A 72,089-nucleotide genomic window follows, 5' to 3' on the forward strand; every position below is an offset into this window, starting at 1 on the left:
AGTTTTTCTGCTACAACTCTGATATTCCATTCTTTTGGGAATATAAAACCTTTTTCTTAGAAAAGCCAATAAACTAATTCAAAATACTTCTCGGTCTGTTGCTTGAGTATCAGACATGGTCATATAAACGGCTGCGGTATGTCTTCAATATATAATTATACTTTGTCATTGCGTAGCCATTGCTGTAAAGACATCGATACACAGCCTCCGTATGTTGTTTATTTACGATCAATATTGTAGTATTGGCAGAGAAATCTGCATTGTGTGACTACTGGTTAATAGCATAGGCTTGCCTAAATAAGTACGTCTCTGCGGGATTTCGTTCTACATTTAAAGTCATAATACTATGAAAGGTTGAGGTTTTGCCCTATTTATAAACCTTTTGGAGCACTTACATCTGGAAGAGACCCCTATAACTGACTCACGTTGGTGGGCTGTTTATACCTCTGCGGACAAAATTAAAAGAGAACAGACAGCTCTCAAGTAGGAGATGAATGTACCCTGGGTAGGAGCAAAGATCACTGAAATGGCTCGGGAGTGGACAAGAAAGGTACAACGAACACTTCCATATTACTGAAATCCACACATTATATCAGTTACCTTTCAAAGTAGTTTCAATATTATTGTGCACTAAATCCCAAATAATTGTAAACGTTCTGACACATGTCCAAACGTGTAGAGTCAACTCTCTTGATTTAATCACAATGACATAATCCAGAACGTCTTTAAATGAATTTGTAATAATCCCAGAATAGTATTAAGTTCAAAAGTCAATGAGCATTTTGTAATTATAATGAAATTTTAAATAACTGATTGCTCTCGAATTATATCAGAACACAACAATAAACAATTCCAGACTGATATTAAAACCGGAATGAATAATTTTGTTTGGTAGAATCTTATGTAAAACCTAAGGTACAATGAAATAACCTGGGTGAGCGTCAAAAGTTCTCTTCAGGAACATTATATTTTCAGGTAAGTAAGACTAGACTTTGAACTCAAATATCACTAAATAACATTTTTTAAACTTACACACACACACACACACACACATATATGTGTGTGTGTGTGTGTGTGTGTTTGTGTGTGTGTGTGTTTGTGTGTGTGTGTGTGATATGCATGCTGTATCGATGATATACCACGAGATGTATACATTTTTCATTAAAAGGAAACTAGGCTTGCTGAGTTTCCTTTTAATGAAAGATTTATACGAGTGGTATATCATTGATAAAGAGTACATATTATACACATATTTTATTTATATCACATACAATTACATATATTTGACCTTTGAACGAGTTAAGATCTACTACAGACAACAGTGAATGAACTCACATCACCCGAATGTGTCAGTTACAAAATGTAGTTCTATGACTTCTGTGGCTATTCACAATCGCCTTTGCATATTGATAAGGTGATTGGTTTCTTTTAGTTTCTATTTTGCTTGATATTGATCAAATCAATATTATACACACGATTTAACCATGAAAGACAATTTTAATGATGAAAGTAGAGCACCACAAACGCTTGGTTAGCTACGCCATTCACATGAACCCTTAGCCATCATGTACCAGCGCAAGGAAATTAATGTGGGCTGGAAACTAAGCGAATGATGAGCCACGAAGAGGTAATTAAAATGTTTTAATATATTTACAGTTGATCTAAGCCTTTATTCTTCTTTAGTAACAGTACCACTGACCATAAACTCTCTAAGTCTCTCTCTGTGGTCTGTTTGACTTTAAAAAACTCTCTCGCTGGTCGGTTTGTCTTTAAAACTCCCTCCCTCTCTCTCTGGTTGGTTTGACTTTAAAACTCTATCTCTCTCTCTATCATATCCTCTGGTCGGTTTGACTTTAAAACTCCCTCCCTCTCTCTCTCTCTCTGGTCAGTTTGACTTTAAAACTCTCACTCTCTCTCTCTGGTCTGCTTGACTTTAAAAAACTCTTGCTGGTCGGTTTGACTTTAAAAGTCCCTCCCTCTGTCTCTCTCTCTGTGGTCAGTTTGACTTTAAAAGTCCCCTCTCTCTCTCTCTCTGTCTCTCTCTAGTCGGTTTGACTTTAAAACTCCCTCCCCCTCTCTGTCTCTGGTTGGTTTGACATTAAAAGTCTATCTCTCTCTCTATCATATCCTCTGGTCGGTTTGACTTTAAAACTCCCTCCCTCTCTCTCTCTCTCTCTCTCTCTGGTCAGTTTGACTTTAAAACTCTCTCACTCTCTCTCTGGTCTGCTTGACTTTAAAAAACTCTTGCTGGTCGGTTTGACTTTGAAAGTCCCTCCCTCTGTCTCTCTCTCTGTGGTCAGTTTGACTTTAAAAGTCCCCTCTCTCTCTCTCTAGTCGGTTTGACTTTAAAACTCCCTCCCCCTCTCTGTCTCTGGTTGGTTTGACATTAAAAGTCTATCTCTCTCTCTCTATCATATCCTCTGGTCGGTTTGACTTAACTTTTACCATCATTCAAAGTCTAGAGTCATCGTGGGATGACACAAATAAAAATCCTCTACACTCGTCATTTTATGGATTTTAAACCATATCTTCCTGTGATGGTCCAGAGAGAGAGAGAGACAGAGAGAGAGAGAGAGAGAGAGAGAGAGAGAGAGAGAGAGAGAGAGATAGGCCTTTGGACATTTTTATATTTAATCAATAAAATCGATTTTTAGAACATTATAGTATGTTTAAGAAACAACAACAACAAAATATTAAATATATCACCGCATGTGTACCAGGTTACCAAGAAATTTACGTGATGATGAAAATCTTCAAAAAATATATTTTCAAATGATACAGCCAAAAAATTTCTTTCATTGTGACAGATTTAAGAAAGTGACTTCTGAAGATGTGAATGTTTTCTTGGAAGAACAGGCAAATATCAACACCAAGAAAAAAACAACTGAAGGTGACTTGAAATTGTTTATGGCCTTTCTTCAGAGTGAAGGGGAACAAAGATTCCCAGAGTTTATCCCACCATCAGATCTAAACCAACACATTTCTCATTTCATGTTACCTGTCAGGAAAAAAGGAGGTGATGATTTGAACCATCATCACTTAGAGGTATGATATCACCAATTGATCGCTATCTACACAAAAAATTGTGTGGTGTTTCCATAAGAAATGACATTTAATTTGACAGGAGTAGATCTGTTCTAAAAACGAAGCTGAAGGATCTAAAAAAGTTGGGAAAAGGCAACAAACCCAGGGCATCTGACCAGGACCAACAGAAGATGTATGAGCTAAGACGCTGGGTGCTGACAATCCGACTGCTCTTTTACATTCAATGTGGCTTATCTGTACCATGCACTTTGGAATGCGGACAGGAAAGGAAACACACAATCTGCAGTAGTGTGACATCTTCCTGCAAGTAGATGACAGCAGCCAGGAGTATATTGTGTATAATACTGAAAGACAGACAAAAACAAGAACCGGAGTGAATGAAAGAAATATAAGGTAATGAATGTTATGGATCCTTGCAAATATTTTGAATAATATTAAAATAATTAAAACATAGCATTACCATGAATAAGTGCACGATGTAAAAAGAATGAATGTCATACGTTTCTGAAAATTTGCTTAGTGTATAAAGTAATCCAGTTCGAAAAGTTTTATCTGCTAGAAAACAAAAATAGCCTTTTATTTCTTCCGTCACTCTGATGTAACAAGAAGTGTCAAAACTCACTGCCAGTGCTGCACATTAAACACAATGCTGGTTATTGAGTTCCTGGTATACTTCAAATCAAATAGCAAAGTATCCCAAAAAACTCAAGTTAGCAAGCATAGGTTTCAGTTCATTATCCTTGTAAAAGGTGAACGAGTTGAAGAGATCTGAAAAGAAAGTAATGTATCGTCCTTGAATCAATCATGTTTTTAATTTGTCATTAAGACAAATGATTGTACATGTGTACAAGTGAATAAAATCTAATGAAGTCATTCATTCTATTTTTTCAGACTAGCAAAACCAAGAGCATATGCCATACCTGACATCCCTTAGAAAAGACCCTGTAGGTATTTACAAACTGTATAGAAACAAGCATCCTGCAGATATGAATGGCCCTGAGAGTCATTTTTTTTTCTCAATAAATGTGGCAAACCCCAAACTGGGACAGTGCTGGTACAAAAAGACACCAATGGGGATGGGATAATGAAGAATATGATGACTGATACAGGTCTCTCTCCTACTGACAAGCGTATAACTCCTTACAGGTAAATTCCAAATACTTATTTGTCACATGTAAATGTCATCACATTTAAGTAGATGCAATCTCATTGAAGTAATCCTGTTTCAGAATATTGTAGATAACCTTTGCTAATCTGAAATTCTCATCTGCACCTTAGCATAATATGAAGATAGTTGTAACAAGTTAAAAAATACAGTAATAATGCAATTTACCTGTATGATAGCAAGTACTTTAGTGAAACTGTGTAAGTAAGTAAAGAAAAATTTAAAACTACTGTAAGCTATGAACACCTGCGTGTACAAACCACTTACGTGTAATTATACTGTTTACAATTTACACTTTCTAGGTTCAGTGTTCAGAAACACCTATCCACAAGCTCTGTGATGAAGGAATTCCAGCGAATCAAATAGTTCAAATATTAGGACCCAAAAACATCAACTTATTAAATAACTACAGTAACTTAAACCCCGCCCAAAGTAGAAATATTTCAAACATTTTGTCTAACGTACCTGCAGTATGGTATAATGGTACCAATTGCACAAGTCCAGGTGGGCAGAGCTTAAGGTGTAGTGAACATTGTATTTTGAAATAAACAACAAAAAAAGCTGTGATTGGTGCATTATGTAAGAGTTGTACTTTCTGTTAGGCTTAAAAAAAAGTTGTGGCTCCTGGCAACATGTGAGATTATGTTAATTCCTATCTAGATGATATTTTTTATTTTTTATGATTTTTAAAAAAATGTGGTATATATGTCTGAATCTGTGCCTGTTGTGACTAGATAACTCTTACCCCTGTCTAGTTCCAGCAGAGTTATCTCTCTTAAATGCATTGGAGTACCTGGTTTTGTCCTTGTCAATTTGACAATCTAACATTGCTCTGTAGAAAAGTGTTTGACGTGCATGCTAAAGTAGGACAAAAAATATATTTATTTCCCCAAACATTAGCATTAAGGTCTATGGAAAAACAATTGGTACTGTGATACCTAAAGGGAAGAACAGCCTCAAAGTGTATCCATAGAAATGCATACATGTGGGTGGCATTTATGAACTTTACTAGTTTGATGTAGGAAAACAAATGGGTGCTGAACAGTTTTGGTCAAATATTGAAAGTCCTTTAAGAATAAAATGTATGAAATCTTCAGAAAATAGCACAAGTTGGCTTTGGATGGGGACTTTTGATAACTATAGCTATGATAGATATAGACTTGTGTTGCCTGATGCCTTTATATCTTTGCTGTTAGCTCCTAGATTGGAATACATGCAACAAAATAAGTTATGTAAATATAGTATAGTTTATTTTGGCCAAATATTAACTATTTTATCAGTAAAAGATGAAAAATCATGTTTGCAAAAACAGCTATCTTGTTTTTATAAGGCATGCCATAAACCAGGTAGCTAGATCACTTGTACCATTTAGGATGTTCCGGTATGAGTAATTTTAGGTAATTTATTAAATATATGGTATTCCTTCCCACTTTGATTTGAATTGTCCTGCTCTAATTGTCTATTTTGTACACTTTCCTGCCTTAAAATTGTTCATGCAGTTAGTTAAGTTCCCTTGCAGTCCCTTTTGTTGAAGTAGCAGGGAATACCAACAAACAAGAGCAGTTTCTTTCAGTCAGCATTTCCCATTGACACTTGTATAAGCCCAGTTATAATCTACTATTGACTTTCAATTAATTCTATTTCTGTCCAGCTGTTCTTGTGGAACTTCCATATTAGGTCCAACATTACTGAAGGATAACCATTTTAGTCACACAGTATGCAATCATTCCATTCAAATCCAAACTGTTCTTGAAACTTTGCATCCCATCACAAGAATCCAGACTGGCATCATATCATGTCTGTATGGTTATGGAAGGCTGCACTCTACATGCCGGCATTGTAGAAAATATGAACTATGTGAATATGAAAGAGCCACGTCATCTTAGAAATTAAAATTACATGACTCTTGAGGTCTTCACTAAATATAGAAGTGTAAATGTTAGGTTCTCACTTTATAAATAATGTATTTTGGGATAATTTAATTGCAATGAAGTTAATGCATGTTGTTCATGAATTCATCTATATTACATGGATAATATATTAGAGGTTACCACACCTTATGTATATCATTCAGTTATCTCCCTTACACCTTTCATAACATTTAGATAGAATAAAAACTCACATTTTCAGTGACTGGTTATGAAAATAGAGAGAAGAGTTGTGAAGTATTATATTAGCCCTCAGTCTTGATGCAAATGTAAGTAGAAGCAATTTAATAATTTTTCACAATAAAGTTTACAAGTTTAAAAACTGATAAAGTATGTTTCCTTTGGTTCAAGCAAGTTATGGCCTAAATTAAGCCCATTATTGTTAATTTCTTATGTTAAAAGAAATATACATTATAAGTGTCTATATTATCTAAATTATTCACCCTTTTATATTAGATGGAAATGAACACCACTTCACCTGAAATTTGTGTACCTGTAAGGGATGTTATAGCACAGTTGCTTTTGGGCTGTCCTTGGACCTATGGGACCCTGCCTCATATAGTTGTCCAAGGTAAGGTATCAAACTTTCACTTCACATTTTTCGCATTGCTGATTTTGTCTGCTTTAATTCCTTTATCATAAGCTACCTCTCCCTTTTAGATACACCACTCCCTCGATGACTTGTGCCCTGATAACTCGCGAATCCGCTAATAACGCGGTGCCAGGCGTGGATCCCATTTTTTAAACCTGAAAATACCACAAAAATGTATCCCTATTTGTTGAACTTGTTACATTTTCTTTCCAAACAACATTCCTAGTGCACCGCAATTAAGGATATGTAAGGAAATTTTGATCAATGAAAATGTCATGCTGAGTGGAGGCAGTACTTTAATAAATAAATACAAATTAAATAATTTTTTAATCAATTGAAATTTGTGTTCTAGTTCCATCTTTTAGTTCCTTTTAAGTGTAATCATCATAAGTGTAATGTGTCCTCTTGTAACTAAACGTAAAATGCATCAATCTACCATAACAGTTATGTCCGCGAGCATTTCTCTGAGAACCTAATTAAGTGCCGACCGTGTTTTAATAACTGACTTGCAGAAGTATTTGTTGTATTGTTGCACTGAATTAAAAAGCTGGCCTCCTTTATATTATCACATTAATTATGTCTTTTGAATAAGAAAAAGGAGGTGGAATAAAAGAAAAGTTAAAAGGCACAAAAATCAGACTATTTTAAAATCTAGCGGCCTAGGTCGTATGTCGGGTGAACTCACTTCGTTTGATCAATCGAACACTGTAATAAACGTTATTGTGTATGTAACAGAAACTACCTTAAATTAACCAACTCTTTCATAACTGTGATCAAAGAAAACAAGGTAGCAAAGCGAAATGAATACTTCGTAAAATAAAGAGCTTGATTTCACATATAAGGACCATTGTGGGCAAACGAGTTTCAGAGAATTCTTGAACTGGCATTTAGAGATATTCTCAGGGATGATAAATTTCATTATTACTTCCAATGAAATCATGACATTAACAGTGTAGTTTCGACATAGACGTGTCACGAACTAAATGTTGTGTGTTTTTAAAAAAAAAGAGGAATCTTGTTTGGTGATGTATCAACAGTTAGTCTAGTTCCCAAAGTGTGGACTACCGATTTGGCAAGATACCATAAAATACCACTATGGGAACCAGACTAACCAAGAAAATAAAAATTAGTGATGTAATATACAGATGTTTCTTGTACACGTGATGGTTGTTCAAACCAGTTGGAACGATCTTTCATATGTTGGATATTTTGAGTTGGATATTTTGAGAGAAAAAAATGTTATTTAAACAGAATAATGAACAACTTCATTAGAAAAAGCGCATTATTAAACATTATTATTGACGTGATTGTAAAATGAGGATTCAGGCATTAAACATCCCAGTACCCTAATGCCACCCCTCCCCTATGGTTTTCTCGATGTCAAAGCGATATTTTGTTTAATTTTTGGAGGTCCCTCGGTAACTTGCGCCTCACTTATAGTGCGGTCTTTGTTTGTAGGCCCTGTTGCGTGCAAGTTATCGAGGGAGAGGTGTACACACTTTCCTCCTGTTTTTAACTCTATCTGACACACTATACTTAGTGTTTATAGTTGGCATTTTTCTGTATTTTATTCCCCCAATTTCACCCCCAATCCAATATAACCACTTAGAAGCTGTGATTTACGATATTTGGTGACTGAATGGCTTACTGAATCATACTGCAAAGGATGGAAGCTTACTATTTGTGTTACGAGGAGGATGCGGAGGCAGACGTTTGTGTGAGGACTGGTGGTTAGTGACCACAAGTATCTGCAAACAGTGTAAAGTGTTCAAAGCTTATACTTTATAATAAAATTGGGTCATGTCCACCTGTCTCTGGTGTTAAGTTCTGCATCTACCAAAGAAATATAAATTCCTTTCTTTTAGTTGAATTGCACATTTTGAAGTAGGACAGGTACATACTATTTGGTACATTGACCTTTGACCTAGTTATTACATAATATAACATAATGTGATTTATCCCATATCACCCATGTGAAATTCAGTAAGTGCTGATATGAATAAGATACAACTCATTCAAGAACCACTGACCCATGAGAAGCTACTGGCAAGCTTTCTCACATACGCTGCTGTCAGGCATTTCTGCACACCCAAGGTTTTCATTTCCAATAATGAAGCAAAACGCACAGCGAATTACAGCAATTGACAAAAATAAAATACAGCAATGCTTACCATTTGAAAAGATGCAATTGTCACCAGAATATTCTGTTCAAAAAAATATTAATTTTGGACACAGGGGATACCACCCCTTTGTTTTCCTGACTCGCGATATGTCGGCCTATTCTGCGCATAGCTTTGAAAAGATGAAATGTTTATCCATCTTGCTATAGAAATGAAATATATTACTTTGGACTGTTTCTGTCAGCAGTTAAGTCAAGTAATTAGGTCAGGTTTATAGCTAGTTTACAAATTTCAATGTAAAAATGCCAATAATAGGCAAGATATATTAAGCATACTAAACCGATCTTGTAAAAAAGTTGTTACGTGGAAGAGAAACAACAATTAATAGGATGTAATGTGTTTACAACATCTTGTTGATTGGGAAAAATTACCACAGAATTTAGAAACAGACTATATGCCGGGGAATTTGTCGAGAATTTATGTTCTAGCGGCAAGTTGGGTAGCAGACATATTTGTACGTGTGGGACAACTTCTTGCAAAATTTTTGACCCAAAATAGCACATGATGAAATGTTTACAGAAATGACATATTGTTGTGCAAAATTAGTGGACGCGTCTCACTAAACACCCCAAGACATCCCAGCCACTCAAGACTCTCCAAGAACACATCAAGGCTTAATAATATACCTACTTTAAATTTCAACAACAACACAAACAAACAAAGAAACAAAAAGTGTGGATATTTAGTGATTGTTTATGGACATAGAACACAATTAATTTTGCTATATGTTCTGTACATTTGTTTCTCAGTACTGACCTTTCCACTGTGTGACAATCAATACAAATCACATGTTAATCTAAAATACCTTCAAAGATGACTTCACAGTGAAGTTCTCATCAAAGGTTGACCTGCTCTTTTTTGAGATGCTAGACTGTCAACATAGCAGCATGTAAACAGAACACAGATTTAACTTCCAGACCATCACCAAGGCCTTATTTCTCACTGTGCACTGTCGCCGAAATACACACATACAACAACACCCTGAGCTCATATTATCAAGAATAAACAGTTACCTTTAAATCCCTACCGAAAATGCATAAATAAAACTCTTCTATCACCACCAAAATGAGAGAGGAAAAAATGTTCTAAAAATAGACTAGAACTACTTTCGTTGGTACTGAACTGGAAGTATTAATTGTGATCTGATTCCTGACAGGGTTAGACAATTTCACCTCCATGGACAAAACTTCCATCAGTGATCAAATCAATATCTCTTAAATACTGCTGCAGTTTTAAGGAATTTCACCCATGAATAGGACAGTTACAGGCTTTTTGCTGACACCACTGTAACACAAACACAATCCAATTCCAAATGGCCAAATTTCAAAAATTCACAAAACTTAAAGTTTAATTGTGATTTTGCTAATCATGATAAGCACTTCAAATAAACTGTAATTAGTTTTAGATCTGACACCAATCTGGAAATTGCTAGAAATTAAACTTGACTGTTTAACTTTCTTAGAAAATTCAATTTTAAAAAATGATAAATATTTTGATAAGAAAATTTAAATTTAACTAAAATTTTAATGTAAATTTAAAACCTGAAGTTGACAAATTTTGCTCTATGGCAAAGTCTCTCCATTCCTTTGTCATAAACATCAATGGTTTTCCTATTCAGGTGTAACGCAATTAATCCAGAGCTTGTCAGTGAAAGATAACACCTGAAATCTGTTAGCATTTAAATACGCAAGCTAGATCTAACCAAGTACATGACATCATTTCCATCCATGAAGGGGAGGAGTCTTCAGATGTTAGGCTTCCAGTAGTATTGAAGAGTTGGTGAAGTTCTCTGAAACCAAGCTAGCATGCCTTCTCCTAGTTATATAAGTGAGAGAGGATAATTCTTGTATATTACATGCAGTTATTGTAACTGAAACCATGAAAGGGTACAAGAAGAGGAAGACAACTTTTTTAAACCTGGATATATTCCACATAACAAAGGAGTCACATATCTGACTGATGATACTTTACCAAGTTCCAGTGCTGCGTCTGTTCCAGTGACCAGAAGAAATGTTGCAGACAAGTTCTCTCTCATCGCAGTGAGAAAGCCGACAAATGGGGGTCTCAAGTCAGTTCAGGCACCAGAGTGTTATTCAGGGGACTGCTCCAAATGCCGGCATTGTTCAAAGGTCTGTGGGGGCGGAAGTACTAGCAGCTGGTAGATGCGATCAGCATACCTGGGCCCTCATCAAGTGACTCATCTCATCATGACAGAAAATGATAAGAATATCCTACTGGAAGTTCTGAAAATGAAACTCTCCTGTGATGTTGTAGAAAGACTGTGACTGAACATCAACACACAGAAATGTGAGGCAGTGAACAGATCAATCATTGTTTCATTACCTAAAAATGTGAACTATTTCAGAAACTTTGAGGCAAGAGTGCATTCAACAATACACAGACTCAATAACAGCCTGGGATCATCACTGAAAATAAAAGTGACACACTTGGGAGGTAGACTTTCAACGAGGACTCGGAGATCACTGGAGACAATGGATAAAGACTGCACTTACCATCAGTTGTATCAAAAGCATCCACAAACCAGGAAATGTATTCTAGCAAGATGAGGAAATATGATGCAGGCCCATCTGAGGTACAGGACACAGCAAGGCAATAGGAAGTCTGATAATTGCAAAGGACTGCTAGACACCAAGGGCAATCACTCCTATGCAAAGGTTTAGCAGGAGCCAATGGACACTGCAGACAGAAAAAGTTATCTTAATTCCATGTGCAAAATGAAAGTGCTCAAAGACACCATGAAGAACACATTGTAAAAAAGGGAAAACTGTAGTGGGGAAATCCGTAGGTAACACAGTGCATGTTATGTGCAGTTGACTGTTACCTACTACCACCTGAAGAGACCTATGGATAGGTCAAAGCAGTTTTCTCTGACTATGAAGACACAATATTGCAAATGTCTGCCTTCACTAGGTACTTAAGATCTGTATGGCTGTTGGGTATTGCAAATGCCTGCTTTCACTAGACACTCAAGATCTGTATGGCTATTGGGTATTGAAAATGCCTGCCTTCACTAGACACTCAAGATCTGTATGGCTGTTGGGTATTGAAAATGCCTGCCTTCACTAGACACTCAAGATCTGTATGGCTGTTGGGTATTGAAAATGCCTGCCTTCACTAGACACTCAAGATCTGTATGGCTGTTGGGTATTGAAAATGCCTGCCTTCACTAGACACTCAAGATCTGTATGCTTCCATATTTGTAATGCATTTCCTGGGAGCTATACACAATGCCATATTGATGGGACTGTATACTAAGGAATATTAGGCAAGGCTGTGTTATATGTGAAACACTTAACATAATATATTCACTCATGTCAAATAACATAAATTTTGGTTCTTCATCAGCCAAGAATTAAAATAAGCATAATGAAAAAAGTTGAATTAATAGAAATGGAGCCATTGTAGCAGGATACATGCTCTAATCTGTGATATGATGTCATATTATATTGAATTGTTAGGCATGAGATCATCTCACTTTCCACGGTAAGATGCCTCTGTGACAAGTGGATGCCAGTACTGCATAAGTTGAATGCAAGCATTCCCTCCTTGTACATATTATCCTAATGTTAGCATGATCGGGTAATGTATTTGATGGAGAAAGTATGTTTTTTGTGAATCGTATTTCTCCATGAGTACTGACCTGATCACATTACTAAATTTCCATCCCACCTTTTCCTGCAATGCCACCATCCTGTTAAAAGTATTTTTCTAGCATGAATGGGTTGCATCTGAGATATCAGTGGACAGAGTAAGTTGTTGTAGGGTATAATGCCATTTTCCAGCACATGATAGGCTTTACATGACGGAAAGTATTAATGGTGGAGGAAAAACCCTGGAAAGAACCACCGACCGACAAGTAGCTACTGGCAAGCTTTTTCACATACCCATATTGGTCGAATCTGAGACTCGAACCCATGCAGACAGATGTGAGATGGCAGTAATCCATAACAGAGAGCACTTTCGGTCATTCGTGGCCTCTGCCAGAGTAAGAGTTGCTTCCTTGTGTCTATATTATATTGTTTACATCAACGTCCACTGTTGACAACAGATTTTCCTGATCAAATAAGTCTGTTTAAATATTTGTTTCATTGATGTTCTGTTACAGTGATGCAGAGCTGTGATCTTAGAGACAATTGCGTATGAGGAATGTTTTTTTTTTTGTCTTTCAGTGAGTGCTGGATTTGGAGACAGTAGAAAGTAATGTTAATATGATCTGATAAATATTGTTGAAGTAACAAAATTACTTATCTTTTCTGATAAGGTGTATTATTAGCTGCAGAGTAATGTAACTTGCATGTTAATTTGTCTAGGTGAGCATAGCATCGCCCACCAAAAATGCTGCCAGCCATTTGTGTTCCGTGAGATATATTGTCCAGTCATGATACATTAGAAGTTTATCTACTGCTTAGTAAACCCAGCCCTTCCATGATATCAGCAATGTTGTTTGGCTTGTTGTAGTGTCATCTGCCTGCAGAAACAGAAATCAGATGAGATTAGTTGCTGCTTTGAAGTTAATGTTTACATTGGAAGCTTTAGAAGCAAGTTGTCTTTGGAAGATTCTCGTACTACCGTTAAGTAGCTTGCTTGTTGTAATTGCTATATATATATATATATATATATATATATATATATATATATATATATATATATATATATATATGTATGTATGTGTGTTGTTTCTTTTTTTAGAGCTTAGTATATTAGGATTGGTCAACCTGGTGTCAAGATAATGTGACTGGAAGTGACATTGTTCTACATGTCTGCAGCACAATGCCACAGTGCTAGACATGACTATAAACTGCCACACTGCATATATCGTAGCGATATAACTGCAAAATTCTTAAAGCCACGTTTAAAATCCAAATCACACACACTCACATCATTTGCTTCATATCTGGAAAGAATTACTCCGGATTGACCTCTGATTTTATTATCCCAAAGAATTATTATTTGTTAGTTTTTGGTTCTTCTAGTAATAGACAAAAAGAGCCTTTATGATGGTTTGTTATCTGTCATCCATCTGTCCATTAGCACAAGTTGTCGCTACTACTCCTAACTTAGTTGGAGCATTGCTATCAAGCTTTACACACACCCATCCATAAGGTCCTAGTTGCTCCTAAAGGAATATGGTGTTTCTGGGACATCCAATGATGGCCATCTTGAAAATCTCTTCCTGTTCAGAGGGTCATGTCAACATAGTGTTTAACCAAAAGACTTTTTATAATATCTACTTGGTCCTAAAATGTACATAGCACTGATCTGCCATCATAACAGCTATCTTGTAAATCTTGTTATTGTTACACCTTCATAGTGAATGGTCATATTAACATGGGGTTTGCACTAAAAGACTTTTTTGTATCAAGTTGGTCCTAAATGAAAATGGTGCCAATCCAACATCCACCTGAGGCTGCCATGGTGGTTATCTTGAAAGTCTTGTTAGTACTACTCATCCAGATACTCCTTATAGTTACAGTTGGTTTTCACCAAATATTCCTTATGTCTAAATAAAATTTATGTTCAGGGACATCCAACATAACTATCTTGAAAATTGTATTATTATATACTCATTTTTGTCTCCATTAACTTTACATTGTCAGAATTGTGCAATATTTTACGATATTGTACACCTTCATATTGCACTCATGTGCATGACACATGTGCCCAATAATGTATTAGGAAAATAATAATAATTTGTAAACAAATTATGTACACTCATGTAGTAGCTGCTTTACCATATGGTTGATTAAATTTGTTTCTGAAGGAACTAAAGTTTCATGGACTGTCACATACCAGCTGCTTTGCAAAATTTCGCTTTAACTTTTTTTGATACATTGTTTTGGATGTAGGCTAGCGTTGGACTTCAGACAGGATATAAAATTGCTGGGTCCCTGCAAATAACATGCAAGTGACAAGGCATAAACATGTCTTCATTATCTGGTGATAAGAATGGCAAAAATATACTTAGTTTTGCATCTTGAATTTTCTCAGAATGTATTTTCTTAGTCCTGCAAATCCAAATTTACAACTGAAAGACTTTATATTTTTCCCACATTATGATATCAAACATACAATGACAGAACAGAAACACACTTGCAGATGTCAACACTGCTCCATCACTGCTGAAATCAGATGTACTTAATAATGAATCGACACAGATAAATCCAGTTCATAATCATGAAATTTAGTAGAATCTACAAAACTACCAAAATCTGTTTATTCCAGACCAAACGGAAAAGCTGTTGCAATGCGCATTCATTCACAATATGACTGTAAATTTCAATTTTAAGTAGATCAAAATGCCATTTTCTTTCAAAAGTGATGTCTAGTGCGCGACTAAGTTGATATTTAACTGGGCAGAGTTATGTGCGCATTAATAATTTTGTGTACTGATGAATCTGCACTTGTATATTTAGTTTGGAATACAGCATAAATTCAGATATTTTGTTTCTTGTAGTTTATTTTTGTTTATTTAATTAAGCCTTATGTAGAATAAGAAAATGAGCATATAATAAAAAGGTTACTGCATTTGTGTGGGAAAATATGAACTCTTTTATTTGGATGGATAAACTGCACTCCCAAGGTCATGCAGTATATCTATCTGATAAACTCGTTCATATTTTCCCATACAGATGCAGTAATCTATAACTACTGCATCTTCAGTGTTGATGGTCATATCAGCATGGACGTTTCATTGTGTCTAATTGGCAGAAGAATAATTGGTCCCATGTGACAGTGATTCTGATCTCACATTCAGTGTGGCAGCAATCTTGAAAATCATGTTGACACTACTCCTCAAGAATGGATATATATATATATATATATATATATATATATATATATATATATATATATATATATAGATAGATAGATAGATAAAAGAAGTTCAGTGATTTTATATCCATAATATCATAGTGAATGTCAAAGGCTATGACAAAGAATTTTGCACTGTGCTTATAAACATGTTAACTTACATTGTCTTGTAAACATGCTAATTTACAGTATCTTGTAGACATGTTAATTTACAGTGTCTTGCAGTCATGATAACTTACAGTGCCTTGTAAGCATGTTGTCTTACAGCATCTTGTAAGCATGTTGACTCTGACTTGGAAGAAATTATTTCTTTTACCAAGTTTGTTATGTAGGATTTTTTCATAAATATCAGATGGTTTCATTGCTCTGCAGTTAAAAGAGAACCAATGGATAGAAGAAACAGTCCTGTTTTTAAGTCTTTAAAATTCTGTCCAGACTGTAGAGCAACAGTTCCTTTTAAGAAATGGGGGGGGGGGGGGGGGCGGGGCATTGGTTTTAAGCTATACTGGTCATAGGCCGGAAGTGCTTATGGGATGGCCTATTGCCTATAATCTTCCATCTGTCCATCAATTAGGACATGTCTATTGGTGCTTCTCCTAAACAACTTGGAGGATTACCATGAAACTTTGCACAAACATTCCTCTCATGGTTTAATTGGTCCTCAATTAAAACCATGCTGCTTGGACATCCAGTATAGCCACCAGTGGCCATCTTAAAACTCTTGTCACTACTCCTTCAGAATGGGTGGTCTCATCCGGCATTTTCACTAAAAGATTCCATAAGCCTTGTTGGTCCTAGATGAAAATGGTTCCAGTCTGATGTCCATTATCACCACCATAGCAGCCATCGTGAAAATCTTTTTTATTACTACTCCTTCTAGAAGGAAAGTCATATGAACATGGGAGTTTTCCAAAGACTCCTTATGGTGTTTCATTGGTCTTAAATAAAAATGGTGCCAATGTGAGATTTAATATGGCCACAATAGTGGACATCATGAAAATCTTGTTATTGCTACTCCTGAGTGGATGGTCTTCATCAAATTGGGTTTTCGCTAAAATACTTGTGATGTCCAGTAATGGTCCTTAATGAAAATTATTTTCAGTCTGACGTTCACTATGGTTGCTATGGCAGCCATCTTTAAAATCTTCTTGTTCCTGTTCTTTCATGAAAAATCATTGCAACATGGTTCTGAATTAAAGTGGTGCCAATCTGACCTCCAGCATGGGCACCATGGTGGCCATTTTGAAAATCTTGTTATTGCTATTTTTCCTAGATGGATGGTCATAACAACATAGGTTTTTTCACCAAAAGCCATCTTGTCATGTTTACTTGGTTCTAAATAGAAATGGTGCCGATCTGGCAGTCACCGTGAACATTTTGTCACTGCTAATCCCCCAGAAAAGATAATCATATTCAGAGTTGTCACCAAATGATTTCAGGGGACGTTTAATTGGTCCTGAACGTAAATGGTGTTGAGGTGATACCTAATATGGTTGCCACAGCAACTCATTTGAAAATCTTGAATTTCTCAAGGATATCGGACAAGGTTCGACACTTTGCAGTTAAAAAGAAGAAATAGTCATAAAGTGAATTCCGAGAAATTCTTTTCCGCCAGTAGAGCATGGATCCATTTAATGAACAATTGTTTTATTGGTAATTAAATTGTGTTTGTGGAAGTGGTGTGTTACCTGTTAATGCTCAGCACCTTGATTTTGTGTTTTTTGCAGCTACCATTAATTGCATCAAAATTTGATGCACCACAGAGTATTTATTTTATTATTGTCACTGTTTCAGGCATAGTGGATACAGTTTTTGCTAATGTAGCACAACCAGATCAGGCCAGAATTGTGGCAATCAATGCCCACCATTTTCTCAAGAATGGAGGCCTTGTTGTAATTTCAATCAAGGTAATAAAAGGAAATTATTTTGCCCATTTCACACAGTAGCATGTCATCATTTTGTTGGTCTTTGATCTGTAGTATAATAAACAGGTAATTTGTACGATACAAAAACGATTCGAGGATGCAGTTCTTATATCCTTCATTGGGGAATGATTTAAATCCTCATTAATAACCAACATAGGGCCTGAGTGTCCGAGTGGTCTAAAGCGTTCACCATTACGGATGACTGGCATTCTCACCTCTGTGTGGGTTTGAATCTAGAGCTCGGCCAATGTGGGTATGTGAGACAGCTTGCCATTAGCTTCTTGTGGGTTGGTGGTTCTTTCCAGGGTTTTCCCAGTTTCTTCCTCCACCATTTATGCTGGCTGCCATGTATAGCCTATCTTGTGCTATAAAATGGCATTAAACCCTGTAACAACAATAATAGTAACCAAACAGTGATTCCCCTCTTATGAAGTCATGCCCATGAAAAGATTACTGTATGAATGGGTTTGCTTGTCTTGATGGTGGTCATGGTACAGATAAACTATTTTCTTGATTGGCAGGACAGCATCTCTGTTTCCTCAATTTTACCTAAAGTCATGTCAATGAGTATATTTTGAACCCCTTATATTTATTGGAAACCAATATCTTTTATAGACCAGAAAAGGTTTTGAGATGTCCTCTTGTCTGTCATCCGATACCTGTCATTCATCCATTAAAACAAGTTTCTTATCACTACTAAACTATTCTGTGGATTGCCATGAAACTTTTTACACACATTCATGCAATGGTTGAGCTGCTGCTAAATGAAAATGGTGCTGCTTAGACATTAAAAATGACCTCAGTAGTGGACATCTTGAAAATCTTTCCCCTGATCCTCTTGAATGGATTATCATATCAGCATGGGGTTTTTACAAAAGAAAAACTATGATATCTAGTTTTAAATAAAAAAAATTATGCTGATTGGCCACCACAGTTTCCTTCTTGAAATTTTTGTTATCGCTGTTCTCCACAATGGAAAGTCATATTAAATGGGATTTTCACCACAATTCTTATGGCATCAAGTTGAAACAAGTGAAAATGGTGCTTGGATAATCAGATATGGTTTTTGCAGTAGCCTTGGCATTTTCAACTGAAGATTAGAAAATAATTTTTTCATCAACTAATCTATTATTATTAATTTTTTTTAGCAAACCAAGTACACTCATATTTTGTTAGGCCTAATAATTAGTGTGGCAACTATGTGCTTCAAGCTTCTCTTCCATGCCACAGTTTCACTACAGGTGTAAATTTGCTTTTAAAGGAATATATTAATCTGTTGCCCAGGTTAGCAGTGTCAAGCCAACTTGGGACTCTTTTTTTACCAAACTGACAGAAAACAATTTGGCATGAAAATATTTCACTGTTTCTACAAATGATACTGTCAGATCCACAAAACCTTTACTAAAAATAGAAAAACCTTCAATCTAAATTCTTTAAAACAGTTGAAAAGAATTTCATCAAATTTGGCAAAATGCATCATGATTTACATGCCATTAAAACTTGTACAAATGACATGAATCTTCCATCAGATATCGCCACTCTTTCTAAAATTGGAAAAACTATTTTCATTCTCAAAAACCACTCAAAGAAATTGACAAAATTTGACAGAACAGATCCTGGAATGAAGACGTTTGGCTTGTATACAAATATGGCTATCATTATTAAAAATAGAAAACCCTTTAAATGACTTTTCAATACATTCTCAGCAGAATTTTGAATCTAATTTGCCAGAAAACAGTCTGGCATGAAGGCCTTGCAAGTTTGTGCAAATGATGCTTATCCAGTATTAAATATGGCTGCTGTTACTAAAACAGAAATACCTTTAAACAATTTCTCAGAAACAGATGAACAAAGTTTGATAAGATTTGACCTTTAAATTACGCAAATCTGCCATTATTTTTTTGGCCACATTAATTAAAAGAATTTTCTAATGGGATTTTCTTTAACTACTTAATTTTAGTTGGCAGAAGCATCATGGTTTAGAAATTTTTCAGTTTTCCACAAAAGATGCTTATCAGTTTTTCAATAAAACTTTAAATGACTTTTCAGAAACTGAAGTTGACTGAATTTCACAGAAAGCAGTTGAGTGAATTTCACAGAATGCTTTCTAGTATAAAGTCCTTGAAGTTTGCAGAAATGATGCAGATCCATGATCTAATACAGCTGTCATTACTTAAAAAAATCAATAACCATTAAATGTTAGAAAGCATCATTGTAACCCAGATTTGTGGTAAACTGCTTGCATTTGGATGCCAGATGTATGGAACAAAAATGTACAGTAAACACCAGACATGGAAAAGTGGTATCCGTCTTGAGATGGTCTGATTCATGACAAAAATGTGGGAAGGACAAACCATCATTGCTATTTAGTATTGGTCTTACAGGGCGTGTTTTAATGGGCGGTTTGACTAATAGAGTATCATTTATTTTTATCGGTCTCAATTTTCATAGTGTTTGATTTTTTAAATGGCATTTTCATAGTGTTTGATTTTTTAAATGGCATTTTCATAGTGCTTGATTTTTTAAATGGCATTTTCATAGTGCTTGATTTTTTAAATGGCATTTTCATAGTGTTTGATTTTTTAAATGGCATTTTCATGGTGCTTGATTTTTTAATTGGCATTTTCATGGTGCTTGATTTTTTAAATGGCATTTTCATAGTGCTTGAATTTTTTAAATGGCATTTTCATAGTGTTTGATTTTTTAAATGGTATTTTCATAGTGTTTGATTTTTTAAATGGCATTTTCATAGTGTTTGATTTTTTAAATGGCATTTTCATAGTGTTTGATTTTTTAAATGGTATTTTCATAGTGTTTGATTTTTTAAATGGCATTTTCATAGTGCTTGATTTTTTAAATGACATTTTCATAGTGTTTTATTTTTTAAATGGCATTTTCATAGTGTTTGATTTTTTTAATGGTATTTTCATGTATTTTCATAGTGTTTGATTTTTTAAATGGCATTTTCATAGTGTTTGATTTTTTAAATGGCATTTTCATAGTGTTTGATTTTTTAAATGGTATTTTCATAGTGTTTGATTTTTTAAATGGCATTTTCATAGTGTTTGATTTTTTAAATGGTATTTTCATAGTGTTTGATTTTTTAAATGGCATTTTCATAGTGCTTAAAGTCATGGTTTTGCTTGTCAAAGTTTATGTAATTGTATTGTAGGTATTTCATTTTTTGTATTAACTGATACAGATACCCCAAATAAAGAATACAAAAGAATAAAACTATGCCTACAATGAACAACCGCTGCTTTGATGATTAAAAGATTAACACCTGTATGAATACAGGTCAACACCTGCTGGGATCATTCACTTACTCTCAAAATCAAAGCAAGCCAATACACACTTAAGATAATTAAAGTACATGTGTGTGATAGCTTCCGTTAAATACTGGCCATAAAGTTGCACTATCAAATTACCTTCTGATGCCCATGGCATTAATTAACATAATGGTTCAGTTTGACTTAGATCTCCAATTTGGATAAGGTTTTGATTCCACCTGTGAACCAAAAATGTGACCAGCTGTCACTTGCTCAGCGCCGTTAGTAAACATTGTCGACAGTTGATGTGTTCAGAATCCATCGAGTGCTTGCTGACTAATGTGAATAACGATTAAATAATTCCTTTGTTTAAATCTGCCTCATGTACAAACCAAATTCAGCCACTAGAGTTTACCTAAAACTTCATAAATCAAGTCAGTTCATGGTGAGTGGATAATTGCAGCTCACTTGAAAATGTGTAATTTACTGTGGCTTTGAGAATGCTGAACATGTTTTTTAAACATTCCTAAGAGACACTTGTGTATACTGATAGACTTGATTGACATGATGTTAATTGGTTGGTTTTGTCTGAAATCAGTGAAGTACTTGAATACTCTGCAGTAATTAGTGTATATACCTAGTGTTTAATTAGTAATTAGTGTATATACCTAGTGTTTCATTGTGCTTCAAGCAATACTTGTTTTTTACAGTCATGTTGTTCATTGTGCTTCAAGCAATGCTTGTTTTTTTTACAGTTCAATGGGATTAAGCATGCATGAATAAAATTAACTCTGCCTTCAGGAGGAATTCATTTTTTCAGTAACAGTTTCACTTGAATGAAGATTCACTTTTGAATAAGTGTTAAATCTAATTTTCATATACTACTATCATTTAATTATCATTTCTTTCATTGTCAGCAGCAATTATGTTCAAATGCTTAATGCATTTTCTCATTTATGTTGATCCTTACATTATGACAGATAGATTCATGGCAGTGAGTGCAAATTAACAGATATCAGACAGCATATTGAGATTTGTGTTTATTGAAACAATATAAAATGTTTCGTAATTCTTTTATCAAAGTATTAAAGTTTTTAAAAAACTGTACACATGATTATAGAGTTGGCATTGATTTACCAAATAGATTTGTTGATCTCTAGGAATGAATCAGGTTAAGAAAGGGGGTGCTTCTTTATTATATGTGGCTATTTTTTTACCTGGTTTTATGAAGCCTTATGAGAGAGACCATGCCGTGGTAGTTGGTTGTTACCAGTAAGTAGATATGTGTGTATAAAATACACTGCAACCATTCCAGATTGTGCCAAATTATAACAATTTCAGCGAAAAATCCACTTTTCAAACCAAATTGATGCATTCTAGGTAATGAAAATTATACAAGATAAAACAATTTAACAAGAGTTTCTGTGTGGATGCGAGGGCAAAAGTATTTGAGTACCAATACAATAAATTTGTACACCAAGTTTAGTTCCTCAGTGTAAAGGACACTATGAACTCAAAATAAAATCAGCCTATTGGAGAGTAATTAGGTGAAGCAGCTATGGTAGGTCAGCTGATAAAGCATAAATTAATAATCCTTTGGTTTATTACTCACCCAGGCTAGCATAGGCTGAGAAAGGTACTTAGCTTCCATTTTCTCTGCATGATGTAGCCAGTGTTCTTAAAAGAGCCATTCAAAGAAGTAACAAAAATAAATAGGTGAAACATGAATAAGGTGGCAGAGATGAAGGGAAAAGAATGATGCAGGGTATTCGTGAGAACTATTGTTTATGGTTATTGTTTTTGGCCATACATGTTCAAGGAATTCAAGGTTATGGAATTATGAGATTATCCTTGTTTGACCCTGATTGTAGACAGATTTTGTGAGTCAACCGGTCATGAGTTTGACAGTGAAGGTGTGTGTGTTAAAGCTGGGTACCATGAAAAAGTTTTACTGCAGTATGCAGCAGTATTCCTGAATGTACTGCGATACGTACATGTACTGCATTATATCAAGATCCAGTAATTTTCTGGGGCAGCGTCCTAACTCTTTTGGGCATAATTTCCGTCTGTCCGAAAAATATCTTGTTCTGATTTATAGCAAAATAACAACAAAATAACACCAGGATATTATTTGGAAAAGTATGAATTGAGAAAACAGAAAATATTTTAAGTCAATAGAAAATCACAGCTCAGCCCCACTCCCTAGTTAAATGGCCAGTATAGTTGATGTATTTGATGTGGATGTTAATTGTTGTTTAAGTTGTATAGTAAAAGCTGTATTAAAGTGGGATGATTAAGCTTACACTCTAGCCGATATTGTGAAAGACATCATGCTGACATTAGAGAGACTGTCGATAAAAATTCAGAGTGTTGAAACTGAAGTCACCAATTTGTTAGCTACACTTGTGATACAGTTGGCATGGAAACTTTGCTTGGGATACCAAAACACAGGTTAATGTTTGCCACCAATAAATTTCACTGTTATTGCGTATATCACAACTGATGAACAAAACTAATATATAATTTGCTTGGCACACTAATGATTTATGTTCTTGTCTGCTGGTGCTTAATTATGTCCAAATTGATATCCAAAAGCTTCCAGTTTTTCAGCATTATGTTAATTATACCTTAAATGACACATCTTCATTTGGAAGAGCTTAGGCCCTGAATTACTATTTTCATTTCGCTACACAAGTCTTCTGTTTCTATTGTCATTTTTGAGCATGCATTTATCACTAATACCTTTAGTGAGAGATCCTGAAATTGGTGATTGTACAAAATATGCATTTAGTTTGCATTATTGTCATAAAGTAACCACAGACAATAATTTCATATCTCTCTTTGTTTTGTTTTTCAGGCCACCTCTGAAGAAAACTGGGTGAACTTGTGAAAATAGGTCAATCTTGAAATATTTAGACTCTTGAGACAAGATTGCTGAAAATGATCTCTCATGTTAATCTTGCTGAAGAATTTCCTGAAAGCCCACAAAACACAACATAGACTTTTTATGAAGGACAAGAAAAACAAATCTAATTGGGATGGAAGGTTTTTGTGTTTCAACGAAAGCTCAGACTATAGTGGCAAGCTTGTGAATTCTGTAACAATTTAATAAAAAAACAAAACACGTTTCTATTAAATTAGAAGAATAAACCTATTACATTTTTTCATGTGGATGAGTTTTTCAGATATTATTTTACTTGTTGACACTGCTTGAATTCAATGAAATATAACTGTAATTGGTCAATAAAGAACATTTTTCTTACTTGTATAATATATAATTTGGTTGAAATGAAGTGAAGAGAAACTTGTTGGTTTTAAAAAAAAAATTATTCTTTCTACATAGTGGTGTTGATTTAGAATTTTTCTCTTAAGGTTTCACTTCAAAATATTATTCTGCACATTTGGAGTTAGTATCAGCTACAGTTTACTGATGTCTGTTATAATGATAATGTACTTTTTCAGATACATTAGCCTCCTAGCAAATGGAATGATTGTTTTGAAGGCTCCATTTTGAAAAGAATGTAACATTTTACTTACTTCCTCAGTTAAACAAGTTTTTAGATGATTCATGGGATGTACAATAGAAAGAAAATCGCATTGTTTTTACCATAAAAGTATTATCTTTAGCAATAAAGCATCAGTTTATGAATGTAGCAAAGAGCAAGTAAAAAGAAAATGTTTTTACATGAAATATTTATACTTTCTTTAGTGAAAGAAGTTTTGATCTTACTAAGCACAGTGAAAAAGGAATAACTTCATATGTAAAAAAATTTCTTACTTATTTCAAATCAAATAAAGTTATTGAGATATCCAGTTTCTAAACAAATAATAGAGCTCAACATTTGTTTTTTTTATATCTGAAGGATATTAGGTTAGCACAAGAAAACCTCCCAAGACAGAAACCTCTGGAACTTGAAACCTTGTAACAAAACCACATTTCTTGTCCCAAATATTTTCTTTAAATTTCATCTAATTATCACTCTATAAACTGAAATCTTTCTGTTCTGAAAACCAAACAAAATGTACAGTCCCAAAAGTCAGTTTTACACTTAAATGACTCTCATAAAAGTTTGTGGCCAGCCAATAATCTTTATACAGCCTAAAATCGTACAATTTGAAATAAAACCCAACACTGTTGAAAGAAATAAAAATTCTGTGAAAAATCCTTAATATCGCAAATACTGTACACAGTCTTACAGGAGGGGTCCCATTGCAAACAACATAGACCCTGATGTGCCAGCACATAATGAACTGGCAGAGAAGGGCCTATGTTGTTGGTTACTACTAACGAGACTACATAGATCCTGAGTTGCTGGTACATAATACAGCTGACATGTGGGTCTTTATTTTACTCTTTCTTGGCCGTTGATGTTTTGTTCAGATGTTTCAAGATTAACTTTTGTATAACCAGACACCTAATCACTTTAATTTCTAATCTGAAAACAAACTTTTAAAACTAAAAATCCCTCAGTCATCGTTTTTTATTTGGTTGCAGATTATTTCAGTTTTTAGACATTTCACTGTACTGTTTTCAGAATATATATGCAAGTATTATTTCCAAATATTAGAAACTAAAGTGTAATGATGTTTACAGTGTAACTGATGTTATATAATGTTTACATCATAGAATATCATGTTCATCTTGTGTCTGTATGTGTATGTGTGTATGTGACTTTGAATGGAAGAGGGAAGATGGAAGTGACCTGCATAACATGAAATGTTGGACTAAGATAAATCGTAGAAAAGAAGTCATCGAATATATCATCCATCAGTTATCTGCACCTTCAGTCTTTTCATTTTCCCTTCCCACAGCCACCACACTAGGTAAACAAGTAACCAAGTTAGTTGTATGAATGTTACTACTGTAGTAGTAATCAGATGCTAGTAAAATCTTTACCATGTTGCTAATCAAGCCCAACAGAATTAAGATTGAGACAGACAAACGTACATGCATAAAACTGTAGCTTCATGTAAAAACATGTTAGCCAAGCTACAGAACAACCACTCTCTTTATACCGAAATCATAATCAGAAATTATTTTATAAAAGGACTATATCCCATCAGTTAATCAACAATGCCTTCTCACCTCTACTTTTCATGTAATGCAAGGCAAATACTGACACCAGTTTGCAATTAAAAATAATTGTGATATTGGTCATGATATGAGTGCAAATGCAAGGATACTATGTAATTGCAAGGATACTACAAGATGATATGAGTGTAATTGCAAGGACCCAATGAGTATAATTGGGACAAGTGTAATTGCAATAATTTTACAAGTGTAATTGTAAGGATATTATTGGTGTAATTGCAAGGATACTATCACTATAATTGCATGGATACTTGGAGCAGATTTGCATGAATAATATGAGTGTAATTGCAAGGATACTACAAGTGTAATTGTAAGGATACTTGGTGTAATTGCAAGGATACTATTAGTATAATTGCATGGATACTTGGAGTGGATTTGCATGGATACTATGATTGTAATTGCAAGGATACTATAAGATTATATGAGTGTAATTGCAAGGACCCTATGAGTATAATTAGGAGAAGTGTAATTGCAATAATTCTACAAGTGTAATTGTTGTTATAGGATTTAACGCCATTTTTCAGCACAAGATAGGCTATACATAGCGGCCAGTATTAATGGTGGAGGAAGAACCCAGGAAAACCCTGGAAAGAACCACCGACCCACGAGAAGCTACCAACAAGCTTTCTCACATATCCACATTGGCTGAGCCCGAGAGTCGAATCCACACAGACAGAGCTGAGATGGCAGTGATCTGTGACGGAGAGCGCTTTAGACCACTTGGCCGCTTAAGGCCCCCAAGTGTAATTGTAACGATACTATTGGTGTAATTTCAAGGATGCTATTAATATAATTGCATGGATACTTTGAGTGGATTTTTATGGATACTGTAGTGGAATTGCAAGGATACTACAATTGTGATGTGATAATACACTTGTAATTGCAAGGACCCTATGAGTATAATTACTACAAGTGTAATTGCAATAATGCTATGAGTGTAACTGTAAGGATAATATTAGTGTAATTGTGTGGGTACTATTAGTATAATTGCATAGATACTTTGGATTTGCATGGATACTATAGTGAAATTGCAAAGATAATACAAGTCTAATTGCAATGATGCTACAAGTGTAATTGTAAGGATAGTATTGGTATAATTGCAAAGATACTATAGTGAAATTGCAGGGATACTATTAGTGTAATTGCATGGGTACTATTAGCAGAATTACATGGATACTATGAGTGTAATTGCAATGATATTACAAGTGGAATTGCAAGGATACTTGCACATACAGGAGTGCAAATGGATATAATTACATACAAAGTAAGTGTGCAAAGTTTTCAAAGCAATTAACATGCTTTCATTTATTGCATCTTTCCTGCCTTTTTTTTAATAATATTCGAATGCCTCTAAAATGGATTGGGGGGGGGGGTGCATTAGAAACTTAGGAAATTAGTATGTAACAAGTTAAAACCTGGCATGCATCTCAAATGAAGTTGTTGCAATCAAGAAATAGAAGAGACCAGTTCATGAAATGCCTGAATTTGGAAGGGCAAAAGAAGCATTTTTGCAAAGAAGGAAAGTCCTAGTGCATTTCTAAGTAAGCTGGGTCAGGGTAAATTTGCATGTGATATATGAGATCTGCTGACACTGGCATAGATTCAAGCACTTGATGACATTGTCCCGTGTTTTATGTAATTTTGGCATCCAAGCATCCTAATAATATATTAAAAAAGTTACAGTGTTTATCTTGACCCTTACTGACAAATTCTTACTAAAACATGAACTTGCATTTTTAAGAAACAGAATCCCTGACTTGCAAAGTGGCAAAGTGGAGGTAGCCTTTTTCATTGTTTTATTTGTCTTTATATTGCAAAGAAAAGTAACCTAAAATGGAATGGTGTTGCTTTATTGCTACGTATGCGTATGTTCCAGATATCAGAAGAATAAACATGTAAGCAATCACGAAAAAATACAAACCTGCCTGTATGTTTGTGTATGTATATATATATATATATATATATATATATATATATATATATATACACACATCGATTTAGTGCCACTTTGACTTTTATCCGAATCTTTGTAACTGGTTTAAAAGTTTTATTCCAATAAAATGACTTTAATAAAACTAAATGCTCGCGACTTCATTGAAAGTAAACAATCCTGGAAGAACATAAAAAACAGAAAGAAATTCCACTTTTAGAAATTACTTAATTCCCTTACTAGATTGCAAATCAGTCCCAAGTACTTTCAGAATTTGGCAAAAACAGAACTTTTACATTTACTGAGAACCTTCGTTTTGTGTTTTTACCAAAATACTTAAGGAGGCAATCCCCACCAATATTAGAAACTACTATACCAACATCGATCTCTAACTTACATTTAACATTTTGTAAATTGAACCAATTGATCGCCTTCTAAAGTTTTTTGCTTCTGAAAGGAATAAAAATCTAATACCCTTTAACAAATTATAACAATATAGAAAATTAAATAACAAGTTTTAGTGAATTTACACCCAGCTATTCGAAGTCTACTAAGTGCAACAGTGACTCCTATATATGTGCAAAGTCTTTTCCCATTATACAAAATTTGATCTCCACAGTTGATAATGTCTGACATAACACGGTGATATGAACAAGATAGACTTCGATGGAGTCCATTTGTATTACACAATCAGGTGAATAAATAATTAAAAACATGTGCTAAACGTGATCATGAGATAGCTGTGTGAATCGAAATAATACACAGTATCACATGAAATAATACCCAGTATCACATGAAATTATATCCAGTATCACATGAAATAATACCTAGTATTACATGAAGTTATTGAAATAATATCCAGCATTACATGAAATTATACCCTGTCTCACATGAAATCACCCAGTATCACATGAAATAATACTTAGTATCACATGAAATAATACCCAGTATTACATGAAATAATACCCAGTATTACATGAAATTATACCCAGTATTACATGAAATAATACCCAGTATTACATGAAATAATACCCAGTATTACATGAAATTATACCCAGTATTACATGAAATAATACCCAGTATTACATGAAATAATACCCTGTCTCACATGAAATCATACCCAATATCACATGAAATAATACTTAGTATCACATGAAATAATACCCAGTATTACATGAAATAATTGAAATAATGCCCAGTATTACATGAAATAATACCCAATATTATATATAATAATATCCAGTATTACATGAAATCATTTAAATAATGCCCAATAGTACATGAAATAATACCTAATATTACATTAAATAATACATACCCAGAATTAATTAAATAATATCTAGTATTACATTAAATAATACCCAATATAACACGAAATAATATCCAGTATTATACCATTAAATAACTAGCAGTATATAACAAAAAGACCAAAAATGGTTAAGTTTAAAATTAACGCAGGATTATGAGTCTGGACTAGAAGCTACAACTGGCAGCTCTGTTTTTCTTTTTCTTTTAACAAAGTAACCATGCAATTGTTCAAACTTGACCAACCACGTTATGGTTATTATTACATGATCAGTTATTAAGTAAATCATTTTCAAATTATACCCACCCCCGAAACATTTAAACCAAAAAAAAAAAAAAAAAAATCCCCAAAAAACAAAAAAAAAAAACGGCATGCAACCGAAGAAGACAGTGCTTAATTTAATGGAAACGTTACCGTCAGAACGTGTTGTAACAAAAAAGGCAACTAATCTAGACTAGATAATTTAATATGAGCTTAGTGTATTAAAACAGGCCATTTACATTTTAAGTTCGATTCCACTCCTATTTAGAGAATAATCTATGGTTTTTTTAAATTCGAGACATCGCGTGGATTGCTTTCTTCTTTTTTGAGATCTTACAATTTTCTTATGCGGTGTTAATGCGAACCTGTAGCTTAAAAAGTTCCATGGAATTTATGGAAGACTAATCAGATGTACCAACAATAAACAATCAAGCGCATTAATTATGGGCGCAAAGATTATAGGTTATGCAATGAATGTGGCCAATTCAATAAAGTTTTTGCATGTCATTAAGAGGCAAAGTGTAGATAAAAAGAAATCATAAACGATGGTCAAAATTTAAATAAAACCCCCCACTAGCCATTGCTTAAATGTGAAAACATACAATCGGTAATTTATAAAACTGATTCTTTTAACTATGACCCTAAACTGAATATAGAAATGAAAACATTGTATATTGCCATGAGTGGCGGAACCACCATTGACAAATAACGCCTCCACTTCACTTGTAAAATATTTACTTATACCTTACACCTACTCGCACAACATTGATATCTCTTTCTCTCTCTCTCTCTCTCTTTCTCTCTCTCTCATTATCTATGTACTTATTACCAGGCTACCGTCATCATTTTAAATGAACTTCATCACATAAAACAAAATAAGATAAAAGATTGAACCACATCCTTGTCATCTTATTGTGTCTTATAGGTTCTTACATGAAGTTCTGATAATCTAAATTATTTATTCTAATCTTAGTATCAATCTTTTTGTTCTGTTCATTTATAATTTGATGGGAATTATTTATTATTATTTATTGGAATTATACTCATCGAGATTCTGGGCTTCAATATTAGAGATGGATGATTGTGAGTTCATTCAAATTTATCACTGATTATATCATCGTGGTAGAGAACAACGCATTTAAGACTTCCCACATAAGCACATTCAAGATTGGAATTGATTCAGAACATTATTGGAATTGATTCGGAATGCATTCAACTTTAGGACTTGTGATAGGATTATTTTGAATTTAATTCACAACATATTATTTTTGTATTTTCATTTTATAACAAGATAATTAAATTAGGTTTTGAATTTTATAATTTTATTGACTTTGCTATCTGTTATTTTAAGACAATAGAGTCGTACAGCTAAAGACATGTAATGTGTAGATGAAATGCCCACCACTACATGTAGTACTGCTACATGGAGTTTAACGGAATGAATGAATGAATGAATGAAAATAGAGAAAGGGGTGAACAAGTATTAGACGGAATATGATAGACAAGCATATAGGAAGATGGCCACTGCTACAATGCGCGAGAGAGACCAGAAGAACATCTATGTGTTTTGTATCGAAAATGCTCGAGTGGTACAATGAACGAATTAAAAATAAACAATTGTATGCCATGGAGATAACTCAACATGTACAAAGCTACTGGAACTACTGCTTTAGGTCTCACTGGACAGTTTATCTAGTGAATTTTCATTTGAAAATGACATATTGCTGAAAATAAGAATAATTGTACACTGAAGATGCAAATAAAAACAAAACTAATGATTTTTGTAGAAAGCATACATGTGAGTTTTTTAATGTGGTAATCAGGTTAATTCGTTAATACAACTGGTGTCATTTATATGCAACCAACACTGCCATTAACCCCTTATTTTAGCATTCATTTTTGACAGCAAAGAGTTATTTTGAATATTTTCCTGTGACAAGGCAGCTAAAAGAATCAGTATGTGCATTATGCATGAATAAAGTTCACTAGTACTATAACAAAAAATTGCATCCTTTTCATCGCCCCTCAGCCATCTTGATCTTTATATATTTACCTCTGTAGCAGACATAAATACCCGTGCCAAGTTGGTTGTTCGTTTTCAGCCCGATTTACGCATTTGATCTTCAATGCTACTCTAACTGTGACAGACAGTCACCAAACAAGCCAACCCATTTTCAAGCCTAACGCAAAGTAAATCTTAACCACATTACAGATTTAGCTTCTGTTTGCATTTATAAATGCGAAGCTTATGATAATTAGGTAAATGCCTTCTACCTTAAAAATTAGGGAGGTGTCAAAATACGTAACTGCCCAGTGAGACCTTACGTGTGCGCGTTCTGGTACAAGAGCTCTTCCCACAATTACTAAATTGTGGTGAGAATCTAGATTTAAGGTGCAGAGATTAACATTGATTCACAGGGAGACTAGAGGAGAAGATGACTGGCAAGGACACTAAAGGAGAAGATGAATGACAAAGAGACTAAAGGAGAAGATGAATGATAAGGAGACCAGAAGATGAATGACAACGATACTAGCGGAGAAGATGAATGATAAGGAGACTAGAGAAGACGAACGATAAGAAGACCTGAAATTGAATGATAAGGATACTAGAGGAGATGAATGACAAGGAGACTAGAGGAGATGAATGACAAGGAGACTAGAGAATATGAATGACAAGGAGACTAGAGAAGATGAATGATAAGGAGACTAGTGGAGATAAATGACAAGGAGACTAGAGAAAATGAGTGAAGAGGAGACTAGAGAAGATGAATGACAAGGAGACTAGTGGAGATGGATGACAAGGAGACTAGAGAAGATGAATGATAAGGAGACTAGAGAAGATGAATGATAAGGAAACTAGAGAAGATGAATGACAAGGAGACTAGAGAAGACGAATGACAAGGAGCTACTAGAGAAGATGAATGACAAGGAGACTAGAGAAGACGAATGACAAGGAGCTACTAGAGAAGATGAATGATAAGGAGACTAGTGAAGATGAATGACAAGGAGACTAGAGAAGATGAATGATAAGGAGACTAGAGAAGATGAATGATAAGGAGACTAGAGAAGATGAATGATAAGGAGACTAGAGAAGATGAATGACAAGGAGACTAGAGAAGATGAATGACAAGGAAACTAGAGAAGATGAATGACAAGGAGACTAGATAAGATGAATGATAAGGAGACTAGAGAAGATGAATGACAAGGAGACTAGAGAAGATGAATGACAAGGAAACTAGAGAAGATGAATGACAAGGAGACTAGATAAGATGAATGATAAGGAGACTAGAGAAGACGAATGACAAGGAGACTAGATAAGATGAATGACAAGGAGACTAGAGGAGATTACAAATAAATTCTGCTCTGTCTTTGTTACTCTGCAACTCTGTTTAGTGGGAAAAGAGATTTTAAAAATTGTGAGGGAAAGAGAAGAAGTGAAAAATAAGATAGAGAGAAGAATAAAACATAAATATTTGGGTCTGAATAAACTACACAAATATGAATTAAGGTGTAATGATAATTGTATCAATATTTTAAAACAATATAGTGTAACATCTGAAGAAAACCGATTTTCAAAGATTGACATCTACAAATTGCTTCATTAGCTATGCACGACTAAATAAAGAGTTACATAAAACATGAAAATGTTCTTTTCTTAATGTGCTATTTCCAAAAAGACTTCATGTTAAAAAAAAGGCTTACAGTTTCAGTTATCTTGTAAACTAAACAGCATTTCCATCCATGATTATTTTAAAAGAAGTTACAATTGGCATTAACTTAAGCAAGAATAAAAAATCTTGAGTTTAATGCGCACATTTTAAAGGTTGCTTATCATAATCGTGTTCAGAAAAACTGCGAGATTTGCATGATGTTATCCTCTGTCACAGAACAGATTACATAGGGTTCAGTGAGATTCCAGGAGAATTCAAAGATCTCGCCAGTGTGTTTGCAACGAATGAACAGCAGCTCTGATGGGCTGCTTCCAGCATTATCTGCAGATTGTTCATTTCCAAGTCTGCTTGTATCCCAGATATATAATCCTCTCTCTCCGCCACTAGATGCCAGGATTTTCTCATTGTGAGGGCACCACTGAACCTGGAATATTGCATCTTTATGCGACTCGATTGAGTACAGCTTCGATTTCAAATTCCTTAGATCCCATAATGCAATAGTCTCATCCGCAGATCCAGTGGCCAGAATAAACTCCTGATAGGGATTAAAGGATAGGCAGTGGATCTCAGCAGCGTGAGCATGAACAATGCGACAGGTGCTGTTTAAGCGTATGTCCCATAGCATAAGTTTCTTGTCATCTCCCACAGACCCAAACATATTTTGGTATGAAGGATGCCATGCCACATCATTTACAATTGATGAATGCTCTGTAAAAATGGTAATCGCATCAATCACTCCTCTATCAGCAGACATGGAATTGATATCCCATAAACAAATGACGTGATCGTCTGAAGCACTAATTAGATGGCCATTTAGAATGGGATTCCAAGAAAGTCCATATCCTTCTTCTTCGTGACCTTTCAATGTCAGTTCTGGTTTACATTTTCCACTGGGATCAGGTTCAGATGGTTGCTTTGTGCAGTCAAATACCAGCACATCACTGTAAGATGTCTTTGTTGCAATGATGCAAGGATTCTGTGGCATGTAGCAAGCTTTGTTCACCTCGCCTTCGTGATTGATTTTCTTCTCTATTTCAATCTTCAAATTAACTGATTCGTAGTCGTAATCTAGAGCATTAAACTGAGGAATGTCATTGGGCAGCTGCACTCTAGCTATCATCAAGTAGTTTTGCTCATCCGAATTCGTGTGTGTACCCAGTATCAATCTGTGCAAAGAGTAGTCTTCTCCCTCTATTCTTTTGACATCGGGCAACCACTGTGCTGTGAGACTTGGCCATTCCAGAGTATGTCTCATCACTAAGCCATTGAGAACAGGTTTGTCTGCCTCTAATGGCTTCTTTTTCTCGCAACTTGAGATCTCTTCCGCTGCGTCATGAAAATACCCTTCTTGGTCAGTCATGGTTATCAATTCGAAATATTGTACCTCGAAATGACTTGGGATTTGTCTTCGAAAGATTCACACACGCATGAATTTCAGTCACTAGAATTAGTGATACAGATAGAACTAAAATGTGACTGCCTTTTATATAACCCATGGACACCCTCGTGTTGCCTTATTCATAATTTCGCAAAGAAGCTAATTATACATCAAAGTGACCAATAAGTACGTCAGTTTATAGACGGATTAGTGGTTTTGCCTTCTTGCACATGCCATAGGTCGGAGTAATCACGCGCCATTGTTCGACATCCGTCATGAATTTCAACTGACCCGGTCAATTAGCTGTTACCCACAATTTAGAAATTCTTTCTACAGAAACGTGAACATGTAATAATAATAATAATAATAATAATAATAACAATAATAATAATAATAATAAACAAAATAATTAAATCAAATAGAAGGAAGATATATTTGATAGTTGATCAAATATGTGTGCGTATGTAGAGTTGGCCGTTTCTGTTCCTTTACTGCTAGTTGTTAAATGTGATGAGAAATCTATGGATCTGACATTTGCTTCAAAATATAATAAAGTATTTAATTCAACAAGTACGTTGGCATTTCGGGTGGAGCATAGGTCTATGAATGAAATAAAGTATTTAATTCAACAAGTACGTTGGCATTTCGGGTTGCAGTGGAGCATAGATCTATGAATGAAATAAAGTATTTAATTCAACTACTATCGATAATAGAAAGCCTTTTCTTGTTGCATTGTAGCATCGCTCAAAGAATGAATGAATGAATGAATGAATGAATGAATGAATGAACATCTTCTATATTAACAGTGTACTGGGGTATGTCTCAAATATTACATATTGCAGAAAAAACACCAGCCATATTAATATGACGTACATTTATTTCTCTGTACTTTTGAACTTTCGCACCTAAAATACGTAATTGCGATAAACCTTAAATATTAACGATCTTCAAAAAAAAAAATATAGACGTGCATGTTCTTGATATTCACTAAAACATCTTTGACATTCATTTTTCTAAAAGAATTGAAGATAAAAAGTTATAATCTTTCACTGGGTCGCTTGTTGACGGATTTCGTTTTCTATTAACGTGGAAGCATCTCTGACATCTAGTTATTAAAAAGAAGTTATTTGAAGTAATCACCATACAGTGTCTCCCCTGGGGGTGCAAGACGGAGAGTCAATATCCTCTTGGTGTCAGAACTAAGAGTCAAATTGAATTTTTTAATAACAAATTTCGTGTAAAAAAATGCAGGGAGAAACTTAACAGATGAGTGTAAAGGGAAAGATTGACAATGAATAGTAAATTTTCAAGGTGCAGATACCCGTTTGTTAATCGCATCCCCACCCCCGTGTAAAGTATATATAATTGAGATTTTTGTTAAATTTGAAAAGCATTTCAGTCTAAAACAAAACTGTATTAGGTGTTTTTGATTTGGGTTCCTGTTTCATTTTGAAAGCGACGAACTTGTTTTGATAATTGGTGTCAGGTTTCCATTCGTTCTTTCTCCAAGCCTACATTTGAGTTCAGAATTGGCTTGTACTCCCTTCGTCGGGTATTACGCTTTAAGGTTGGTTTCCATTACCTTTGTGTAATTTGTTATCCTTACAAGGGATCGATTTATCTTTGTCCTTTTCATGTATGAAAGATTATTATTATTATTATTATTATTATTATCTTTATTGTTGTTGTTGTTATCATTATTATTATTATTATTATTATTATTATTATTAAGTGTTTTGAGATCTAGTTATCTAAATTTAACTATTTAATATGATCGAAGGAAAGAAAAAAATATATTTAAGTTGTCTGGATTTCACGGTAGGGAGAGATGGGTGGGTGGAACATTTGTAGATTGTGATGGTGCGTGGGCTGGTAAACGTTCCATCCCTCCTAGTGGGACTCATATACCCATCCCCTTCTAGTAATAGGACCCCCACCCCCTCCTCTAGACAATAGTCTGATTGTTTTCTTTTAATTTGGGGGTAAATTTAGTCATGTTCCTTTGTTTGCCTTTGACTTTATCACAAAAAAGATGCCACACGTCGGGATAATTTAATGTAAAATATAAAGTAAATATGAAGGATCTCATATACACATACAAGGATAATGTTGCTTCTTGTCCTGTATGTCTGTTGGATATGTTGTTAACTTGCAAGTTTTGTTTTAATTGTTATATTTTAGTTTTTGTAATTTTAGACAGACGTGCTATACCCTATTTTGGCGTGGATTTTTCCAGCGAACTATTTTTTTCTTTTCATTTTCATTATTTTATATTAGAGAGCGGAAGAAAATAAATATTTTGGAGTTATTTGGATTCCATGGGAGGAGGTATGAATAATCCCCTACCGATTCCCTCCGAGTGGCTATATTTTACTCCCCTCCTTTCTCAGGCAATCATCGTCCTTCCGATAAGTATACATGGACCAATAGCCAAGCATTCGGTATATTTATCAGATATATGTATATTTGTATTTGTTATGTATTGTGCCGTCGAAAATAACGTATCAAACACACACACACACACACACACACACACACACACACACAACTGTTTGCCAAATATATGCGTCCATGTTAACTACAATATTACGATTCTTCATGGTTTGGAAATTGGAAACAGCATATATTATTTTAAAAGGGAATTTATTTTTTCTTATATCACGAGTTCTGCAAATCTCTTCGTGACATAAATATTATGTATATTCAGATAAAGATATTGAATAGTGTTTGTTTTAGGTAATGATTTTGTCCCCAATTTGTATCTGTGATTTTAACAATGAGGAACGTTCTTACCGGAACATTCCCGTGTTTATCCTCTACCCGTCAAATGAAATGACAAACATATGATTTGGGGATTTCGGTAGATATCATAAGCTTATTAATACTCTCTCCCCAACAGTAACAAGATAGTATAACATTAAGGATCTCGATGCCGGTACCATCGGTTTTACATAAAAAAATGCATACACTTACACACAAAACATAACACTGAATAGGAACTAATTCGTTGCAATTCAGATGGTTGTGAGTTCAGTCAATTAATTGTATCTCATAGTCATCCCAGTATAATTGTGCCCAACTAAAGTTACTTTTGTGTTGTTTTGAACAGTTCACATGGGGTTGCCAAATAATAGTGTTTCAGTCGTAAGAGCGAAAGGGAGTGTGTATAGGATTTAATCTCTGAGATTTGATTATTTCGCATTCCTAATTTCAAAGCAGAAGCAATACTTTGGATTTTTTTCCTATATCCGGTAGATTAAATCCTTTTTTTGCCTTTTCTTTCATTAGTATTTATCTATTGTTATAATGCATTCCTTCCGAATACAATCTAGTACCAATTTTTCTATAACACCTGTTATGACTTTAAAAAGATTTGTAGTTTTCAATACATACCAATACTGACTAAGGATATATGTGTTTATTATGAGCAGTTTATTATTTGGGCCTAAGATTTTCCTTTTTCTTTCGAAGATTTATATTCTTCTTCTTAATTCTGTTTAAAATATGTTTATAGTTAAACAATGTCCAGAGCTTTGAATGTTTGTTTATATATTGAGGCACGAGGCCTTTGTGGTTTCCTGACCGGTTTTCAATTAGGAGAACTCTGTTTAGGAATGGTTATATTACTTCCCCTCTTTCATTTATTCAGTCAAAACGTGCTGCTCTTTTTTGCTCTTCACTTGAATTAAAACTCTACATTTTTTTTCATGGGTTTGCGTTTTCCTATCCGCCTCTATTTTTTTCTGGCATTTTATTGTGCTCATTTTCCAGCTTTTCCCTTATCACTGTCAAATTTTACCAACTTGTTTAATTAAATGCGCAATTTCCGTCTTTCTTTTACCCCACCCCCCACCCCGAATATTGTACAATGTCTATGCTCAGTTGTAATATTTTGTGCATGTTTCAAATTTTTATTGACACTGGTTATTCTTTTCCTTATAGTGTTATTTAGTTTCCTTTTGCCTCTGCCCTAATACGTTCTCTCTTTTTTAGATAATGTAATTGTTCAGGAAAATGATCTGGAAGGTATAATCCTATATAGTACATGAATTAACCTCTGTTTCTAGTGTTTTATTATTTAAAAAAATGTATCATGCCTACTTTCTTTTTTTTGTCTATGGATTTCGTACGTTCAATCCTGATGAAGAGTGCACCAAAGTCATGTGAACTTGATCCAATTCCAACATCACTGCTGCCTGAGTGCTTAGATCCAGTATTGCCTTCACTAACTGATGGTATTAATACCTCTCTCTCATCCGGGGAATTCCCATCATTTTTCAAAACTGCTATTGTAAAGCCTTTGCTGAAGAAACCAACACTAGACCATAATAACGATTTAAAGAACTACCGCCCAGTTTCTAATCTCCCGTTCATATAAAAGATCTTAGAAAAGGTTGTTCTATCCCAGCTTGTATCTCATCTCATCTAAATTCAAACAGTCTTTTTAGCAATGTACAGTCTGCATATCGCCCTTGCAACAGTACTGAAACTACTCTTCTAAAAGCAGTTAATGACATTCTCTCTGCGTTGGATAGCGGAAAGATTACAGTCCTCACCCTCCTTGATTTGTCTGCTGCATTTGACACAATATACCATGATATATTACTTCACCGTCTCCAGCATGCATTTGGCATTCATGATACAGCCTTACTGTGATTCAAGTCCTACTTGGTCAACAGGACACAGAATGTATCTGGAAATGGAATACACTCCAGCCCAGGTGATCTATGTTGTGGTGTTCCACAAGAGTCTGTTCTTGGACCTGTTCTCTTCATTCTGTACACTCAGTCGCTCTCAAGTGTCATAGATCATCATCCAGTGTCTCACCAATTGTACGCTGATGACACCCAAATATACAAATCTAGCCACCCAACTGAAGTTGATGCTACCATCCAAGGTGTAGAGAGGTGCATTTCTGATGTGAAATCATGGATGACATGTAACAAGCTGCAGATGAATGATGATAAAACTGAGGCCATTCTGATCACAACACAAAGACTTTCTCATTCACATCCTTTACCTCAAATAATAAATGTCAGCAACAGCAACATTAAATTCACACAATCAGTACGAAACCTAGGTGTTATTCTGGACAGTACTCTCACATTGCACCAACATGTCATGAACATATGCAAAGCTGCATATCTTGAGCTGAGACGCATCAGCTCAATTTGCAAATATTTTTCAGTTGATGCCACTAAAACACTTGTGTATTCATTAGTACTTTCAAGACTGGACTATTGTAACTCAATTCTGTCTGGTTCATCTCAATATCTGCTCCAGAAACATCAAAAAGTTCAAAACACAGCTGCTCTGATCATACTTAGAGTACCACGATCAGAGCACACCTCCCCGTTGCTCTGTATCCTACACTGGCTATCCATTCGATCCAGGATCAAACACAAAATTTGTTCTCTGTGCTACGTTTCACTGTCAGACTCTAGTCCAACATACCTATCCGACCTCACCCATGTGTACACACCAGCAAGATACTTACGCTCCTCTTCTGACAATCGTATACTCAGTATTCCCACTATGAAAACAAAGTCATATGGACAACGTTCTTTTGCATACCAGGGCCCAGCAACGTGGAATGAATTGCCCACTGAAAGTAGACACAAAGAATACACGGTGATCCCATTCAAGAGTGCTCTCAAAACTGCAAGAACAAACGTAAAGACCTAATAATGTTTCCTACCTGAAATATTCTCAGCATGTTTTTTTTTTATGTTATCTCATTTCATGGCGTTTGTTTTTGTAATTATATTAATATTTTTTTTTTATCTTATAGGTGTTGTCTAATGTTGTAAAGCGCTTAGAGCTTCTAAAGATTAGGCGCTATATAAAGTTCTCATTATTATTATTATCATTATTATCACAAGTGTACTGTAATTTACTAGTATTTAATTTTCTCAAGATATCGTCTATGTTAATAGGCAAATTTACTTTAGCTATATGTCAATCTTTTTCTTGCAGTCCCAAAGTCTTGTAATGGTCACTTAGCATATTCATCAATTTCGTTTTGTTTTGCCTTCAATGTTTGCTGATGCTTTTCCAAATTATTCGCGGGTCTTTTTATACATTACACCCTCTCGTATAGTTAAGCAGTCAAAATGTTCTGTCCTTTATTTGCTCTCCCCTATCCTTAAACATCTTAAATGTATGGGTTTGCTTTCTATATATATTCATTTTTTTCTATTCGATTGTATCCTTTCTCCAGCTTTTGCCTTATCTTTGTCAATTTTACCAATTTGTTCACTTAAATTCACAGTTTCTTTCTTACTTTTTTTTTCTCCCCAGCCTTGTATTATGGCTATTCTAAGTTGTAACATTTTGTGTATGTTCCACAATTTTTCTCGAGATAAATCATTTTTGTAGTATAGTGATGTTAATTTTCCCTTTTTCCTTTGCACCGTCTAATTATCTCTTTCTTAGATAAATATTATTCTTCAGGAAAATGATCGAGAAGGTGTGAGAGAATATATGTTATTCGATGTTTTACAAACAAAAAATGTATCAAGCCTGCGGCCGTTTTTTTCTATTGTAATTATCCCACCCTCTCGTTATTTCTTACATTAACTACACTTATCGCATTCAGCCCATGTTTTGTATGTTTATTTAATTAATTAAAGGATTATAGCTAATGCAGAAGTCCTACCTGTCATTACAAAGGTGTTCATTCCATTCATTATCGTCAATATAATATGGCTTGCCCATAGGACATGTACCCTGAGGTCAGGATTAGCTAAATAGCGTCTACTACGGATATTACTGTGACACGTGACCAGGACCGATTGTGAGTAGAACCCATATCAGCCGAGTTTATCTCAATCGAAGCCTTGACCAAAGGCCTTGGACTCTTCAGTTTATAAATGACTGACCATCACTCCCTGAGGTTAAGACCAACTAAAACAGTTCCATTACAGGTTTTAGTATTATGTAGAAAAAACGAAATAATGCAATTATCGATTAAGTAAAGTACACAAGATATCGGACGAAATAAGTATTTTGCAAATTGCACTTGATTGCACAAACTGTATTTAGGTTAAATATTCTTTTTAATAAATTTACAAAAAGAGTGCGAATGATTCGGGAAATCGTCATGATCGCAAATGAATTATTCCAAGACAAAGATTCCATTAATCAGGAACGGAAGAACAGCGTGTGTCAGGTGTGTCACTTGGGGTGTACTGTGGGTGCGCACCACATCGTATGACACCATCACAGGGGGTGACACCAAAATGACTGTCTATACAAGTTTTGGATTTTTATGCAGGAAGGAAGTTATGGGGTGACACCATGAGTTACCGCACTAGATGACGCCAACCCTAGTGACGCCACTGGTTGTGTGTGTGTGTGTGTGTGTGTGTGTGCGTGCGTGCGTGCGTGTGTGCTTGTGTGAATAGCCTGTATGCTGTGTATTGATATACTACAAGTTCTATAATGTTTTCATTAAAAGGAAACCGAGATTAATGATTTCCTCTTTAATAAAAAGATGTCTCTGTGTGTGTTTGTGATTTAGATTTTTAACACAGCTTTAACAGTTTGTCAGTCATATTGCTACGAGGTGTGCAGTGTGGCAGTTTATAATGATTTATAGCACTGCGGTATCTTGCCGCAGACATGTAGCATCATGTCTCACCCTGTCACATTATACTAAAACCAAGCCCACCAGTCCTAACGCTAGCCTCTTAATGCTGAGCGAATAGCGAGGCATCTGTAAGTACCATTTTTACAAAACTATGGTAAGGGCTTCGAACCCGCGACCTCACGCATCCAAGGCGACACGCTAACCACTAAGTCACAGCAGCCGTAAAAACAACTTATGTAATGTGTATGTCGAATATACAGTGTACATATTTTACAAATTGTATTTTATACCATATAAAAATACACATACTTTTGATCGAACGGAGTTGAAAATTGACTTCAGAATTGTGTACACCCACTTTCTCTTTGACTTTGGTTGCATTTGAACCTTATTATTAGTATGCTTTTGATCCGGAGTTTTTATATATTTCTAGGAGATATTATGGGGCTCTCGTATGGAGGGGCATTGCAGCCATGATTCTATGCATTTATTTCCTATTAGTAAATCGTGTATTTTCTTTTCTGTCTTATTCTATTGTCCATTTTCTGTGTGTAACTCAAGATTGCATTTTTACAGCTGCCAATGGTTCTGTCTAAATTTTATATGCGTAATATTGGAATACTGCCATTTCATATCTTCAAATTCCATGTGCATATTGTCTATATTCCACATTTCATCTTTCATCATTACCTGTTAATCACCATAACAGTAAAAATACATAACATTGTAGAAGTTGCAATGTAGCACGGTAAGAGTTACAATTAAGATGTTACCATATATAATGAAGTAGTGTTGTGGGGCTGTAGAGCAACAATGAAAATCCCAGTCAAAACGGTGATGGGGCTTTATAGCGACAGTGGGAATTTAACACGAACAAGACCTTGTGGCTGTTTAGCGACAAGGGGAATTTAGCATGGAGAACATTGTTGGGGCGGTTTTGCGACAAGGGGAATCTAACATGGGGAATACATGACAGGCACTTTGGGGAGAATACAATCGGACTTTAACATGGCAATATTGGGCCTGTATACGAACAAGGGAAAATTGGGACTGTATAGGGATAACGTCACGGTACAAACGTACACGCGCACATATACACACATATACACACAAACGAACGCGTGCATACAAAAACACATACATACCCACACACACAAACACACTTTTTGCTAAGGGATAAGCTTTTTGTTAAGGGAAAGAAACAAATACATACAAACGTACATACACACATTTTTTGAACACACATAAACACACACAAAATGAACGCGTGCATGCAAAAACACATACATACATACATACATACATACATGCATACATACATACATACATACACGTATACATGCATACATACATATATGCATATATGCACACACATACACACGTGCATACAAAAACACATGCATACACATATACACAAACGAACGCGTGCATACAAAACATACACACGAAACGTTTTTGTTGAGGGAGAATATTTTTGTTAAGATAAGAAAACAAATACACATACAAACGTACGAGCACGAACACAAACACATACACACATGCAAACACTTATTTGTTAAGGGAGACATTTTTTGCTAAGGGAAGAAAACAAACACATCTACACACAAACATGTACAAACGTACGGGCGCACACAAACAAAATACACACACAAACTACACACACACAAACAAACTACACACACATACACAAAAGAACGCCTGCAGACAAAAACACATACATATATACACATATACAACATATTTGTGTTAAGGGAAGAAAACAAACATACAAATACACACACATACTTTTTTGTTACAGGATAATTGTTTTTGCTAAGGAAAGAAAACAAACACACATACACATATACAGACACACGCTATCTTACAAAGCCAAAGAAATGAAGTGTTTATAGGTACACTTCTACTTTTTAACCTATAGACAAATATTTTGGCAATTTGACCAGTATCCCTTTTCCAGATGGTTGGGGTATCCCTGAAACGGGCTGTTTTGTTCGGGGTTATGGCAATCTTTTATCGTCTAAGATTGCGTCCCCGTCTGGCTGCAGTCCTTCCCACATAAAAGAGTCGCTTCTTCAGAAAGAGCAGGAGAACTCTTTCATGTCCACACGGCAGTCTACAAAACCTCTGTCAGGCTCCTGCTGTTGTTGTTGTTGCTGCTGCTTTCTGTCTTAATTGTTTTGTCCACTCTTCTTGCTCCCTCTTGATTTCCTCTCTGAAGATATCTTCTATCAGGTCTTTGGCCACATTTAACATCCTGACATTCTCTATCTCTTCAGCCTTGGGGGGGTATCAGATGTTTCCTGACACGAGGTAAATTCACGTAATCTTCGTTCAGCTTGGCTAATCTTGAACACATTTTCATAGTGGATGAGTCAACAATGGATGGTGAGACTGGAGACTGCCCAAGTTTATATGGCTTAAGCGCGGACGCTTGACGAAAACTTAGATCATGTATGTATGTATGTATGTATGTATGAATGTATGTCTGTGCATGTATGTTTGTGTACGCCTGTATGTATGTGTTTTTGTATGCACGCATTCGTTTGTGTGCATGCGTGTATGTGTGCGCGCATATATTTTTATGTGTTTGTGTTTTTATTCCGTTAACAAAAAGCTTATTCCTCAACAAAATCGTGTATATGTTTTTATGCGTGTATGTGTGCGCGCGTACGTTTGTATGTGTTTTTTGTATTTGTTTCTATCCCTTAATATAAAGCTTATCCCTAAACTACACAAATAGTGTTTGTGTGTGTGTGTGTGTTTGTGTATATGGGTGTTTTCCTCCCTTCGCAGAAAACTTTTCCATTAACAAAAAGGTGTTTGTATGTGTGTGTTTTAATGTATTTGTGTGCGCTTGAGTATGTTTTTATGTGTTTATATGTGTTTGTTGTCTTCCCTTAACAAAAAACATATCCCTTAACAAAAATAGAGTTTATACGTGTGTCTGCGTGTGTGTATTTGTATGTGTTTGTATGCGTTCACGTATCATTGTATTTGTGTGCGAGTATGTGTTTGTTTTCCTACCTTAGCAAAACCTTATAAATTTACAAAAACAGTGTTTTTAGTTATATATGTTTGTGTGCTTAGCGTACGTCTATATGTGTGTATGTGTGCTTGCTTTTTTCCCTTAGGAACAACCGTATTCCTTAACAAAAAAGTGTGTGTGTGTGTGTTTTGTGTGTGTTTGTATGTGTTCGTGTGCGTTCGCGTATGTTTGTATGTGTGTGTGTTTGTTTTCTTCATTTAGCCAAAAATTGTTCCCTTAACAAAAAAATGTTTTTGTGAGTGTGTGTATATGTGTGTTAATGTGCGTTCGCCTATGTTTGTATATTTGTTCGTATGTATGTATATATGTGTTTGTTTTCTTCCCTTAAAAAAGATTATCCCTTAAAAAATTGTGTGTGTATGTATGTGTTTTTGTATGCATGCATTAATTTGTGTGTATGCATGTGTATGTGTGTGTGTGCGCGTAAGTTTGTATGTGTTTACGTGTTTTTCCGTTAACAAAAAGCTTATCCCTTAACAAAAAAGTGTGTGTGAGTATTTATGTATGCGTTTTTTTATGCACGCATTCATTGGTGTGAATGTGTGTGTATGTTTGTATGTGTGCGCGCGTACTTTTGTATGTTTGTGTGTTTATTTATTTCCCTTAACAAAAAGCTTATCCCTAAACTAAAAAATGTGTGTATGTGTGTATGTATGTGCTTCGTATGCACGTGTTCGTTTGTGTGTATGTATGTATGTATGTGTTTTGGTATGCACGCGTTTGTGTGTGTGTATGCTTATGTATGTGTTTTTGTATGCACGCATTTGTTTGTGTGTATGTTTGTCTATATATGTGTATATGTGTGAGTGCATACGTTTGTATCTGTTCGTGGTTCTTTCCTTATCAAAAACATATCTCTTAACAAAAAAGTGTGCGTTTGTGTGTGTGTGTGTGTGTTTGTATGTATATGTTTTTGTTTGCACGCATTCATTTATGTGTATGTGTGCGCGTGTACGTTTTTTTGTATTTATGTGTTTGCTTTTTCTCTCGACAAAAAACCGTGTCCCTGCTCAGTATTTTGTTTTGTGTGGATGTGGAGTAGTGTGACTACAACCACTAACTCTTTTGCTGAGGTTATTATACATAATAGTGTGTTTTGTAGATAAATTGTTGTTGTTGTTGTAGGGTTTAACGCCATTTTTCAGCACACGATAGGCTATACATGGCGGCCAGTATTAATGGTGGAGGAAGAACCCGGGAAAACCCCGGAAAGAACCACCGACCCACGAGAAGCTACTGGCAAGCTTTCTCACATACCCACATTGGCTCAATCCGAGACTCGAACCTACGCAGATTGTAGATAAAAAATCCCTTTCTCCACAATGTATTGATAGTAAAGAACGTATAAAATTTTTTTTAGATTAGCACTCTCATCACCATGGATTGTTTGGTAGTTGATTCTAAGTCTATAAAGTTATATGTCCCACCCCGCGTAACGTTATATATTTTTTTCCCCGCTGTCCTTGTTTTGCCCGATTGAGGTCAGCCACTTGCAACATTGCTGTCGATGTCTAGTAACGTGACGTCAGCATACATTTCCCGTATCTATGCAGATCCAATATAATATAAATATATATAAAAGCTATAACGCTTGGCGGGGCGGGAAACAGAACTTGATAGAATGCTTTGCGAAGCGGGACATATCACTTTATAGAGCGCCTGGAGGAGCGGTACATATTACTTGATATAACGCCTTGCAGACATTGTTGCCAATGTCCAGTACCGTGTCCGTATAGTGGCTCAATATTCCCCATGTTAAAATCCCATTGTCCACAAAAAGTGCCGGTCCTCTATTCCCCATGTTAAATTCCTCTTGTCGCTAAACAGCCCCAGCAATATTCCCCATGTTAAATCCCCATTGACTCTAAACAGCCACAGGGTTTTGTCCATGTTAAATTCCCAGTCGCCATACAGCCCCCAAACTTTTTTCACTGGGATTTCCATTGTCGCTATACAGCCCCACAACACTACTAATGTAGCACAGTGAAAGTTAATATTCAGATGTTAGGATGTTGTCCTAGTGGAGCATTTCTGTAAAAACCATTTCTGACAACAAATGGAGATGTTCGATTAATAATTGACAAGGCAGATTTTAAACAAGGAAGACATAGCAACGGAGCCCCTATTCCACAAACACACACAGAGAGAGAGAGAGAGAGAGAGAGAGAGAGAGAGATTAGCTCTGATGATTTATTATTTATCAGAGATTTCAGCCCAATTATTTATGCAAAATGGCATACAGTTTTTTCAAATGTTTTTATTTATTTATTTATTTTGTTGGCAAATCGGAAGTCAGAGATTGTTCATTGCAATCTCACCAAAGATAATGATCAGACATATATGCTCACGTTTAACATGATGTAGAACCTGGATCAATGTCAGGGATATAGAACACGGTTCAGTGTCAGGCGATCCTCTCAATTTGTCCTTCTGTGCGTCCGTACATTTTTGGTAATAACAGTTTATTCTAAATTACTCCTGCAGATTCACAAAAACTTGTATGTATGTATGTATGTATGTATGTATGTACAAAATATTAATTACCATTGTTTGTACAGGTTTTATCAAAGAGATATTTTTATCCAACAAGACATTGCCATGAAAATTAAACCCGAAAATTTTGGTAGCAAGTAAAAATCGCAACATGATAAAATGAATTATTCATAGCGATGCGACATTCATCATATATAATATCATTGCCTGGTTGCAAGACGTAGCTTCTGTTACGTATATCTATATCTTGCATCTAGCAGCAGGGAAGTTCTACAGACCAGTGGTTCCAGACCAAATAAGCCTTCCTACGAGAACTTTCTCCGTAGAAGCCTCAGATTTCAAAAATAAGCCTTCCTGCGAGAATTAATTTGCGTAAATTCACTCCCGACTGCAATTTTTGTGTGCAAAAATCATTGATTTTGGACAGCAATTTTAGGGGGGGGGGAAATTTATTCCGTCGACGAAGTTTGCAAAGTTTGGCTGCTAATCCTAATTTTACCTCGCATTAAAACAATATAGTTGAAAATAATATGAGTCGGAAAACTAGTAGAGTTGGAGAGCCTCATTCTGCCAGATTAGCGCGAGAGCAATTAGCGGCACTAAAGAAGCTTATCCCGACAAAACAATTATTTAAGAGAAATGTTCGTGGTTACGAAGATGTACAACATGGAATTGCCGAGGAATCATTGAAATGGTTGAAGCCAGTTACCGGAACAATCGAGCAAGTTGTATTTGGTGACGAAAAAGATCCGGATACTAGGAAAAGGGGAATTTTTCCCATGTTGAAAGGTATTGAGGAACAATCACGAACATTACCCGATCGATTAGCAATAGCAGCAGCAGCACAAGAGCAACAACCTGCAATTGATTCTGGAGCAAGTAATGGAAAACCTAAAGTAGGAAAACCGGGAGTAAAAAAAGGGAAGTTTAATATCGAGAATTTAAGAGAAAATTTCACCGATGGGGGATGGGAAATAATATCACGACCGCTCTCGACACTGTATTCCATAGATCGAATTGGTCAATTTGCGGAAGATATGTTTAATATTCGAAATGAATATTTGACTGAAATAGGAAAGGAAAAATATAAAAAACGTAATAGTTGGTATAGCATGTTATATAAAGTTTATGCGGAAAAAACACATGCGAGTGAAAGGGATCCATTTTTTAGAAGATTTTTAGAAGCAGCAGATGGTAGATATAAACATAATAAGCAACTAGCGGAAGATATAAAACAACAGAAGAAGGAAGAAAAAGCTAAAACACGAAGGAGAAAAGTAATACCACAGGAAGAGGATATTCAACCACAGGAAGAGGATATTCAACCACAGGAACCGATAGTTCAACCACAGGAACCGATAGTTCAACCACAGGAATTAGGAGCTAGACCAAAAGAAAAAATTCCACCTCAGAAAAAAGAGATAAAATCAAGAAGGAAAAAAGAAGATATTCAACCACAGGCACCGATAGTTAAACCAGCACAACCTAAGGCACAACTTTCCGAAGATATAAGGATGAAGGAAGAATATGAACTTCATCCAATAAAACTTGATACTAGTGTAACCGCTGATAATTATTTGAACACGAACAAATTGTATTTACTTAGTAACTATGATTCAAAAGTTCAGATGGCTGCAGATGATTCTATTGAAAATAGAAGATTTTTTTTGATAAGACCTATTTCTGATAAAGTCGAAGAAGTTGATTGGCTGGCGATAATTTATTTTGGCACTTTAGGAAAACCAATAGACTATTCTGATAAAAATTTTGAAAAATTTATATCGGATGTTGGTGATTATAAATTTACGAAGCTAAGGGAAAGTCTATCATCTACAAGGAAGAGTGATATATTAATCCCGGGTTTTCCCCCCCCTTCCTTTCAACTCCCCTTAGAATCACCATTAACGTCGTCAGGGACATCGTCAGGAGAAGTATTCGAGGAAGCGTTATCGCCATCGTCATTTTCAGAACCAAAAACAGGTAGCGGATATACCGTTTGCCCTGACAGTGTTGTCAACGATGTATCTCGCCTCGAGGTATTAATCGGAGGAAAACGAGCAGGAAATAACTCTCGCGAAGTAATTAACGAAGCCTCAGATATTTGTCAGCGATTATTCCGCGGTGGCATCATTAATTCTCACATTTACAAGGAACTTGTCGATGAGCTCATCGATTAAAACAACACAATTGAAATAACATGATTGTTCACAAACATCAGCGCAGACCCAAACAGGTCCGCATAGTAAACTCTAGATTGCCCGTGTACAAATATATCCACGGCAATGGATTCGGTGATATCATTGGAAGTCTCGTTACGCGAGTAATACCTAAAATCGGACCCACGATCAAACAATTCGCGTCAAAAGCAATAGGAAAAATCGGCGAGACTGCCATTTCTGGTATCGGTAATTTGGCCAGTAAAGGCTTCAATGCTGTCAAAAGTAAAATATTAAATTTAGTGCGCAAAAAACAATTCGTCAAATTACCCATCACCAGAGAAATGCCACCCGAAATCAGCAAAGTCATAAACGACGCGGCAAATAAAAAAATAAACGATCTAGCACAGGAAGTTGCTAAGACAAATTTAGCGCAGGAAGTTGCTAAGACAAATCTCGCAAATGAAGTTGCTAATACAAGTTTTATTTCAGGCAGTGGTCTTCGTTTTAGATGATATTCTTAATAATAAATGTTCGCACAAGTGTCAAATGAAGTGTTTGACATGGACGAGCCTGTAGGTAGGGATACATCCGTGCGAGATTTCCAGTATTTCTCGTACGATGCAGTTGAACCAAATACACCTAATCGCTTGGAAATTCAAGTTCACGATACAACAAGATATTTTCTTCCATCTGAGGCATATATCGAAGTTACCGGGGAAATTGTTAAAGCGGATGGTACCAATTATGGGGCAGATTTTAGAGTCGGATTCGTCAATAACGGTATTATGGCATTATTCAAGAGCGCCACTTACATGATCGATGGAAGAGAGATTGAGTCAATTACTAATGATATTGACTTAGCAACAACGATAATAGGCCTAGCTAGATACTCGGATGATTTTACTAGATCAGCTGGCCCTAGTATGATGTTTGCCAAGGATAATACTAATCGTCCCGAAAGTAGGCCGTTTGACATCAGACAACCTAACGATCGCGCCAATCCTGTTGCTCCCGCTGGTATCGAAGATATGATCATTAAACCTTATCCTGATTATAATCTCGGATTTGCCACGCGAAAGTCTATGCTATCACCAGGTAACAGAAGATTCGCTTGTGCTATCCCGTTATCCCATATATTCGGATTTTGCAGACATTTCAGGAAAATTATCTACGGAGCAAAACACACCGTAACATTTATCAGAAAGGAAAGTAGCAACGATGCTATCTGGCGAGAAGGTGCCGTCGATTACGCTACTGGCGTGATAGGTCCCAATGATGCCGCGAATAATAACGGCATAGTAAGATTACTAAAATTTACCTTGTGGATGCCAGCGATAACCCCGTCAATAATCGAAGAAGAAAAATTATTGTCATTTATGAACCAAGGCGGTAAATCTGTCATGTCATGGCTGACAACAACAACAGATTCCACAACTACCAATATTAATGGTGATTTTACCTGGCGTATTGCATCGCAGCAAGGTACCTCCGCACCCAGGCATATCTTTATCGCGTTTTTGCGTACTGATAGATATCATCAATTATACAGTCATATGATATTTGATCGCATTGGAGCGACAAATGTATCACTGAGAGTAAATGGCCAGCAAGAACCATCGGAGGAAATATCAATTGATTTTGAAAATCATTCGACGGCTCGTGCGTATCATCGCTTGTTAAGTTTCATGGGTCGCGATCAAAATATCGATACGGGATTGCAAATATCGCAGCTAGATTTTAATACTCATTATCCTATCTATTACTTTTCCCTGGAGCATCTCGACCTGGTAAAACAATCCGTCGTTGATATCCATTTCAAAGCCAGAATTAACACAGCTGGACTTAATCACAAAGTGATCGCGGTAATTCTCAGCGATAGAACAATGATCTTGGAGGGAATCAGCGGTAGAATGAGAGTCATCGATGCTCCTGTCGAAAGAATGTGACAAATTCCAAATTTAGACTAAGCGATTATTAATATGCCATACGAACACGTCAGTGTAACTCTGACCCCAGGTCAGATGAAAAAGCTCCAATCAGCGATATCAAAGCGATGCGGTATGAAATTAACACTGAAAAACGATCAGATTCACGGTGGGCCTAACAAACTGTCGCTAACTAGAGGTCAACGTGAACGATTTTCCAAGGCCAAATCAGCAAATTCTGGCGTTCATGTGAGCCTTTCCATAGGCGCCATCAGAGACATGGTCAAAACAGGCGGATTTCTTCCTTTTCTTCCCCTGATAAAAATGGCCCTTCCGATTATTGGAAAGACATTAGGATTAGGCGCGCTCTCGGGCATAGGTTCCAAATTAGGAGAAAAAGTTGTGGGAGGAGGATACGGTAAAAAAAAGGGAGGATTATTTCCCGCCCTCTCTCTCCTGTTGCAAAAACGACAAAAAGGATCCGGCCTTTATCTAAGACGCCCCCCATACGGATCCGGCCTAAGATTAGCACGGCCTATTCAAATTTAGATCTAATCAACGAAGCAAAGAAAAAAAAATAAAATTTTTCAGAGGCGTATTTATGCGAGATCAACTACCAGAAAAACCAAACCCTACCGAGACAGGAATAATTAATCTCGATAAAAATACCGGCCCTGGCACGCACTGGGTTGCCTACGCGATTAATCCTCGCGAAGTCGTTTATTTTGACTCATATGGATTAGCACCGCCAAATGAATTTATCAACTATGTGTCTTCACTGAAACTTCCGGTTTGGTATTCGACTCTTCCAACACAAACATTAGCTGATCCACCAATATGCGGTCCAGAGTCAATTAATGTTCTTGACGCAATTTCAAAATCATCCGGTCCGTATCACAAAATTGTATTTGAATACGCCGTAGATAAATATCATGGTTGATATTTACGGTAGATTTATCTACAGGAAGGAAAAGGCAGAAGTGACTGACGTCGATCTATCAAAGTTCGCAACCAAGAGCGATATTAACAATCTTCTATCGCTGTCAGAGGTGGACCCTGGCGAAGTTGCTGTTTTTCAAAATACCGAAGGGCGATTACACACCAGCAATGTCAAAATAACTGATATAATCAAGCGAGACGAATATAATGATCATATTAGTCAGTTTACTCGTCAATCGGAGATGGTATTAAAATCTATTGCTGATATTACCGATCTATTAGCGGTATTGCCACTAAAGGCTAATATCGCGGATGTAGAAAAATCCGACAAAGAGCTATCAGCGGCGATGCTTCTAAAGGCTGATAAAGCATTACACGACGATCTTCAGGACAGAGTGACAAAAAGATTTACCAAGCTAACTAACGATCTTAAAAAACTAGATGATACATCAAAAAATCTCAGTAAAAAACTCGACGAGGATATAAAAAAATTCATCGAAACCTCCTCAATTACACACAGCGATCTCAACGAGAAAACAAAGAAAATCAACAAGGAAATCGCCCAAATCAACAAAGATATTGAATCGGCACGCGCATTAATATTTCAAAAAGCCGATAGAACATCACATAACGATCTCAGCGAGAAAGTAAAATCCATCAACGAGGAAATTACCAAAATAAATACCGCGATTGGTCAGAAAATCGATAGAACATCACATAATGATCTTACCGAGAAAACAAAGAAAATAAACGAAGATATCGCCCAAACCAACAGAGAGATTGAATCGGCACGTGCATTAATATTTCAAAAAGCTGATAGAACATCACATAACGACCTCAGCGAGAAAGTAAAATCCATCAACGAGGAAATCGCCCAAATCAACAAAGATATTGAATCGGCACGTGCATTAATATTTCAAAAAACCGATAAAACATCACATAACGATCTCAGCGAGAAAACAAGAAAAATCGACGAGGATATTACTAAAATTAACGATGATATTAACGCGGTACGCCAAATCGTAAACGAAAAAGTCGATAAAACATCACACGATGATCTCCACGAGAAAACAAAAAAAATCAGCGAAGATGTTACTAAAATATCCGAGGAAACCTCCGCGGTACGAGAATTAGCAAATAAAAAAGTCGATAAAACATCACACGATGACCTCAGCGAGAAAACAAAATCCATCAACGAGGATATTACTAAAATTAACGATGAAATTAACGTGGTACGCGCATTAGCGAATGAAAAAGTCGACGGATTCGTTTACCTCGGTGAAATATCAAAATTGAGCTCGGATATTATCAATATGACTAAAAAAATTAGCGATATTAACACAGAAATATCATCGTTGGATATCCCAAGATTGGAGAAATTATATGTGACAAATAAATTGATAGACAGAATTATACGATACAATCTAACATTTGTGTTAACCATGAATGATTTTGTCTGGACACCCGATAATAACACATTTAGCTTTACCGCGCCAATTGCTGGCTCATATCGAGTACATATTATCTCCGATATAAAATTTAAGGTACAACCGGATCAGAATTTTAAAATTTATGAATTCTGCCCTGGATTTTTTATTATTATTTCGTTAAGTGAATATAGCAAAACAACATTCACGCTAGAACCGCCAGACAGAGCAATATTCACGCCAAGAACCAGCATGGGAGTGGTGTATTATTCTGTAATTTTCGAATTTTTATCCGAAGATACGCCATATTATCCGCAATTGTTATCGTAAGATACTAATAAATGACCGCATCGGATTATCGTTACAATCAGGCGCGATCATGGCAGGATTCGTTAAAAAAACTACTAGACGAATATCAAACAAAAATAAAGAAATACCAGCGTAGATTAGTTATCATTGACGTCGCCGTGTACGCAGTATCCGCGGTAGTCGCTGGTGCGGGAATAATTTTATCCGCGGTAACAACAATCGCGCCAATCGTTGCAACGATAATAATCTCGTCGACAACAACAATCGCAGGTGTTCTCAATATCGTAGCGAAAAAGATATCCTCGTGCACGAGTGAGAAATTATCGTTGTACAAAAACAAACTAACCAAGATCAACGACGCGTATTCGAAATTATCATCGTTGCTTTCGGAGAGTCTCAACGATGGCGTTATCTCCGATCCAGAATTTTCGGTAATGATCGGTATTTACTCCGAGATTGAACAAATGAATATTAATAATGTCCGAGCTAGCCCAGATCGTAACAAACACGACACCGCCGACAACAACACTAATATCGTTAAGCTCAACCAATCCAGAATTTAGCATTAATTTTCCAACACCAATTAGCGTCAAAGAAATTGCGTTAACACAATTGCGTGTCTACAATAGTTGGCCTAATGTTAGATCGAAATCATTTGGCAGATTATTATCAAATAATTCGCTTGTTTTTGCCAACAAAAACAAACCCGATGGAACGCCTGATTGGATCGTCGTTGGCATACCAACAGGCAGTTACGAAATTGATCAGCTGGATAAGGAATTTACCACCAGAATATCAAATATAACCGGCGATGCTACTCCGGGAATAAAAATATCTGCGCATGAACCAACACTATCATCGATGATAGAGGTGAAATCGCCGTAGATGGTAGATATTTACCAATCATCGATTAGGACCATATTAGGTTGGCCTGAAATCGCACCTCTAGCAAAACCAAAAAAATCAGATTTTATTATTCCAGGTTGGTACGAGGAAGCTTCTCCAGAACTACCGGAACCAAAAAAAGAAGATTTTACCACCGACGAAGGATGGTATGGAGATATCAAACACAAACCTCTGATCGATAGCGCCATCAACCTCATGAATAACCACAAAATTAACCTGGTAATATTCGCTTTTACTTTTATTAACGAAAGAATTCTCTCGTGGTTGCCTCTTCCTAAAATTCCCCCCGGTGTGAAAATCTTCGACGCTACCCACATTTACAGGATAATAGCCCCCATAGATGGTATCTTGGTAAGAAGAACCCTCGACGAATTTATTCAAGATCATACAATACAATTAAATTTATTGCGGGAATCCTTTCATGAATGCATCTTAAATAAATCAGGCTCATGTAGCGAAATTATCAAACGCGTGAAGATTTTAAATCAACTCGCTAATGATATTGAATATTATCATGGTATGTTTATTCAGGCGATAGTCGACGATATATCAATTGCCGATTATGTTCTTCCTATTAGCAAATTCGAGTTGATCAGAAATTCAGGAGAAAAACAAAAATTCATGATAGTATTTGGATTAACCGAGGAAACGCTACCAAATTTCAAATTTCCTGATTATGACGTTGATAAAATGAGAAAATCTGTTACTGATACCATCGATGATTTATTTCCGAAGTTACATGCCGCGTGGACTAAAAAAATACAATCAGAATCGATTCTCAAACACGATAATGATCCCGCCGGGCAAGGGCGGCATATCTCGCCAGGTATCGTTAATATAACGGAAGTTATCGCGATTTATCTTCACGCGGATGTTGTCGAGGGCAGTTACAATGTTGATTCGTCAGAGTCAAATCAAGCGCAGCAGGGTTTTATCTTGTATTCGTTTTCACCTAGCGCCTCTCCGGGTTATTTGATAATAAAGGAGCCGGTGAATCCGTTTTATCTGCGATGTCATAATCGATTATTGTCGAAGATAAATTTCAAACTAACGGATCAGAAAGGAAATTTACTTGATATCCGAGGGGAAACTGTTAGTATCAATCTGCTGGTGAAATCGTAAATCCATCCGCCATGGAAAACAGGCCAAAAAAAATAAATAAAATCCAGGGAATTTTTTTAAAATTAATATATTTTTTTAATTTTTTTTTTGTTGTTTGCGGAATTTCTTCAGGAGGATATTTCCTTGGCCTTGTTCTCATCGACAAGCTTTTTCAGTTGTCTGATGCGCGAGCTTGTAATTTTTCTTGATTCATATTCGTCGGATAAAATCAATCTAGCTTTTTCAACCAGCGTCGATAATTTAACAAAATCCTCAATTTGATCATCGCTGACTGTAGCTAACGATTGATACATCGCAATTTGGATTTTCTTTATTAATTTGTATTCGGATGGTAGCGTGTATTTGTATTCGAGTTTTCCTTGAATGATTGTTTCGAATTCGGATCGAATTTTATTCGTGTCCAACTCCGAGGGAAGATTTATTTTTTTCCTTAGATCATCGATGGCTTCGATGATGTTATTTATGTTTTTTTCATTCATGTTATATTAATTCTGTAATATTCAATTATTCTTCGTCGCTTTCCGAATCGAATATTATTGGTATATAGGAGAATTTGATCCATTCACCGAGATTGTAGGAAAACGTCGCATTGATTTTTCCTTCTGCCGCGAATTTCACCGAGCGTGAATTAATTTCATAATATTTTGCAGCGGCGCTCATCGATTCGAATATCATCTCCTCGCCCGTTTCCTGATTTATCGATTTGACGGCCTTGGCGTATTTAGGGTGTCGCCCAGTATTACCAAAGATGCAATTTACACTTTGAGATACAGCGCGTAGATTGGAAAGTTTATTGTTAAGTTTATTTCCATCGATATGATCAATGACCAAATTATTCTTGATGAGTCCGCGGAAACACTCGAATACAAACCGATGAAGGGCGTAATTTGTGGATCTTCTCTTTCCACCATTACTAAAGTTACATATCAAATAACCCGAATTGCCAACTCTACCAACATGTTTCTTCGTTCTGATATGTCTGACGGTACCATCGGATGATGCCTCGTAACCCTCGATCGTAGGATGAGATCTATACTCGTGTGTGATTTTCATTGCAGGAATCGTCGATTTCATTTCCATATACAATATTCCATTTGTTTAAATCATAATTTGCCTTGAATCGATTAATATAATCTTCTTCGCATGTTATCACCGAGGAAGATTTCTTTTTGTAATATCTGAGCAATTCCCGATAATTTTTCCCTCCACAGGATAAACACAATCGAGTCTTTCCTCGCGTGCCAACTTGACAAACTAAACACCGCTGTGGTCCTTTACTGCCTCGTCGAATCACATATATGTGAGCACCACAATAATCGCCTCTGCAGGATTTGTCGCATGATTTTGTTGATCCGATTGGTATCCACGAACATTTATTCATTATAATTTAGATATTTGTCTAAAATATAATAATGGACGTATTTGATCTTGATGAGGCAGAATATATCATTCCTGAGGTCGATCGCGCCAAGAGAGAATTCCTTGATGATGGAGCGATTCACACTTGGTCGACATGGAAAACTAACTCCGTTGATGCCACGATGAACCTAGAGCGGGCCAAGAATATAATCGAGCACATAAAATTCGAACACAAGGAAGAGCGATTTATCTTTGGGATAAAATTCATCGCACAAATGCCTGACGACACTTGGATTATTCGCGATAAACGAGATCCAATACGTGGCGGTAAGAAAAACGTCGTTCTTGATAAAAATTCGAAGCCAGGATTATTATTGGGAATTGACGGTCCTTATTATGCTAGGGCATATCCATCTAGCGCTGTTGTTTATGGAATTTATCGGTTGAATAATAATCCGGATGTGAAAAATCTACCCGCGATGAAAGAATCTCCGATGATAAATTGCGTGGCTGAGCGCGTTATCGAGCACATGAAAAATGCTCGTCGCGGATCTGGCCTGACTCAGTTGAGGTTGGATAAAATTAATTCATGGGCAAAGACGGTTGTTGATGGCGCGTCGATTGACGATGTTGCTGTGTTGAGCAAGAAACTTAAATTTCCTATCACGGTGAAAACACTATCGGGAGAAATATTATATTCGTCGCCATATAGATCTCGAGGAGTACCAATCGAGATTGTTGATCATAATTCACATGCGTGGTCGCAGTCGGTAATGATATTCCCGCGAGATCGGGTTGTTAAATTTTATCCTGTTGATGATGCAAAAGACAATTCCGATGCCATGTTCCGATATATCAAAATATTAGCCGCGTCTGATCCAATATCGGTTTGGTTATTCTCGAGCGAAGAAAAGTATGATCAGTTTATATTGCCGCGAGGAGATATTTACCGAGATGAAAAATTACATGAATCTATGAAAAATATCGCGGTGAAATATTCGTCAAATCCTGATCAGTTATTAACGAATTGCTTTACTGTTCCGTCTGTTGCCGCTCACGCTGCCAGAGAAAGAAATTCATGGAAACCTACAAGGAACGAATACCTCGCTGATATTCAACTTAGTTGTATCGAGTACGGCCATGGCGGATTATGGAATACCAAATATTATTTCGAAGATATGATCTCCGTTGATATGAGCGCGTGCTATCCTGGAAGTTTCCTCGGATATGGCGATTGTGCGGATTATTTTGCTAAATTTGGCCATCCCACCAGCGAGATGACGAGAGTGGCAATTAACGGACCGTTGCCTGATTTTGTTATGACCGGATTCGCTTATGTTACCTCATTCGAATTTGCTGAAAATTTACATAAAATTTGTTATATTTGGTTTGGTCGGCATTTCTCTCAACGCAGATGGGTCCCTATAGTGTTATTGAGGTATATGCTGGATTCGTCAATGTTAATATCGTTGACGGTTAGCGAGGCAATTATATCATACAGGAAACAAACTGAAGTGTGGCTACCGACGGATTGTGAAAACGCGAAAGATATTGGAAGAAAAATAATTGGTAAATTTACTCAAGGAGGATCCGTTGATCATAAACACCGACACGCTAGATTGTTTATCAACGATGCCGAGATGGATTTTATTATTGCCGATACGGTATCGCGAGGAATATTCTGCAACAGAGAGAATATTATCATTGACGGAGTAAAGTTGGGTACCGTAATTAGCTATCTCGACGGAGAATCAGCGCAGTATACGCATTTGAGGTCTTCGATGCTCGCTTATGTGAGTATAAATTTACTGTCGATGATAAATAAATTTTCTGATATCGCGGTAAGGGTCGCAACGGACTCGTTTTATATCGATAAGAAATATCAGTATAGGCTGGATAATTTAATCTCCGATGGCTCTTGGGGCACTTGGAGGATAAAAAACGAAGATATCCTAGATTACTGTGAGGACGCCGATGTCGAAGATTGCGATAAATTTCATCGAGATAAATTTGAGGAAATATCGACGGCTGCATCCGCATTTGACCCGATTTCACGTAACAAATTCGTTTACCTAAATGGACCTGGCGGTAGCGGTAAAACAACACGAGCGATAAATTTATTTGCGAAATCTGATATGATAGTGTTGACTCCAACTCACAGATTAGCGCGAGAAATAAAGCAACGCGGCGTTGATTCTAGTACTTATCACAGTTATTTCAAATACAGCGGTGGATTATGGGATTCGGCTCGCATGGGAAATAAATATATCAACAGAATTATAATATTTGATGAAATTTGCACAGTAAATTTAGTTGTATTACAATCGTTCCTAACCTGGCTGGAGGAGAAAAATACAGCCGTGATAATGTGCGGCGATCATGGCCAGCCTGATCCGATTGATGGCGAATCTCCTCACGAATGGCTCAGGAACTTTGTTGACTATTATGAGGAAATCGACGCTGATTATAGATCCGATGATATTTTACTGACTGAATTTAAGAAAATAATTCGATTACAACCGAATAAAATTCAATGCGATGTGATGAGAAGAATAATCGACGAGACTCCGATGGATATTTTTCTAAATTTGTGGCGTCCCGATCATCTGATTGTTGCTAGTAGGAAAATTGTTCGCGATGTTATTCAGGATATATTATTCAAGCTTCATTGCGAGAAATTTCCAACATTGCAGGTGCCGTTGTGTTACAGGCCCGCTGATACCAGGAAACAAAATATCAGTGTTACTTTACCATGCGGAGAGGAAAAGATCTTAGTCTTGAATGATATTATTCTCGTTGATATTAATCTTGTCAATGACGCGATAAACGCAGAAAGATCACCATGGAAACTAGGCTACGCAACAACGATACATTCATCGCAGGGATTAACCGTGGATGGCCAAGTTTGGATCGTCGATGATAGAATTTCCTGGTCAAATTTAGTTTATTTAGCCGTGTCGAGAGTAAGAAAATTATCTCAGTTAGGTAGAATTCGGTTTCACATTAATGACGCTGGCGGTAGTTGAGTATCTTTCGGTATTATTTGTAATTCCTCCTTGGTAAATCCGCGTTGTGGCGCTAGTGAATCTAGGAAATAAATTGCCGGTCTTCCCGATGATCTTGTTACGGCTGATATTTTGTGTGTTGTAACGCTCCAATTTGGATCAGTTGCTCTTTTTCTTCCTCCTTCGGCCTCGCCTTCTTTATATAAATACCGGACCGTGACGCTACCTAGCACAGGCGGAATTGTGGAACCTCGCTTTAGGGGTATATTCGGTTTTGTAATCGCAATTGCGGGTTTCATTGCTATTGTTCTCGTTGTCTCGTTATTTAGTGCGTTAATCACATGAGGCAACCTCGATACCCAATCATGAGATCGATTATCTTGAATAAATTCACGCGCGTACTGGTATCCGAATAATCGTTCTGCAAGCGTTTTATTGAATCTCTCAACGATAGCTTGATTGTGATGAACACCTACAATACCGCGACGGATTTTAACATTATTCTTTTTCATCAATGAAGTAACCGCACCAAGAAATTCTCGACCTGGATCAACCTGAAGAAGCTTCGGCCATGTTAATGGAGATCGTGAATAAATTTCGCTAAACGCCTTAGCGATCTCCGTTGCTGTTTTATTCGATAACGGCTCCGCTTCCTTGTATCTGCTTGCGATATCAACGACTGTCAAGACATATTTATATGTGACTCCGTCGACGGTATCGTAAGGAAGAAACATTAAATCAGCCTGATGGACTTCATTAGGGACGCTGACAGAGAAACTCGCATATGATATTTTCTTAGGTGGAGGAAGATAAATTTGCCAGACTGCCTGTTTCGATAGCCACGATTCAGCGGTGGATTGTTTTACTTTTGCTGCCTTGGCGAGTTTGGCTATTGCTGATTTTCCTCGCCAGAATCCTCGCGGAGAATAATATATCTGCTCCATTATTATTTACCAGCACCGAATACTAATTTACCTTTCATCGCGCCTTTTACCAGCCAAGTTGCCAATTTTTCTTTGAAACTTTTGTCAGGAATCGCGTCTATTGCATGAATTAGCCTAATATCAGCGAGATGTCTTTGTTGTAAATCTCCGCTGCGGTATGCGAGATCGTGATAGTAACACGCGTTATCGATGGCGTTTACTGGATCTTCACCGGGATTTGGTTGATTTTTATCGTTGAGTCTTATATCGAGCCTTGTGCCGGGTCCGCAGTAATTGTATCCTGGCAGATGTTTTTCTCCGGGATATTTCGCCCAAGGCAACCCGGGTAGATTTTTCATGGAGGCGGTAATGTCTCCTCCGGTTCTTCTATTTTTTTTTTTACAAATCTGAATTTGCGTGTATTACAAACTTCGCATTCTCCTGCAATTGCGTTCCTGTTATTGCGTGTGACAATTTCGATTGGATTTATCGTAGCTGTGTGAGTGCGACACTTAACACAATATAGATCCATGTATTTTAGTAACATGAATGTAATTGATTTTTCGGCCACGAAGCGACGCGAGCAAGCGAAACACAACGCGGTGTTACCGAATTCGATAAGGATGATAATTATTGGCCCGTCTGGTTCTGGAAAGACGCAGTTGTTGCTAAATTTGATAATGCGATGGTTAAAATGGGATAAATTGTATTTGGTTGCACCGTCCGTTGATGATCAGCGTTGTTATCAAGTACTAAAGGAATTTAGCGACAATACCGACGAAGGCACAATCGAATTCATCACAGACATCAATGAAACTCCATCAGTGGAAAATTTAGATGGCGATGTTAATAATCTTGTTGTATTCGATGATGTTATGCTGGACAAGCAAACTAATCCGGCTAGGATATTCTCGCGTGGCCGACACAAGAACACCGATGTGATTTACGTGACGCAGCGATATACGCAAATTCCAAAGGTAATTAGGGACAATTGTAATATTTTGTCGGTGTTCAATGGCGTCGATACTCACACGTTGAGAAATATTCATCAGACTTGGTGCAACGGCGATATGGACATAAATAAATTTAAAATTTTCTTCAGCCACGCCCAGGCAACACCGCATGGTTTCATCACGATTAATCTTCATGATCCGCGTAGTAGATATCGAATCGGTCTCGATCAAATTTATTCATGAGACTCGCAGCCAAACTTTGCAAACTTCGTCGACGGAATAAATTTCCCCCCCCCCTTTTTTACTTGTCCAGAATCATTGAATTTGCACACAAAAAATTGCAGTCGGGAGTGAATTTACGCAAATTAATTCTCGCAGGAAGGCTTATTTTTGAAAACTGAGGCTTCTACGGGAAATGTTCTCGTAGGAAGGCTTATTTGGTCTGGAACCACTGGTCTGTAGAACTTCCCTGCTGCTTGCATCTATATTTTGTCCATGATTGTCGATTGTAGAGATCATTGTAAACAATATGTTACACATCTAACTTTTCTCCATAATTGTAGATATATAATGATCATTTGTTAACATGTTTGCTTGCATTTGGGTTCAGGACTAGGATTTCTCAACAGTAAATCCATGATCAGTTCACAATATTCTTAAATTTTCATTGTTTTTACTTAGAGAATTAGACGATATTTGTAATGGTACTAATGTCGATGTTTGTGCTGAGAGAGAGAGAGAGAGAGAGAGAGAGAGAGAGAGAGAGAGAGAGAGAGAGAGTATCAGTTATAACAAGGAGAGAGCTTTACAGGCACACCACTACCTTAGCTACTGCTATCTGCTCTTTCTGGAACAATAACTATTTCCACAATCACTAGATGAGAGTGAGAATCGATAAGTATGGTGCAGATATTAAAGATGAATGGTAAGGAGACTAGAGGAGATGTTTACAAAGAGTAATGATGAACTCTGCATTTGCTATTCTACAACACCGCCTATTGGTTATTCCTTATGTGTAGAAAAAGAGAAATATTGAGGGAAAGAGAAAACGTGAAATAGAGAGCAGAAGGAAACAACCACTAACCACACTACTCAGACAACAGTATGTCACCTGATTGGACGTTCTTAATCTGAATGGTTTCTTAAACAACAAACAGAGAAATATAAGGGTGTGAAGAAACTACACAAATCTGATATTTATAAAAATTAAAATTGGATTAATATTTCACAAGAAGATAAATATTTACGAAGGCTTGTTATTTACATTAGTAAACAAATTACTTCATTATTTATGCAGCACTAAAGTCTCTTATTTTCCCAAATGATTGCGTGTAAAAAGCCTTCAAATTTCACTTATCTTGTAACTAAACAATATTTCTAATCATGCTTTTAAAAGAAGGTACAATTGGCATTAAATTATACATTACAAAGTCTTGATTTCAATGCGCAGATTTCAAAAGTTGTTTATAATAATCGTGTTCAGCCATTTGCCAGATTTGCACTATGTTTTCCTGTGCCACAGAACATATTACACAGGGTTCATTGGGATTCCAGGAGAATTCCAAGATCTCGCCAGTGTGTTCACAATGAATAAACAGCAGCTCTGGTGGGCCACCTGTAGCATTTTCTGCAGATTGTTCCGCCCCAAGTTTGCTTATATCCCAGACATATAGCCTTCTATCTCCGCCACTAGATGCCAGAATTTTCTCATTGTGAGGACACCACTGAACCTGGAACGTTGCGTCTTTATGCGACTCAATTGAGTACAGCTTCGATTTCAAATTCCTTAGATCCCACAATGCAATAGTCTCATCCGCAGATCCAGTGGCCAGAATAAACTCCTGATAGGGATTAAAGGACAGGCAGTATACCGTAGCAGCATGGGCATGAACAATATGACTGGCATTGTATGAGCGAGTGTCCCAGATCATAAGTGTCTCGTCATTACACACAGACCCAAACATATTCTGGTGGAAGGGATGCCATGCCACATCATTTACAACTGATGCATGTTCTGTAAAAGTGGTAATCGCATCAATAACTCCTTCTTTAGACATGGAATTGATATCCCATAAACAAATGATGTGGTCGTCTGAAGCACTAATTAGATGGCCATTTAGAATGGGATTCCAAGAAAGTCCATATCCTTCTTCTTCGTGACCTTTCAATGTCAGTTCTGGTTTGCATTTTCCACTGGGATCAGGTTCAGATGGTTGCTTTGTGCAGTCAAACACCAGCACATCACTGTAAGATGTCTTTGTTGCAATGATGCAAGGATTCTGTGGCATGTAGCAAGCTTTGTTCACCTCGCCTTCATGATTGATTTTCTTCTCTATTTCAATCTTCAAATTAACTGATTCGTAGTCGTAATCAAGAGCATTACGCTGAGGATTTTCATTAGGTAGTTGTACACTTGCTATCATCAAGTAGTTTTGCTCATCCGAATTCGTGTATGTTCCCAGTATTAGTCTATGCAAAGAGTAGTCCTCTTCTTTTTGTCTTGTGGCATCGGGCAACCACTGTGCCGTAAGACTTGGCCATTCCAGGGCATGTCCCACCACTAAATCGTTGAGAAGATTTTCGTCCCTATCAACTATCTTATTGTCCTCACTGCACGTGATTTCTTCCTCTGCGTCATGGAAACATCCTTCGTGTTCCGTCATGGTTTGAAGTTAGAAATATTGCTTTGGTTCAAAGAAAATAATTTCACTCAACATTAAATCAGCTTCCCTCTTATTGAAATATTCACTTGCTCAATCTAAAGAATCTCAGTCACTAGAATATAAATACAGAACTAAAATGTTCCTGTCTTTTATAGTATTTTCTAGTCACCCTTGCATGTCCTTATCTAAAAAAGCTAATTAAACATCAAAGTGACCAATATTACGTCAACTAATAGAAGGACTGGTGGTTTCCCGAATATTGCTCATGTTACAGGTCGGAGTAATCACGCCCATTGTTCAACATCCGGCATGAAATGATTTCCAGTATTAAACTTATTTGGATAATTAACTATTTCGAATAATTTCCAAATTCTATTTGTATAATGTGAACCTGCAATAATAATAATAATAATAATAATAATAATAATAATAATAATAATAATAAATAAATAAATAAATAAATAAATAAATAAATAAATAAATAAGAAAATTGTATGATAAAGAAGAAATGTTATATTTTATAATTTGAACAAATTTGTTTTATGTAGACCCGGCTGTTTGTTAGTTTAATGTTAGTGGTTAAACGTGATGAGGAAATCTCTATGGATCAGAAGTTGCTTAAAATAATCCCAAAAATATTATTTAATTTAACTACTATCGACGAAAGCATCACTCATTGAATGAATGAATGAATGAATGAATGAATGAATGAATGAATGAATGAACTTGTCCGATATTAGCAGCATAATGGCACATATCTACAATATTACTTAAACGGAAATAACACCTACGATCTGAAAGTTATGTAAATTTCCATCTCTGTCCTTTTGAACGTTTTGACCTAATTCTGAGAAGTCTTAAACATTAATCGATTTCCACAAATAAAATATCGATCTGGATTTCATATTTCTGAAAGAATTGAAAATTAAACTTTATTATCTTTCACAGGGTAGGGTCTGGAAAGAATTTTATTATCAGCTGTTTCTTCCCGATCCCCCCACCTCTTTTGCATATGTAGTAGTTTTTGTTTTAAATTAAGTTCTAGAAAATGAATTATATGTAATTTTTATTTGGTGTTCTCTTTCATTTTGATAGCGATGTACTTGTTTTCGAATATCTTTTCCCGCTTTTTATGCGTTTCATCCCCAAGCTCAAAGTTTAATTCAGAATTGGCTTGTACTCCTTTCCTTAGGCATTACGCGTTATGGTCGGTTTCCCTTGTTTAATTTATAATTCTTACTAGAGATCGAGTTATGTTCGTACTTTTCATGTATGTATGATAATCGTGGTGTATTTATTATTATTGTTATTATTATTATCATTATTATTATTATTATTATTATTATTGATTTTGTTGTTGTTTGTGCATGGTGATATTTAGGTATTTGTCATGGCTGGCCTATTATGAACAATCCTATTAAAGTGTTTTTAATTTTTTTCTTTTTATTTATCGATTTTATATCAGAGAGGGAAAGAAAAACATATTTGGATCATTTGATTTTCTCGGTAAGAGTAGATGGGTGAATCGAATATTTCTAGCCTGTAATGTTGGATGAGCTGGTAAATGTACCAACCCTCTAGTGGGCCTCATATACCCATCTCCTTCCGTCTCCCGGAGAATATTGTTCCTCACCAACCTCGTTTATAAAATGTTTGTCTCTCAAAATTTTGGGTTATTTGTGGGTACCTCTCCGTTCTCAAGCTATATAAAGCTATCGTACTTGGCGTTGTCCCTTTATGCGTTCGATAATGAATAAAGTAGTCTTTGTGTCATTCTATCCCTCCACTTTATGCTGTGCTTGTTCTTGAGTAAAAAATCAAGCGGAGTATAGTTTAAAATATTTTAAATATGGTTCTAACTTGTGGGGTCTCTGCTGAGAGAATGTTCCACGCTTTTCCTCCCCTTTTATAGCTTTAATAGCATGTACTTCCCTCCCTCCCTCCTCTATGTATGTATGTATGTATGTATGTATGTATGTATGTATGTATGTATGTATGTATGTATGTATGTATGTGTAACCAAAATCCGTGGAAATGTAATGAATTCGACATAATAGCTACACGTATAAATACATTTACTTCAAACCACCACCTCCCTTCAATTCATCTCTAAACATGTTTGACCTTCATCCGTAAAACTTAATAACTGATCGTTCCTTATCTCTCCCCAACGAAAATTTTGATGGCGCCCCTGTGCATCACTGGATTTCTTAATAGTGTTGGGTATTTCTATAGCTTTTGATAGTTACTCATCGTATTATATTTCATTTCTGTGCTCATGTTTAATCAGTATCAAAACCAAAGTATATATATATATATATATATATATATATATATATATATATATATATATAATATAATATAATATAATATAACAAACGGAAAACAAATAGCGTTGCATCTCTTATTCTATTATGGTGACTAAGTGACCTAAAGCACACGCCTGTACCGATCACTGCCATCTCGCCTCTGTGCGCGTGGGTTCGAATCTCGGGCTCGGCCAATGTGGGTATGCGAGAACGCTTGCCATAGCTTTCCATAGGTCTGTGGTTGCTAACGGGACTTATAAATTGATTTACCGTGATTTCTGCCTGATTCGAATTGATTATACGAACGCTTCCAGGCGATTTAGTTTAACCCATATTTATTTGAGAAACTTTGTCTAATGCAATTACAAACATACGATTTCGGGGATTCAGTAGTAGAAAGCATAATCTTATTAGGGGTCACCCCAACAGCAACAAAAAATATAACATCAGTGATCTCGAAACCTTTACAAACGGCTATACAGAAAATATGCTTAAAATTTACATTCAACGTATAACAATGAATACAAACTAATTAATTGCGATTCAAAAGGTTGAGAGTTTAGTCAATTATTTAAATATCTTGGTCTTCATGATATAATTTTGCACAGTTAAAAATATTTGTGTATTTTTTCTACAGGTAACATAAAGTTGCCAAATAATATTTCCATTGTTACAGCGAACACGAGTGTGTATATGATTTTATCTCTAAGATTTCAATATTTGGAACAGTCTAGAAGGAAGTGTTTTGCATACTCAGTTTCACAGCAGGAGTATTACATGTTATTAGATACATGATTTGTATAAAAATCTAATTTAAGTTACTATAATTTATTCTTATTAATTTGATCTGAGACATTCTAGCACGAGCTAAGTAGTAACATGGAGTAGGTTTCATTTTTCTCAGGCGATTTGTTTTCGTTCATCTGCATACATTGGTTGTTTTATTTATGTTTGAAAAATGCAAGTTTCACGGCACCTTTATTCTCTTCATCACTTTTATTGCGATGATTTCACTTTCATATTACGATTTTATTTATTTATGGGTCTAAGTTTTGTGTGGCATACTAGTTTTAGATTATTGGTAAATTTCTTCTATAACATTTTTTCTTACTTTGCATTTTTGCTACATTCACGCTACATTCTTTTACAAACCATTTTATTCTATTATCATTTCCTGTCCTTCATAGATTATTTCCCCTTTTATAGAACCGTCAAAACGTATCTGCTTTCTCTCTGTCTTCTCCTTAAACCTCTTCGTGTGGATGATTTGCTTTCCATTTCCTCTACTCCTGTAACTTCATCGAACCTTATTTCGTTTCTTTCTACAGATTTCTTCCCTTATTACAATTTACCAAATTTTGCGATTGTTTTCAAATCTTACACGAATTTACATCTCTTTCTGGTTGTCTTTTTTATTCTAAGAAAAATGCTATCAAACTACTTCGCTTTCTTCTTGTTATATTTTTACGTAAATTTCCTTGTACTAGGTATTATTTTCCTCAAGATATCGCTTGTGTTAATATTTTTCTTTAACGAGCAAAACAAAATGAAGCATCTTGTATCTTTTTATTTTGATTTTATGTCTCATCTCAGTGTGGTAGTATATGATTGTAATCTGCAACATGTCAACTTGTCGCTTGTATTAATATTTTTTTATAACGGGCAAAATAAAATGAAGCAAGTTGTGTATTTTTATGCATATTTTATATCTCAGCTCAGTGTGTTAGTATATGATTGTAATCTACAACATGTCAACTTGTCGCTTGTGTTAATATTTTTCTATAACGGGCAAAATAATATGAAACAAGTTGTTTAAGTTTTTATGCAGATTTTTTTTTATCTTAGCTCAGTGTGTTAGCATATGATTGCAATCTCCAGCAGGTCAACTTCTATATTTAACCATGATTTTGAAGATATATTTTTAGCCAATATCGTGACTTAACATTTCTAACATTAATTATAACATCGCATTCAACCCAGATTTAAGTTTAATTAAAGGATTAAAGCTAATTGAATAAGTCCCACCTGTCATTACAAAGGCTTTCACTCGATTCATAATCGCAAATATACTATGGTTGGACAATAGTTTAGGTATCCTGAGGCTAAGATTAACTAACACACATCTACTACAGGTTATTACTTGACATGCAACGAGATACTAATTGTGAGTAGAACTCAAGTCAGCCACGTTAATCCCAGTTAATCCCTGACACTTCTGTTCACAAGACCGTACATCAAAGAGACTGGATATCACGCACTAAGGCTAACATGAACTATAACAGATCTACTTCAGGCTATTAAGCATAAAAAATAACAAATTAGATAAGTATCCATGAAATGAAACTACTTATTATGTCAGAAGAAATAAAAATGTAACGATTTGCTATTAACCAGAAACGTTATTTCAAATAAATATTTTATTGACATATTTACACACATCCCTCCTAATAAACAGTGCGAATCCTTTAAGAAAGCATCAAGATTCGCCAATAAATCAACCCAAAACGAAGATTCTCCTAGCAGTGAAAAGAGATTGAGCCATCCAACTCCCTCCAGAATATATGAAAGAAGGAGTGAAAGCTTAAGATATTTTATCTGGTTACGCAAGAGGAAAATAAAATAGCCACACACATATCCTAAAATTAAATGAATACAAATATTTGGGAAGATCAAAATCTAAGTAATTGATAACAAAGATCTATAGTCACCTATGGTATGTATTAAAAAAGACAAACCTACTTAAAGCCGTGTTAACACAAATATGAAAACACAGTAATATATTTGCTTCGGTGGGTTTGTGGATGAGTCGGGTAGGTATCATAATAATAATTATACTAGAGAAAATTAAGGAAGACGGCCTGATAAATGTGTTTTCAAGGGCATTGAATCCAAAAGACCGTGTTAGACAGGGTTGTTGTATTAGTTTAGTTCAGTTTCAACAATATTTATTTGATCACGGCCTAATAACAGTGCTTTCGAGGGCACTGCATCCAAAAAGACCGTGTTTGTCAGAATTTAGTTTAGTTAAACCGTATGTTATTGAGAAACATTGTGAGATACAATTACGACATATAATTTGAGTGATTTGTTAGGAAACATAAGCTTATTTGTACTGTCTCCCTAACTGTAACAAGAATGAAAGTATAACATCAATGATCTCGTTGACGTTAACAATGGATTTACAGACAATAATAATACATTTACATATAAAGCATAACAATGAACTGAATAAGAATTAATTAATACTGATTCAAATGATTGTGAGTTCAGTTAGTTAAGTAAATCTTTTGGTAATTCTAATATAATATTTTACAACTACGAATATTTCTGTGTTTTTTTCCGTTAACATAGGGTTGCCGAATAATAGTGTTTCAACGCATACTCCCTTTCATTCTTACGACTGAAACATAATCATTTGGCAACCCTATGTTAGCTGCAGAAAAGAACACTCAAATATTTCTAGCTGTGTAAAATTATATGAACATGACTAAGAGATTTAATTAAGTGACTGAAGTCAATACCATTTGAAAGGTATTTGATTAGTTTTTATTCATTGTTATGTTTTGTTTGTAAATATATGTATACTTTCTATAAAACCTTTGGTACCGGCATCGAGATCTGTGCTGTTATATTTTCTTTCTTGTTGGGAAGACGGTGACAATAAGGCCATGCTTTTCATTGAATCCCCCAAAGCATATGTGTGTGATTACATTTGACCAAGTTTCTCAAATAAATATGGTTGAAACTAAGAATTCTTAGACAAGAAATGATGAGGAGATGAGAATAATAACGGGTGCAACCAAAGGGGCATCACCTACACAATTGTGCCATGAAACTAGCTGGGAAAGAATAAACTATAAGCATAAACTGCTTCAGTTATTTCAATTCTACATCGGACTAGATGCAAGACATGATTAGAGCGTTATGTACAGAACATGAGACGTACTTTATTCGATCTTCAAACTTCGCCCCCTACCCCGAATGTGTAGAAAGACCTTGTTGTACAATCTATTTCTATCTTCTACGATTCGAATATGGAACTTATTACCTTTTAAAGTGAGAAACAATCCTTCATAATTGTAAAGCCTATTTGTATCGCGATAAAGAAACTACGCTGGTGATATAATGTCTCAGGGTTGTTTAGTTGATCGTGGTGTTCAAGCGTTTCCGCCTCTACCCCAAATTCCAAAATGCACACCCCCCCCCACCCCCCCCCCCCCACACACACACACAAGAGTTTCTTCTTCTTTCCCAACATGATGCAAAATCATAGCGGTATCTGTTTCAAATCATCACCGGATCTGACAAATCTATGTATTGTCAAGAGTTGATAAAAATGCTTGTTTACTACTTTGAATGTGACATCAATATACCAGGATTTGGCTAT

General features: G+C 35.8%; 1 protein-coding gene and 2 pseudogenes across 1 annotated transcript; 1 reads left to right on the top strand and 2 right to left on the bottom strand.

Annotated features, from left to right (window-relative positions):
* Positions 1 to 1,348: 1,348 nt before the first annotated feature.
* Positions 1,349 to 25,684, top strand: LOC149770145 (RNA 2'-O-methyltransferase FBLL1-like). The gene is made up of 6 exons (XM_089949327.1): positions 1,349 to 1,627; positions 2,808 to 3,438; positions 3,937 to 4,191; positions 6,595 to 6,709; positions 17,536 to 17,648; positions 23,793 to 25,684. Exons 4-6 carry the CDS (start codon positions 6,595 to 6,597, stop codon positions 23,823 to 23,825), a joined length of 261 nt encoding a protein of 86 aa, XP_089805453.1. The 5' UTR covers positions 1,349 to 1,627; positions 2,808 to 3,438; positions 3,937 to 4,191; the 3' UTR covers positions 23,826 to 25,684.
* Positions 25,685 to 33,367: 7,683 nt separating this feature from the next.
* On the bottom strand, positions 33,368 to 34,555 carry LOC149770146 (histone-binding protein RBBP4 pseudogene; annotated as a pseudogene).
* A 29,614-nt stretch (positions 34,556 to 64,169) lies between these two features.
* On the bottom strand, positions 64,170 to 65,393 carry LOC149770147 (histone-binding protein RBBP4 pseudogene; annotated as a pseudogene).
* Positions 65,394 to 72,089: the final 6,696 nt, after the last annotated feature.

The sequence above is a fragment of the Sinohyriopsis cumingii genome, unplaced genomic scaffold, assembly GCF_028554795.1.
Source record: "Sinohyriopsis cumingii isolate HCF-2022 unplaced genomic scaffold, ASM2855479v2 utg002626l, whole genome shotgun sequence".
In the NCBI taxonomy this organism is placed as follows: Eukaryota; Metazoa; Mollusca; class Bivalvia; order Unionida; family Unionidae; genus Sinohyriopsis; species Sinohyriopsis cumingii.

Coding starts and splice junctions, on each gene's coding strand:
- LOC149770145 (XM_089949327.1), top strand. CDS start 6,595: ATGGAAATGAACACCACTTCACCTGAAATTTGTGTACCTGTAAGGGAT. Junction 6,710..17,535: donor GCCTCATATAGTTGTCCAAG/GTAAGGTATCAA, acceptor TCACTGTTTCAG/GCATAGTGGATACAGTTTTT. Junction 17,649..23,792: donor TTGTTGTAATTTCAATCAAG/GTAATAAAAGGA, acceptor TTTGTTTTTCAG/GCCACCTCTGAAGAAAACTG.